Source organism: Magnolia sinica, chromosome 5, assembly GCF_029962835.1.
Source record: "Magnolia sinica isolate HGM2019 chromosome 5, MsV1, whole genome shotgun sequence".
NCBI classification, from domain to species: Eukaryota; Viridiplantae; Streptophyta; class Magnoliopsida; order Magnoliales; family Magnoliaceae; genus Magnolia; species Magnolia sinica.
The window spans coordinates 40582372-40654460 of NC_080577.1; the positions used below are offsets into that span (position 1 = coordinate 40582372).

At 41.9% G+C, this 72089-nt stretch overlaps 1 long non-coding RNA gene across 2 annotated transcripts; it reads right to left on the bottom strand.

The window, feature by feature from the left end:
• Positions 1 to 7787: 7787 nt before the first annotated feature.
• On the bottom strand, positions 7788 to 39403 carry LOC131245958 (uncharacterized). 2 transcript variants are annotated; one of them, XR_009171051.1, is made up of 4 exons: positions 39079 to 39403; positions 12742 to 12842; positions 11887 to 12047; positions 7788 to 10067 (listed from the first exon to the last, which is right to left on the bottom strand). It is a non-coding gene; the product is annotated as an uncharacterized LOC131245958 (long non-coding RNA). The 2 variants fall into 2 exon arrangements; XR_009171050.1 differs by having other exon boundaries at positions 7788 to 10082; positions 39079 to 39402.
• Between the last annotated feature and the right edge of the window lie 32686 nt (positions 39404 to 72089).

Here is a 72089-nt window from a genome sequence, read left to right on the forward strand (position 1 = left end):
GGGCCTCATCATGATGGTCCTTAACCACGTAATCACCATAATGAGATCATCCTATCCATTCGATATGATGAGTGTTGTTGGAAATAAAAGGTCAATTGATAAAAAAGTTGAAACACGTAGTTCATATTCACTGGATAAAAATCCCCATTCATTCAACTAGTATGATTTTTCAATGTTGTGGGGCCTAGTGCCACTGATTCCGTACACGTGTCCCACGTGTCTCCGGACACACGCAATTCACATTCAGCATATAAAAGCTCTCCAATGAACACGTAGTTCGCATTTAATAGACAAAAGTCGTCCAATTCATTCAACGGACTCTTGTGGCCCTAGTGTTACTGATTCCGTACGTGTTTGCCACGTGTCTTCTTAAGGGTGCAATACTATTTGTAACGGGGGATTATTGCGTACTCTGGATATGTATACTGTTGTGGGTAAAAATGATTTGACCACCCATGGGTTCAACTCGGATTCACAAGCACATACTTTTGGACCAAAGGAATCCGAACAACCGTGTAAGATCATTCCAAAGGGAGGGTAAATTTCACACTCCCGAGCCTAGTCCGCGGTATCATGTATTTCCGAGCTTCGACCAAGCTTATTTATACATCTCTAAGAGTCATTCAAATGTATACAATCCGAAGATGACTAGAAGACTAGTCGGCTCGACAAGATTAAAGGGATGATCTATCAAGAACGGCAAATATCACCGAGGAGATGGGTCTGCTCCCTATGCTCAGAACCTAGATAGATCGAGGTACACAAAGAACCGACCGTGATGATTGGTGTAGAAATTCTTTCAAAGCTAATCATGGAGATCTGCCCGACCTATTGATGGCTTGGCTAAGCTTGACTTTAGCCTGAGTAATGGAGGGTTCAGCTCAGGTCAGTCTCAACCACCCGTTGCATGATTTTAGGATCAACACTTATCACTTGCATGAATCTTGTGTAACGGTTGAGAAACCCACGCAAAGATTGCGCCTAAGATCACGAACCATCTCCAGCCCACCTTCATTATAAATAAGGGGCCCATCTATATGAAAAAGTACGCAGAATCTCTCACTCAAAACCTTTCGATACTATTAGACCCAGATTTCTAGCCTGACTCTGGTATCGGAGGGTCCCCTAATCTAGCCAGGGTCTCATTTGTATTTTTCTTGTGCAGGTACCTAAAGGTCTAGAGAGGGTGGACCAGATTTTTGCATCAACATATACCACTTGATATGCAAGCACTTAAAAATTATACACATGATATATGTTAACTCAAATTAAATAACCCACTTTGCATAAGTCACTGTCCCAAAATCGAATGGACAAACAATCAAAGCCTCTGATTCTTGGACACCTGTTTGTGGAAGGATAGTTTCATTTCTAACCGTTCCTTAGATGTCCACTAATCCAACAGTCAGATAATCAAATAATCTTAATTTCTAGTTCATGAAATATTTAAACTGGGACCTATACTTTGGACAGTTTAGTTTAAATAACCTGAATGCCTGTGTAGCATCCATCACACCGCCACAGTATCACCAAACCTCAGTGAATAAATAATAACAAAAATTAAGTGTTGGAAATGACCCATTAATCTTATCATCTTATCTTTTACCTGACTAATTACAGTAGATGCATTGTACTAAGGCTACACCCTAGCTTCTTACGCCAGCCTATATTTTCCACCAATACACCGATTGTGTAAAGACATCCACAGCACATAAACGGTGGGCGGACCATGAAAATCAGCTGCCACAAAAATCACAGCCCACCTATCAAATGGGTCAATATGTTGGAATCAAGGGATAACGTACAATTGATGTAGAGTGGGTAGCCGATAATCGCGTGGCCAAGGTGGACCAGAAAAGGCCCAATCGCAGATGGAGGTGATCCAAACTGTCAGAACCTAAAATGGACGTATCTCTTTAGGAGTCACACCCAACATGAAAAATGGTTGGAATAATTAGAAAAATCACTTGAGCCAAATATGACACTAACTATTTTTGGCCAAAAACCATTAGCACTGGTGACCCATATAGGAAACTATTTTTAGCCGAAAACCATGAGCACTGGTAACCATATACAAATAGTAAGTTTACTATTTATAATAAGTCATTATTCCAGGAGTTTTAGTTATATTTTAATTCTGAAACTTATTTTTACGGTTTAAGAGATTGTAAGCTCGTTTTTTTATTCATCGTGTAAATTATCATAAATTTCAATTCGATGTGTCTCTGTAAGGAGTCCAGAGAAGCTCTATTGATTTAGAGTAGTTATCCTTGAGGAAGACAATGCTCGACTAAACGTCCTTCCCTGGGTCAACAATCAAACACAAAAAAGGTGCTTTAGAAAAAGGTGTGGCCCAATAGTTTTATAATATGGATTTTAGAAAAACGGATTTACACGAGTGTAGAGAAGCCGATCTTAGTGTATGGATTTTCTACATGTGTGGCATGTTGCCGAGAAAGATTCCGTAGCACCACACAAGTTATGGTGGTGTTGGCAGAGAGAGAGAGAGAAAGAGAGAGAGAGAGAGAGCCAGTCGGTGATCAGTTCTCAGAACAATAGCTGTCATTGCACTCGATAGCAACAAACTCAGAAACAGAGGCATTGTGATTTGCAATGCAACCCTATCTTTTCGGTCGGCATTGCATAGGCATCGGTACCTAGAAAATATAGGCTTCACCGTACATATGGTCCGGATAAAATATCAGGGCCACCCACTTATCAGGTGGGCTACTTTGTGGGAATCAATGAATAACCATTGGTCTGACTCATCATACATGTATGGCAGATGAACCTGATTTTCTTTAGATGATTAGTATCACAATGGTACAAATATCATGCACGAGTGGGTTGGGGGCAGAAAAGATTGGCTTGTATGACAAGTAACCGTGCAGAAGGTGTGCACACTACTCTTTATTTATTGGGAAAGGGTAACAGCCTGAGATAGGTACTCTCGATGTTCTGAAGATTTTGGGACTCCCACCGTCCATGGTTTTAACCCATGGAAGATGTGAGATTTTTGTTACCTTTACTTTCCACAAAAACTTTGATTCCTATATATATATATATATATATATATATATATATTCTACAAAAATTTTGATTCCTACACACACACACACTCATGTGCACCTTACATCTTTGCACACTTGTAGCATCTCGTGCAACCCCTAGGGCCCAACTTTTACACTGATCCAAAACTTTGGTGGGCCATGACAAAAGGAAATGTTTCCTCCCTTGATTTGCTGCTCTCTTTTTCCATGGCCTACCGAAGTTTTGGATCAGAGTGAAAGTTGGGTCCTAGAGGTTTTATAAGGTGATGCATCACGTGAACGATTCAGATTTTACTCTCATATTACGGGAGATAAGTTCTGAACTGGTGCGTAGGTGAGCATTCCCCGTTCCTCATTAGAGAGAGACGCATGCTCACCTAAGCACATGTGCACATGTGTCATGGCCCAAAATCCGAATAGTCCATGTGATGTGCCACCCCATAAAACCCCAAGGGACCAACTTTTAATCTAATCCAAAACTTTAGTGGGCCATGGCAAAATAAAACAATTTCTTCCATTGATTTGCTTCTCTCATTGCTATGCCCCACCAGAGTTTTGAATCAAGATAAAAATTGGTCCCCAGGAGTTTCATGGGGTGTTGCATCACATGTATTGTTTGGATTTTGGGCTTATGACATGTGCAAAAGTGCGTAGGTGAGCATGCCCCTCTCTCTCTCAGTAGAGAAATGCTCATCTTCTTACCTAAGCACCCATAAACACCTTTGCACACATGTCATGGGCACGGAATCTAAATGGTCCATGTGATACGGTACCCCTTGAAACTCTATGGGCCTAATTTCTAGCCTGATCCAAAAACTCTAGTGGGCTATAGTAAAGAGAAATGTAAATCAATGGAGGAAACTGTTTCCTTTTAGCATGACCCACCACAATTTTGTATCGGGCTAAAAGCTGGCCTCGTGAGGTTTCAAGGGGTGCTGCATCACGTGGACCGTTCAGATTCCACACCCATGGTCATAGTATTTGCAAACATCAACTAACTTTCATTCAGCATCTATATATATATATATATATATATATATATATATATATATATATATATATATATATATATATATATATATATATATATATATATATATATATATATATGTATGTGTGTGGGGGGTGGAGGAAGGGTACTATGAGGTCAAGCCGTGATGCAGCACCCCTTGAAAGCTCACAAGCCCAACTTTCAGCCCGATACAAAACTGTGGTGGGTTATGGTAAAAGGAAACTATTTCCTCCCTTGATTTGCATTTCTCTTTAATATTGCCCACTAGAATTTTGTATCGAACTGAAAGTTGGATCTATTGGGTTTCAAGAGGTGCCGCATCACCATTCGGATTTTGTGCTTATGACATGTGTGCAAAAGTGTGTAGGTAAGCATTCCCCCCCCCCCCCCCCCTCTCTCTCTCTCTCTCTCTCTCACTCTATGGGAAAAGGTTCTATGTGGTGCTCATGGGAACTTCCCCTGAGGTTGAGCTGTGTGGGCCCCACCGTGATGTATGTCGAACATCAACACCGTGCATTTGATAGGTCCCCTTTAAATTATGGGATATGCCAAAAATTAGCGGTATAGGGAACTCGGGTGGGCCATACCATCTAAAATCATGTGAAGACATGGCTAAAACATATAAAAGCACTTGGTGGGACCCACTTGAAATTTGTATGCGTCTAAAACTTGATCTGACCCCTCATCCAAGTGGGACACACATAATGGATGAGCTGGATTTGTGAACCAGTTCTCAGTGGGTCCTACAAATGATTGTGAATGTTTTAATGGAGGGTAACCCCTCTCAACTTTTGTATGTGGTGTGGCCCTCACAAATCATTGATTGACTTGATTTTTAAGCCCTACTCCCACCATGGAATGGTGCATATGACTGATGGGGTAGATGTTCAACACACATAACGGTGGGGCACACAGAGGTCGACCTCATGGGAAGTTCCCATGAGCTCGACCGCATAGAACCTCTTTGAGCCTCACCATAATCAGTGCATGACACCTGTCCTGTTCATAGGGTGCACTACTCAGGCTCATAGCAAAATTCATTAGGTCCATTGGACGGTCAGGCGGCCGTTTTCGAATGAAACGGAAAGCATTGTCCATCCATCTTAGTGGGCAACATTTGATGAATGAAATGGACAGCACATATACAACATGGTGGACCCTACAAACAAACAGTCCTTAATGTTTTGGTTTGGTGTCTCCGTCAACTGTTTCATTTTGGTTTGTAAACAGGGCTGATATTTCGCCACGTAAGAATATCAGCTGATCAACCATGGTGGGCCACGTGATGAGTCCATCCATCTACACGGGTTCATCGGGTTGGTCCTCTCAACTTCACCCAAAAATCAGGTCGGTGCCACCTACACCATACAAATAATGTTAAATCATGACTAGGACTTTTTGATTGACCGACGTTGGTGTGTCCCTTCATCCGGGTGGGACGTGGCCGATGAATCGGTGGGCCCCACACAAAACAATGGACAACCGTTCAAAACCATCCACGCATGAATAAATTCTAACGTCCGTCGCTATGCTTTACATGTATCCCAACCTCTTACGAAATTACAAAAATGCCCTCGTCTTCCTCAAGCTGTTCCATGGAGAAAGTGTGTGTGTGTGTATGGGAAAAGGTACTATGCGCTCGACCTCACGATAAGCTCCCGTGAGGTCGAGCTGTGTGGGCCCCACCGTGATGCGTGTCGACCATCAACACCGTGCATTTGATGGGTCCTCTCTAAATTATGGGATATCCCAAAAATCAGCCGTATATGGAACTCAGGTGGGCCATACCATCTAAAATCATGTGAAGACACCGTTAAAACATATAAAAGCACTTGGTGGGGCCCACTTGAGTTTTGAATGCTGCTAAAACTTGGTCTGAACCCTCATCCAAGTGGGACACACATAATGGATGGGCTGGATTTGCAAACCACATCTCGGTGGGCCCAAAAAATGATTATGAATGTTTTAATGGTGCACGGCCCCTCCCCACTTCTGTATGTGGTGTGGCCCACACAAGTCACAGATTGACTTGATTTTTGAGACCTAGGCCCACGATGGAATGGTGCATCTGATTGATGGGGTAGATGTTCGAAACGCATAACGGTGGGGCCCACAAAGCTCGACCTCATGGGAGGGACTCCAGCGCATAGCACCTTTTCCATATATATATATATATATATATATATATATATCCCCCTATTGCACATGTTGCCCCTGCCTCAGTGGTAGAGGCATTGGAGTTTTAAGGCGAGGTTACAGGCTCAAGCATTCCTTATGGTATGAGTGTGCGAGAGTGGTCCAACTCGAAACCTTGTCTTGAAATTCCAATGAGTCTACCACTGAGGCACAGGTAAGGTTGTACTAACAAGCTAACAAAAAAAAAAAAAGCCTTTTTTTTGTATTGTGCTGCCCAACAAGCTCATGCAAGGGTCTTTCGCAGGCAATCCACATGCTATTTCCTTGCAACACCAATACCATAAAAACCATAGGTCGACCAACCATGAAGATTATTTGGCTACGAAAGTGATGCTAGACCACTCATCAATGGACCACTTGTTGGAATCAACGAAAGACTCAATATAATCATACATGTGGGACCCACCTAGGGAGTGGATAACCTGATCTTCGAGAAGGGTGATGCTCACCATGGGGCCTGCCTTTTTAACTATGTGAATGTCTTCCACAGGTGGGGGTGTTAGCGCAAAAGATGGTACAACACCGTAAGCTGTGTTGTTGTAGGTAATCAGTTCTCTTCCTTCAAGGAATTGCAAGTAGAAAAAGAAAATTCCTCGTCTTTGCAGCTGCAAGTTGGTTGAAGTTTCTTACGTTATTCCTTGATTATTCCGTTACAGTGCTCCTAGTGCATTTGGGACACTTTGAGATTCCAATAAGCCCATCTACACCGTCCAGTAAGTTCCACACTAATCTGATAATTCAATCCATTAATACCTTCTTTTTCATAGCCATTCATTTACCTAGCCATGGCTTGGACGGTTAGGATTGCCTGACAAATATGGTTTATTAGAATCATAAAAGACCCATGATTAATCAATCCTTCCATTTTATAGGAACGTTAAATTTTGTATAATCAGTGTGATTTTTGCAAGCTAAATGTCCAAATGTTCCCAACTTACAAGTGCTTTTGAGAGCACCGAATCATTTCTCCTTGAATAATAAAAACCATTCAAATGAGAGAATCACCACACGTGGGAATGCCTGCGTGTTAACATAAGGGCTGAACTTTTTGCATTTTAAAACTTTTTGCATTTTAAAAAAAAAAAAATCTTATATCCTCGACTCTTCCTTCAATTATTTGTAGAAATAAATATGGATATTTTACAATTATCCTTAAAATTATTTAAATATTGGGAGCTTTTTTCGAAGAAGTTGTACTAGTAGAATCCACTGTACTATATTTATTACTTTTATTGTATAATTTCTCCTTTAATAATAAAAACAATTCCACTGAGAGAATCGTCGCACATGTGCAAAAGCTGGTGTGTGAAGTATGAACACAAGGGCCAACTTGTTTGGAGTTTTTTTTTTTTATTTCTTATATCCTCAACCCTTCCTTCAGTTATTTGTAGAAATAAATATGGATATTTTACGATAATCCTTAAAAATAATTAAATATTAGGAGCTTTTTTGTTCAAAGAAGTTGTATTAGTAGAATCCACTCTACTATATTTATGACTTTTATTGTATACTTTCTGACAGTCTTGCCCTTGCTTTGTCCATTTTTGCAGTTTATTTAATGTGAAATGTCAATACGAACATGTTTAGCTGACATATTAAATATCAAGATCCATGAATATTACAAATAATAAGACTTTTCACATTGTTAATCAAATGTGAAGCGTCCGCATGGAAAATAGGTATTTACCTTTTTAACATTGGGTTTGTGGGACCTTAGCAACATGTGGGGCCCCAATCATCAATCAGGACTATTCATTCAATAGTACTATTGAAAGCAAGCCCCGGTGCAAAAATCTCACAGATTGAAAGATCGTAAACCTCCGAACGGGTCAATTTGTTAGATCTGTCTGCGCTCCCTTCCTGCGAAAAGGAAGAATCAGCATGATTTCTATAAGGTGAAATCGTCTACCTCTCTCAACGAAACGGCCTCGGTCAACTCCAATTGGATGAGTGGTGGTTGAGCCTTTTCCTGCAAGCAAACTGACGGACTCTCATGGGCCTTATCATATTATATAAGGGGGTCAAGTCAATGCCGAAAATAGAGCCATATATCACATGGTTTGAATCATCAAACTAAAGTGTAACTCTGGAACGGCAATATACAGTGAGATCTATCGAATAAATGTTTTAAGATGATGGTTAGACCTATTTCGTTTATCCACTCAATATTGACTGTCCATTTTCATGCTACTGATAAAATGTTTAGGATCATAGAATTGGCATGATTAAATGAATGGTTTAGAATCTAGATCGACATAATATCTAGCATGGATACCTATTATGTGGAATGGATGTATCTTTGCCACTATGTCATGTGAATCAAACAGTTAGAACAGACAAAAAGCAGGTGCAAGATCATTTCATTTATCCAACAGAAGCCATAGGCATGGTACGTAATGGCTTTACTGATATTACTTATTTTCTTAGTAATTTCTAAAATGAATTATTTTTCAAAGGTAATTAGAAATTATCCCATCAAAATTTGAAAATCCAGTGAACTTTTCTAGCATTCACTCTCGGTAAGAATTCACACCAAGACAACAGTCCCAGTTCACCAAGATGATGCCAACATCCATCTGGACTGTCGAACACAGTTCATCTCTCGGTAAGAATTCACACCAAGACAACAGTCCTAAATACTTTTGTAGATCATTTTTTAGCCTCCATAAGTTGGGCATTGATTGAACGGTTAGGATAGTGTGCTCTTCAATCTATATCGTTCAACAAATTAGCTACAATAAGGGAATCTACTGTTAATAATGTCAAAAAGAACATAAACAATCAGGTGGTTAGCTCAACTGCACAATGAGAGTTTTGGGTGTAGACAATGGCAGAGTCCCATCTATTGAACGGGCTAGATGAGCAAGCACATCACCTGATTCTTTCTAGCAAACCCCACTTCAGTTCACCCATGTGTTGGACATTATAAAAAAACCCACCCTCTTAAGCTATGTTCAGTAAGTGTGGCATTGGACTTTTGATTTCATAAAAGATGTGTTCTTCCATCCAAACTGTCCAATATATCCTTGGGCTCTTCATAGTATTTGGTCCAAAATTCACACCAGTCAAAACCCCCAAGTGTTCGATCAATGGATTTTTTTTATGGACCCTTGTTGAATGTTCGGATAGTTAGGTTAATCCAAGTGGGGAATAGTTAGGATATGGGCACATTTAAGAGGTGGTGTATCCATTGGATGGTCCAACATTCGATCCGGACCATTTGACTGATACTCTAAAACTTGGATAGCCCACATAACAAGAAAATGACGTTTGTGTGATGATCTTATTTGTGAAATCCAATCCATAGAGGAATTTTATCAATGGCAAGTGATCGGGTGGTTAGGATCATTTGCTACTAGATTTTTTTTTTTTGGCTATAATTAATATGGCCATGGACTCGTAACATGCACTGTTGCATAATGACATCTAAAGATGTCAATGGACTGGTAGCACTGGTGAGTATAACAGAAAGAAGTAAACTTAGGTCTAGGTTTGTGAAAATATGTTGCAATAATTAAGTAACATCCCAAGATAATTAGCACATAGAAGGACTAAATAAAAATGTCTTTCTGATTATAGCACCTTCGACTCATGAAAAATACATCTTTAAACAACTAGTTCAGCCAACGGAAGTGTTCATGTGGTATCATCTTTAGTAAATATAAACCTTGCATGTAGACCTGCCTTACATAGAGGAACAAATGTCTTACCTCTCATATGGTGATAGCTATGCAATGCAGTATCTGAATCCTTAGACAGAGACATGAATCGAACAAAGATGCAATTCCAGTCCAGGCATCATATAAGACCTGTGTGAAAAACAACTACAACTTCTATCTTAGACCCCTATACTACTTTTACAACCACCATTCTCGAGGTCTTAGTGGGTTTTGCCTCCTTTGGCTAGAGTTGTACATCGAGCCGAGCCGAGTTGAGTCGAGGTGGGCCAAGATTGGCTTGACTCGTCCGTGCTCTCCTCGAGCTTGAGCTCAGCCTCAAGCTTACCATTGGAGCTTGGCTTGTTTGCCAAACCTTTCAAGTCGAGCTCGAGGCAAGGTAGTGAATCGAGTCGAGGTGAGCTTACCTCGAGTCGAGTCGAGCCTTCTCCCAACCCGACACAACCTACACCCGACTCAACCTAGCATCCCGACCCAACCCACACTCGATTCAACCCAACCACCCGACCCAACCTAGCCACACGACCCAACTGACCCAACTCCCAAATCAAATATTCAATTAATAATAAGAATAATAATTTTATATATATATATATATATATATATATATATATATATATATATATATATATATATATATATATCAGATAAAGCCATAGAGGTACCTTGTTGTTTGTGTTGAGAGAGAGAGAGAGATTGGAGCTCAGGCACAATGAGTTGGGTAAGGAAGGAAAATGGTAAGAAAGGGATGGATAGGTAGGATTTAAGTTTTAACTTTTTATTTTTAATATAATATAATATTATATATATATATATAATATTTGAGTCGAGCCGAGCAGAGTTTGAGTCGAGGTGAGTCAAGATCCACTATGATCGAACCCGGCCCGTTTTCAAAACGAGCTGGGTTACATGAAGTTTGGCTCGCCTCGAGTCGTCGTTCAAACCGAGTCAAGCTGAGCCAGATCGAGCCGAGCCTAGCGAGCTTTTTGAGATAGCTTGGCTCGTGTATAGCCCTACCTTTGGCTGCCATTCTACTTCAATATATATATAGACACACACACACACACACACACACACACACACACACACCTCTAGCATTAAACTCAACTATAATAACAGGTATTGAAAATCTAGTGCTGGCAAAAAAGTGAACAGATAGCTTCATCAGGCAAAACAATACACTCATTACTTCTTAATCGACAAGGGGCGACCAATTCAAAATGCCAGCCGAACTTATTTTGGCTTAGACTATATTTTAATGTCTTTTGTCAGAAGGAATGTATAAACATGGGTTGTTTTAGATTTCTTTGTTACCACCAGTCACAGGAATAAAAGATTTCTTCTCCTTACTATATTACTTCTTCCTGTCAGTTACATCAGACCTCCATATTGCGTAATCTGCCTTCATTCTCTGTTTCCAAACAAACTTGGCCTCATTCAGCATTTGCTTCACTTCAAATAAAAAATAAAAGTAAAAAATAAAAAATTATTCCTTTAATTGGGTATTAAGAAGCATACCATCAAACGGAGAACATATTACTTCAATATGCAAAACAATTGCATGAGGAATAATAAAGTCGGTGATCCTAAGGCAATTCATCTGAGAAGTCGGTTGAAGTTGTCTCCTTGAAAGGCTCGTCTTTGTGTCATTGGAAGGAATTGTAGTATCTTTGAGAGGCTTATCTTTGTGTCCTTGGAAGGGTAAACAAGTGTTACAATAAAATTCTTCCTTACCATTAATGAAAGCAAAAAAAAAAACAGTCTTCTTCTTGTTAGCATTGCATCTTGCATCGATTCCCAAGTTCCTGATTCCCCCTGAAGAGTTTGCAAAATTTCCTTCTATTTTGAAGTTATGAAAACAAAATGACATGAAGTACCTCAGGGAGATTTTTCTTCTCATTTCTTGTTTGACCAAAGAATAAAAACTATAATGCTTGAATTAAGTGCTCACCACTTATGCAATAAGAAATAAACATGTCATTCCATGCACACGTTAAGAGTATATATTGTTTCCCTTCTTTTCGTTGCAATTTCCTATTTCTGCTTCAATAACTAATGAGGTGCAATTAGAAGGCATGCGCACACCTGGATGAGATCAAAAGTTGGCCCCACCTGAATCATAAGTAGTTCAAAAGTTATTTTGATTGGATGACAATCAGTGATACGACTAGACACAAAACAACAAAAATAAGATAAACAATCAAAAAGTCTTCCAACTGGACAATTAAAATGTCATCGAGTCATTGTAGCTATTGGCCCAATAGAATCTTATATAGTGGTGCCACCAAGTGAATAGTGGCAGCTCATGTCTTGAACTAAGGTCGATTGTTGTACTACATTCACAATTGCATGAGAAGAGAATTTCCAGAGACCACTAAAAGATGATGAGTACCATGGTTCTAGTTTCTAAAATGGAAACATGTGTTGAGAATGTTTAAACTGAATTTGGTTCAATGCAAAAAGAAAATATATTCAGGGCCTTAATTTGCACAAGTGGCCCAAAAATGCACTGAAGCAAACTATTAGTCTGTTGATGCATCACATGTAGACCATGCTATAAACATCTCCTTAGTAAGTCAATTCTATCCATTTTAACTGTTGCATCACAAAAATAATTTCTAGATACTACTAAAGCAAAAGGAATGGCATAGTGAAATCGATTGATACATCTGTCGAGTTGAACTTATTGTGAATTAGACTGATACATCTGTGGTCGCTGGAAGGAATGCAAACATAGGTGGTACATTTCTTTCTTGCAGTCAACATAGCAAAAAAAGATTTATTCTCCTCCTTTCCTATTAATTACCTCAAACTTCCATACTGCTTTCAGTTGCTTCAATTATCTGTTCGGGACCAGGCTCTGCCTCCATCAATAGTTGTTTCACTTTGAAATGTCCTTCTTTGGTTCTGGCATTAAGTGTAAGCTCAAGTGTAAGAAGTGGTAAAGGAAAAGTAACACCAGCAAAAGAAAGAACATATCGCATTCGTACAAAAAACAATGGCCTTATTCTTCACTCCTTCAGGGAGAAGGCATCAATTAACTTGATAAGTTGGTTGATGTCACAACAGCTTTGATAGACACATGTTTGTTTCAGTGGAATGAAAGTAAGTGCGGGTTAGAACATATTTCTTTTTTACCACCAATCAAAGCAATGAAAGATACCTCCCCATGCTTCTTCTCCCTATCAACATCGCACCCACATCAATTCCCGAATGTTTTACTCCCTTCATAGAATTGACTTAAATTCTCATAAATGTGTAAAATTTATACCAGTAAATAAGTCCACAGCATACACTTGTAACTGTATCGATGTTCTTCTCACTCGTCTCTCTTCTTCTTTCCGTTGTGATTTTCTATATTTGCTTTAAGTCATACCATACACTTGTTACTATATCGATGTTTTTCTCACTCGTCTCTCTTCTTCTTTTCATTGTGATTTTCTATATTTGCTTGGATAGTTAATGAGGTAGCAATTAAAAGGCACATAGACACGTGGATGAGACAAGTGTTTCAAATAGTTGCACTATTTAGCATGTAGCTTATGCTATGTATTGTAGCTTTGCCTTAACGCTACATAGCTCATGAAAATAGCTTAAGTTAGGTGTAGCTTACGCTCTATGATAATTTGCGTACGCTACATGCTACATAAACTATGCTTCACTTCTTTTTTTCCACACACCGCATGGGCACCCAAACCGATGACCTCAGTGTTGATATGCACTATCTGCCACTGAGCCATGGGTTGGAACCCTAGACTATGCTACACACTATGTAGCTAACATTATAAATTATATTTCACTATAACATTAAATTTAATTAATGATTTCAACGATCTGTTACAATTTTCTATTTTCAATAAAATTAGTTCATCTTTTCAATCCTTTTAGTAAAATCATACAAGTAACAATATTAAATTAGTTTTGTTGCTCTTTCATTACCCTTTATACTTAAGCACTACCCTTTCCTATTACTTTAGGTTGCACCAAATATCATGAAATTTTGTTAAATTTCATTATTAATCAATCTAATTTGATGCAACCAAACACAACCTTGATTATAGATCTAGAAGTAGCATATAGCTTATGCCTCATGCTTCAGAGGGGTGAATGCAACGCTACACACTATCCAGTAATTAAAACACTGGATGAGATCTATGTTATTCATCATGTTGGCCCCTCGGGTTGTACATGGTTCCAAAATTAATTTTATTGGATGTCTCTAACCAGCCAAGCAGTGCTACAAACAGACAAAATGACAAAATAAAGATACACAAACAAGCAAAGAAGTCCTCTAATCAGACAAATAAAATGATATTAAATCATCATAATTATCAAGAAATTGACGCAATAAAGTGTGGCCCACCCGCCATCCATATCTCACCGTTCTTAATCAAGGTTTACAAATTCTACAATTCTACATACACCATTGCATAACAAAAAATAATCACTACAAACCCTCGAACACACACACACACAAACACAAAGTTAATAAAAAGAAAAGATAGTTGAAAATGTCTAAATCAAATTTGGTTCGATGCAAATAATATAAATTTGTGGCTCTAATTTGCACAAGTGGGCCAAAAGTGCACCTAATCATGATATTTGTCTATTAATCCCATCAATATAGACCATCCTACAAAAACTGGTAAGAATATCCTAATCCTTTATATTTGGATAGTTGCATAATGTTCAACTGCTACATGGTGCTAATCTTGAGGGTTTATGAGATGCTACAATGAGAAGAAGAAGAAGAAAGATGGAATAGAAAGACAATGAGAGAGTGAGAGTAAGAACATGAGATACTTAGGGTGTATTGAAACCCTAGCCCAATACTCTTATTTATAATAGTAAAAACGTGAACGGGCTCATGGGGCTTTTTACATGGACTTATGAATGGATCTTATGAGCTTTATTACATGGACATGGGCCCAGTGGGCCTTATTCAACTATCAACCTTTCAGCACTCCCATCAAGCTAGAGCATCCTAATGAGGCCCATCTTGGAACAAGGACTAACATAATCAAACTTACGAAAGAAAGGAATTCTTCTCTAGCATCCCCCCTCAAACTCGAGGTGCTCTGAAAAGAGGAACTTGAGTCTAGAGAGGCACACAAAGAATTCTAAAAAGCATAAAAGAAAAGTAGCACGACGGCGGAGATGAGTAGCGTTGGTTGTGGCGAGAGGCGAACGAGCGGATGAGAAGTGGAGGTGATGAGACAATTGATAACTTCAGGTGAATGGGCACTTCTGCAACTTCAGTGATGTGAGCCACCAAAACAACCATCCGGCAGAAACGAAACTGGATCAACTATCGAGCTCAACAAAGGTCGGGCCAACTACCCAACATAATCATGAGCCCAGACAACTATCTGGAGCAAATAAGAAAACTGTTCAATATAAACAAATGAGTCCAGATCAACCATCCAGCTCAATAAAGGCTAGCCCAACTGCACAACACAGTAAGTCTAGACAACTATCTGGAACAAATAAGAATGGACCAACTATCCAATATAAACAATGAGTTTAAGCCAATTGCTTAGAGTAAACAAGCCCAATACAATCATAAGCCTGAGCCAAGGCTGGGACAACCAGACAGTCCAAATAAACCCAAAACAACTATGCGGCACATTAAAGGGTCCGAACCAACTACCCAGTCTAAATATTGGTCACATGACTCAACATCACACATCTTGATAAGGAGAGCTTGAAACAGAGAAGCCGCTAAGTTGTCAAAGGAGGGGGTGGAAAAGAGGCAAGCACATGGCACGCGGCAAGAGACAATTCAGTCAACTACCTCCAGCCATTCAGTAAAAAAAGCAAATCTCTCAAAAAAAAATCCTTTAATAGAATAAGAATCTCCAGCAACATTTTCAACAGGACAACAGAAAAATCAGAAAGGGATTCAACTGGATGAATCAAAACCCTAAAAAAAAACCCATCCGCAAATCACCCCCTTCTCACAAATTACAAGGAGTTAGTGAGGAAAAGGCCTCGCGATTCTCAAAACAGAAGTTGTTATGTAGGGCAAGAAGGGAACCACCACTTGTTGAAGAATGAATGGTGAAGGGAAAAGGGTTAATACGAAGTTGTTGTGTAGGGAAGGAATGAGGGAAAGAGGAAAGAAAGGAGGGAATAAAAAAAGATTAGGAAGGGAAGCAACGAACTACCGAAAATTAGAAAGGAAAGGAAGGAAAAGGCCACTTGTTGAAAAAGATTAGATGAATAAAACTCATAAAATTAAGAGGAAGAAGAAGGAAAGAAAGAAGAAGAAAAAACAAAAAGGAAGGAAAAGAAATGAACCATTAAGGATCAGAAAGGGAAACATACAAAATACCGAAAAAATTGCCCTAATAGAAAAAATTAGTAAGCATTATCCAAAGCAACACAAAAAGATGCTTCAACAGGAAAAATCTAACAAACCCAAGCCAAGGTAACACAAAAATCTGTTTCAAAGGGAAAAATCCAGCAAATCCTGGCCAAGGCAATACAAAAAAGTGCTTCAACAGATCCTAGTCAAGGCAACACAAAAATCTGCAAGTCCTTCAAAAAAATCATTAAAAAAAAAAAAAAAGAATTGAAGAAGAATAAGAAAGAAAATGAAGGAAAAAAGAATAAAAGAGAAGAAGAAGAAATCTTAGAAGAAGAAGAAGAAAAAGAAACCCAAGGGGTCTGTTTGGTAGCCTGTAAATGCCAGTCTATCGTGGTAAACTGATATTGATTAAAATAACCCAGAGTTTGAAAAATTCAAGCTGCCAAGCGTATTTCCAACTCTGCTTCCCTGACATGCCTATCAGGGTAATTGATGCCAATCTCCTCTTTCCAATACGAGAGATTCGAATGAGTTAAGTATTCAATTGAAGGGACCGTTGCATGTGTAGTGGTCCACAATTCCTCTTTAACGCATGGACTCACAAGAAGCCCATCTATATATACCGTCTATGCCATTTTCGCACCCGCCTGGCACTCTCCAACCGAACTCTTGGGCTATGCCACAAAAACCTCGCATTGGAGTCAGTAAGCCCTCTCAAATCTTCTGACCGTACATCTTCTTTCAGCCGTAACTGGTAATTCCAAAATCTCTACTGGGGTGCTCTGTCTCCACAACTTGCAGAGGCTCGAGATCATAGAATAGCCGTCTTTCCTCGCACTGTCGTCTTAAGCAATAGGGATGCCTTGTTGTCTCTGGTAAGTTTTCCTCCTGCAAAACATTCCCGCTGCCATGAATGCATGCTGCATTAAGCCCTCAAGAGAAGGTGTTGCTTCATGCCGGTAGCCCACAACGTGTGACATTATCACAAGGGACGAGATTGCATTAGGTTATTCCATCCACCAGGTTGGAAAAAGACCAGTCCGTAAGTAAATGTCCACCAATGCACATGGGAACGGGTCGCCCAAATCGGCTATCAATTCCCAAGTGTTTTAATTACAAGGGTAAACGTACGAAGTTTTGATGCTCTGTTGATTTTTGCTCTGACATCTTCTTTACATGCATTACGAGCTTAATCTCTAAAATCTGTGTTCTTCCGTTAGATAAGTGCATTGTCCTGTGCTTACATGCATGCATAGAGTTTACCAATGTATTATTTTTGATGTACGGTTCATACAAACTAATCCAACCCCTCTTATGGTCCTGCATCTGCTCATGCACTATTGATGTTTGCTCTGTCGTCGTCGTCTTCTCTACATGCATTACTAACTTGATCTCTATAATCTGTGTCATGAGTTAGATACATGCATCGTCCTGTTCTTACATGCATGCATATATTTCACCACTGTGTGTCATCGTAGTACAGCTAGTAATGTGAACCCAACCCTTCTTGCTATTCTGCATCTGCTCTATTGTTCGCAACCAAGAGGACCAGCATTGTGCCGTGTTCAATTTCAAACATACAGCAGGAACATTTCCACATTGAGGATATTTGTTTTTGACCAATGCCTGCCTGCACCATATAGCCAAAAAAGGTGTTTTTTAATTTCAATCAACAGGCTATGGTCTGGCTTCATTTATCCGTAACGGTGTTTTCATTCCTTGCAACAACATCCACAGCTCGTCCCCTGTGGGATTTGTAATGTGCAACTGCCTGCTGAGGGGAGAAGCTGCTTCTGTAAACTTGTAATCAACGTAATACAGGTTTCTATAACTACTGTATATTCAACTTGGGCATCCATATTTTTTACAAGACTGTAGGTGCTTTCATATATGTTGCGGCTTAACGGCCCCCCAATGAAGTCCCATTTGCATGTTTGAATACTTGGTCTGGACAAACAATTATATACATCCATCTCGCTTAAGGGTACAAGAACGTGATGGATGGTGCCAAAGCTGATTGGTGGATCGGTGTTGGATGGTAAGCCTGAATGCATTGCGAACCAAATAACAACACATTTCTTAGTGATAGGTTTGCTGAGATAGAATGTTTCTATGATGGGGACATCACGCGCACATGCGCACGCACGCCGCCCCCTGCGCACGTACGCAAGGAGAGGGAGGGCCCCACCGTCGATCTGGCTTGATGACGACGTCCAGGGAGGGCATTCTAGTTAGAAGATAGATTTTTGGTTCATTGGACTGGGCCCGATAATCAAGTAAACCCCATCATGGGATCTCATGATCGAGGCCCACTAGTTGGATTAAGTTCATATTTTAGGTTTTGATTATTTATGTTATTTAGAATATCATGAACGCTTTAGATTTCTTTGGTTAGATTTTATTTTGGTTTATGTCATCGCCAAGTAATAGGTTGCGCACATGGCGCGAGTTTTGGGGTATAAGGTTTTCCTATAAATAGGCAACCCTTGTAGTTCTTTTGATTCATTGAAGTTTAATAAAAAAAATTCCTGCAAGTTTTTTTTCTACTCTCTGAGTTTCTGAGTTGTGGAAAAATTCAAGTGGGCACGAAGCCCTCCCTTTTCGAAGGGCTAACCACCATGGTGCAAAGTCACATTTATCCCTATCTGCCCCTACCCTCTTTCATCCATATCTCTCACTTTCTACAATCATCCTTGTTTCGAATCCACCAGTTTTTTTCAGTCGTTCTTCTTCCTACAGCCAGTTTTCAGAATCTAGCCCTGCAGGAGGGCTGAAACTTCGGCGGAGCACCACGCTCAGACCGTACATCGGATCGACTTCAAACTTGGAGGTTTTGAAGCTCAGCCCTGACCGACCAGACCCAAGATGGCGTTTTTTGGGTTCGTGGGCCCCACACACGTGCGGCCAGCCATCAGCGCACGTGCGTCAGGCCCAACCTGTTGCCCACATGCGCGGGTTAGTTACAGGTTCTCTCTCTCCTCTCTTTCACTTCTCTCTCACCTGATTTCTCTAACCCTAACCCTAGATTGTCCTAAATCCCCAATTCCTATCCATTTTCTTTAACCCTAGGGTTCCCCGAATTGAACCTGTGAATCCCTTGGATTGGGAAAATATTTTTGCGCATGTGTGGATGAATTTACTCTCCTTTGAGCATTGTCCCCCTATACATACCCAGGTTATCATATATTGTATTGAATTAATCTGTTTACGCATGGATGAATAACTTCTTAGCATTCTTGAAGTTGTTGAAAGGTGGAGATATTGTGTAGCCTTAAGAAGACATTCCTGAGTATAAGTAATAAAGGCACATCTCACCGTTGATTTCAAGAATGCTTATGATTATGTACATGTATTAGCAAATTTAGAACAAAAATAACAAATATACAATCACCACCTACTAATGCTTCCATTTGGAAGTGACATTTCTTTACCTATGCAATGCTCTAATTTCATAGATTTTCTCCCAACTTAATGCTTGTCTAGTTTCATGCACATCCTCCCATTTGATCTTGTCATATATTTGTATACACTTACCCGCTACATGTATGTACCAAATACACTAGGCTTCACTTACGGTAGGGTTGTAGGTACAATGACATCAATGAAGCACTTGTCACACTCAATGTTTTAAATATCGATGAGATTGACCGATATATCCCACAATAAATCTTGTATCCCACCTGTGCGATACGAAACGCATAGGCAGTGCCGATATATCCCACATGTTCGATCCGATGAACATTTTCAATTTCTAATCCTTTTTTGTTGAAATTATGTTAAATCAGCGTCAAAAGGTAACAAATCCATTGATTCTTCATGTTTTGCATGAAAAATCATAGAGTTGAAGCTTTGATTTTGATATCCATTGGTTCTTCATGTTCTCCATTTTTTATTTTTTATTTTTTATTTTTTTTTGAAATTTTCCTTCAACTAGATGCCAATTGAGACTAATTTCGAAGTATTTAGGAATATTTGATGTAATGATCATCACATACACTCTAATTTCGAAATTTGAGTATTGGTGGTCCGAATTGGGAAATTTTGGGGCAATTTCGAAATTCCTTGCAATGTTGCACTCCAAACATGAAATCAAGCATGTATGAGGGCTGATCTATTGATTTATTAAGTCCTTGTCAATTTTCAGAAAATAAATATTAGTTTTAATTAAAAATATTAAAATATTTTTTTTTTTTGAAACTTCCCTTCAACAAGTTGTCAATTGAGACTAATTTCGAAATATTTGGTTCAACTAGATGCCAATTGAGACTAATTTTGAAGTATTTAGGAATATTTGATGTAATGATCATCACATACACTCTAATTTCGAAATTTGAGTATAGGTGGTCCGAATTGGGACATTTTGGGGCAATTTCGAAAATTTCCCAATTTCTTCGAAATTGCTTGCAATGTTGCACTCCAAACATGAAATCAAGCATGTATGAGGGCTGATCCATTGATTTATTAAGTCCTTGTCAATTTTCAGAAAATAAATATTAGTTTTAATTAAAAATATTAAAATATTTTTTTTTTGAAACTCCCCTTCAACAAGTTGTCAATTGAGACTAATTTCAAAATATTTGGGAGTGTTTGATGAAATGATAATCACATATACTCTAAATGCTATGTATTCAATTTGAATATAGTTGCATTAGTTCAATTAGACAGTGCATAGCTTAGGACCCTATACAAAGGAAACCTATTATGTGCACTTCTTTTTTGAGATATTATGATTTAAAACTTTTTTAACAATCCTTGAAGTTTCATTGAAAAATTCAACCATTTTCCCAATGTTACCCCATGTTTTACAAAAGGTGCAATAAATTACCCGATACAAACAATATATCCCATGCAATAACCGATACATATCTGTATCCCAAGGGTATGATACGTAATGCGATACCAATATTTCGAACATTGGTCACATTCACCACCTACGTAATCACCAATGAAGACACCTAGTAGGCCGACGCAAGTCACCACATAAAGTTTTGGATAGGTCTTCAGTCAAAGCCTATAGTAAAACATCGATTATCTAATGGGATGATGTGTTACTTAACATATTGTTGGAACTAGGGGTGTACATCGAGTCGAACCGAGTTGAGTTGGCCTCAACTTGACTCGGCTCGGCCACTAGCTGACCTTAGCTCGAACTTGGCTCGACTCGGTCCTCGAGCCTGACTGGCTAGCTCGGCTCGGTTTGGTCAGCAACTCGGGCCAGCTCTGGCCGAGTTCGAACCAAGATCAAGCCGAGTTCGCCACTGAGTCATTTTCACAAACACCTGGACTGTGCCTTCAAAATCTCACTGTATTTGAGATAGCAGCAATGGTTTTACAGGTATTTTATTAAACACCTTCTAAGCAACATAAAAATCAAGAAAAAAAGGGTGTTGGTTTCATATACATACCTTCCTTGCCACCAACCACACTTCTTTGAGTCATTTCATCAAACACTTGGTGAGCAACATCAATATCAAAGTAACCGAGTCACCGAACTGGTTCGATCCGAGTTCAATTCGAGCTTACAATTTTGAATGTTACAAATAGAATGGACACCATGAAGAGGATTTGCAATACAATGTGGGTATTTCTTTCCACATCGGGGTTTGGTTGGAATGATAACCTGAAGATTGTGGTGGCATCGCCTAAAATTTGGGACGTGTACATTAGGGTATATATTCATATTGTAATTTGCGTCAAGTTGGTTATTGAATGTTTCCACTATGATACCCATAATGATCTTTACACTTTGTTTCACATTTTGTTGTTCGATACAATCCCACCTGTACACTGGCACTATTCGTGGGAAGCTAATTCATCGATAAGAGGACCTGTGCATTGTAGTTGGGGATGATCATGCAACCGGTCATTTGTGTGACACTCGGAACACTTCAAGACACCGGGGCTCTAGATGCCCAAAGGACAAGAATGAATCATTCACTAATTCTCCTCAACAGTACGAGGAAATGGTACAACTATCATTCAATGATATTGGAGATAGTGGAAGACTAGAAATCTGTTCGTCTTTTGAGCGTCAAGGAGAACAGCAATAGTTGCACCGAAGCCCCGCTCCCAATGTACAGGGTTTTCAGGGTACTAGAAGCACGACAAGGTCAAAAAAGAAGTCCAAAACGGGTCACCTGTGTAACACAATTGGATATGGAATAAAGCACGTGACTAATGTGGTTAAAACACTGGCTATATCATTCACTCAAAGCCTGGCTGAGCAACAGCCTGGCTGAGCAACGAATGTCTAGGGTAATGAATGCATTGATGGTTGTGGATGGGCTCAGGAATAATGACTTCCTTTTCGGCAGGAAACATTTTATCAAAAGACAAGCAACACACAGCGTTATTCCTGACCCTACCAGATGATCGTAAACTTGAATGGTTGGAAATTCTCATCCATGCACATCTGCATCATTCCATGTAATCTCGAGTGAACCACATGTAGTGTCTTAACTATGGAAGCTGAGAGCCCTCTTTTTTCTCTTCTTTTTTTTCTCTTTTTTTCTTTTTTGCATGCTTATAATGAAATCTCTGGGTGAGAGAAATTTTGGACTGGTATTTTGTAAACTGTATGTATGTGGTAACATATTTTGGACTTTGGTTTGCCGATGGGGAAGTAGCATATCCCTTGGCAAAGGGTGAAGTGGGTGATAGGCAGTCAGACCTCTGCTTATATTCCTTTTGCAGGTGGAGGTAGCTTCAAAAGTCCGGAGGTAGGACTAACAAGGGTCATAACTTGTGAAAACTTTTTAGGTGTTGTCGATGTCGTTTTTTGTCTTCCAGACATGTATACGTGTGATGGCGATTCTGTTGACTTATTGTGTTCTGGTTGGTGTTGTTCACTAAAATCTGTGTTACTCCCATACTAGTTGTGCAATGCATTATGGTTCTTCTTCCCTTGAATACTGAGGTGGTTGAATTTTTTTGACCTGGAATGTAACATAATTCTTTCTGTCCAAAATCTCAAACTCTAGCATGCAGGTACTCCCTTCAACTGAACAAGTTCAATACTATATTTCGGTAGTTGGATTTCAGGTAATGTCAGCAGCCACACTTGCAAATTTTTCTTGTAAAATGGTGGTGCTCCACTCTGCACTCTACCTCACTCATTTCTTGTCAAATGTAATTGTTTTCTTGATCTGACAAATTATTTCCATGACTAGGGTATGGGTGGGCAAATATTACATGGTGTTCATTGGAAGGCGATGAGCCATATACAAGAGTTGGGAGGAGGCAAGAGCACAGGCTGATAGGTACAGTGGTTGCCAGTATCGATCATACAAGACATATCGCCAAGCGCCATCCACATGGACTGACTACACTGGTGAACCGGTCAAAGGTGCAACAGCATTTCTCGAAAGAGACGAGAATGCACCCCATGACTTCCATACACCAACTCTAGATTCACCACCGGTTCACGTATTGGCACATCCCACACACAGCGCTGAAGAATGTGTCCACCTGCCATCGGACTTCGAAGGTCTACTACAACTAGTGTTTGTTATGTTTCATTTTTATGTCTGGATATACTTCTATGTTAAAATGGGCATTTGAGGTTCTCCTTGTGTTGAGTCTTGGTAACGCTCGCATGTTGGTAGTTGCTTTCAGACTCCCGGAATACAGACTTTTGGACCTCTCTACACTCTTTTTTGGACACATGCGCCTTTTGCTCGTGACTGTTTAGCATGGGATCAGCTTGTAAGTTATGGTCAATGTTGAAACGCAGCACTTATCTTTGAACTCTGAATGACAATAGGTGTTCTATCATCTTTCTGAATGATCTACCAATTGTTGGCTTGCAAACCTGTTATCATCTTTCTGAATGATCTACCGATTTTGTGTAATAGACAAGTTCAGCTATGTGGAATTTGAATCCAGAATATGATTATGGTATTGCAATGTGCACTATGTCATACAGATGAGTTTCATTAACGTGGATCAATGGAAGACCAGAGATAGGTTTTCACCTACTACACCTACAGTTATAAATGGTCTTTAGGTATCTGCTGGTCAGAGTGTCGTATGGTCCACATGAGGAATGACCGGTCAAATGCACACTACTTATGTTGACCATGTGATAATATAATTAGCAGTCACTTCCTTACCTCGTCTGAGGCAAACACCAACCCGCCAAGTCATATTTGGTGAGTTGAGGACCACCATAACCTCAACAATACTTGATGTGACGTTTCCTTCAGCCACTCAAACAGATGATTTGGAAGATTGTGCCATTCTGTGGTGGGGAACTAGAAGAAATCAAATGTTGGAAATAAAGACCACTTACAAATGATGGCGGGGAACTTACCTGCAAAAGTGTAATGATTACACTTTTATCACTATACACCGGCATTTACAAGCTATCAAACAGGCCCTAGAAGAAGAAGAAGAAGAAACCCTAGGAGCACTTGGGCTCTGATACCATGTTAAACGGCTACAAGGTGCTAATGATGCAGGACATGAAATTCAAGTATGATGTGAAAGATTCTCAGGCTTTAGATCACACTAGTTCAGAAATAAGTACACAAAATTCCACATCCCACACAAAAGTTCAAACACTCAATCAAGGGGAATCTTACGCAGATCCAGGCCTACACATGCTAGGGCCGGATCAATCAAAATTATAGACCAAACAAGAATCAAATGAGGGTAAGTTCATCCACACATGCACAGAAATAATTCCCCCAATCCAAGGGATTCAAAAATTTCAATTCGAGGAACCCTAAGGTTGAAGAAAAGGCACAAAATTAGGGATTCGAGTAATTTAAGGTTAGGTTTATGGATTTTGGGTGAAAGAGGAGTGAAAGAGAGGAGATAGACGAACCAAAGAAGTACCGCACGTGTGAACAACAGCAATGGCCTAGACGCACGTGCGTATGATTCCGGCCGGACGTGTGTGGGGTCTACTATTCAGAAAAAGGCCACCTTGGCCCCAGGTCGGCCAGTGATGGACTCCAAAACCCCTAAATCTCAGCTTGATCCAATGCACGGTTTGTGCATGGTGCTCCGCCGAAGTTTCAGCCCTCCTGCAGGGCCAGATTCTGGATATCTGCTGTAGAGAGAAAAACGGCTACAATAGAGGATGGATTTGAAGCGTAGATGATTGTAGGAGGAGAAATATGGATGGAAGAAGGTTGGGGCGAATCGGGATAAGTGTGGTTTCGCACCACAGTAGTCAGCCCTTCGAGAAAGGGAGGGTTTTACACCCAATTGAATCTCCACAACTCAGAAATTTAGAGCAGAAAAACGCAGCAATTTTATTAATCTTCATTGAGAAAAAAGACTACAAGGGGTGCCTATTTATAATAAAACTCTATACCTCAAAACTCGCGCAATGTGCGCAACCTATTACTTGGAGACGAAGTAATAAAAAATAACAACTAATCAAAGCAATCTAAACCATCCATGATATTCCTAATAATAATAATAAGCAAAACCCAAAGTACTAGGTCACCTAGGGTAGTGGGTCACGATCATGAGATCCAATGATGGGATCCACATGATGATCGGGTCCACCCCAAGGAACTAAAACACAATCCTCTAACTAAGAGGCCCTCCGTGGATGTCGGCATCAATCCAGATAGAAGGTGGGGCCCTCCTCCTTGTGTACGTACGTAAGGGGGGCGTGCGTGTGCGCGAGATGTCCCCATCAGCTAATCTTGAGGGCCTATGAGAAACTACAATGAGAAGAACAATGAGGAGAATAAAGATGAAGAGAGAAACAGTGAGAGGGAGGAGAGAGATAGCAACAACATGAGATGCTTAGGGTGTATTGAAACCCCAGCCCTCTACTCTTATTTATAATAGCAAAAACATGAATGGGGCCCTATGGGCTTTATTACATGGAGTTGTAAATGGGTCATATGGGCCTTATTACATGGATTTGGGCCCAATGGGCCTTATTCAACTATTAACCTTTTTAACACTCCCCCTCAAGCTGGAGTATCCTACTGAAACCAAGTTTGGAACAAGGGCTAACATAATCAAACCTAAAAAAACTAAAAATTAAATAAAAGAAATTCCTCTCTAACACATAATACAAAAATAATTGTTAGAGATTGAAATCAAAATGAGTGGCATGGCTAACTCTTACCAAGGCTTCTAAAATTGAGACCTAAATCAATATGATAGCCATGCCCCATGTGCAATGGGTCCCATTATTTGGATAGTTTAGATTAAGGTACACATGCACAACTATCATACTTTGCTAGTCTCAAGGAAAAAGGTGTTGTTGATTTGCTAGAAGAGTGACCATCCACATGCATGCATATTACCATTTTATAAGCAGCTGCATCGTTTCATTCCAAATTGATGAATCTGTGGGCTACATAATACATTGTGGATGGGGTATAAACCAAAAGTACACTAAACAAATTATTATAACTACCTGATTTATGGCTATCAATTTGATGGTTAAAATGATCAATAGTCCTCAGTCCATATTCAACATAAAGAATGACCTCATAGGATGTTAGAATCATCTCATCAATTTGATTTCGTTACATGGCCTGTCTATATCGAAGCATTTAATGGTTTGGATTGAGTTACATGTGCATGGATACTCTTTCAAAGTACTGAGTTTTTCGTTACTTATCTCTCTTCTTCGTTTCATTGTGATTTCCTAATTCTGTACTTATATGAATGAGGTACAATTAAAAGGCATGTGGACATTGATGAAATATATATGATGCAGGCCTATCCAGATGGTGCATAGTTCAAAAGTTACTTTGAGAGGATCACTCTAACCAACCGAGTGCTTCAATGGACAATAAACAACAAAAAAAGGCACATACACAAGCAAAAAGTTCGCTAATTTGACAGGTAAAATGTTATCTAGTCATTGTAATTTTAGGCAATGGAACCTACATCGTAGGGCCTGCCTAGTGGATAGGTTAAATATTTTTTTTTCCCCTTTACATGAACCGTCACATAACCAAAATAAAAAAAGAATGCTGAAAACCACAATCAAATTGGCTGGCATGGTTCTAAAATGGAAATGTAGACTTGTGGCTATGTCTATTTTCCTCATTTATTAACTCCCACTCATCATGCACAATTCATGTTTCTCATATTCACAAATGTTAAGTGTTGGGACACAAAAAATATTCTCTCTCCCCGGAAGTCTCATTGTGCGCCCATCTCTCAAACTGGCCTCCCTGTTGTGCGAGTCCAACTTCTCAGCTTGTTCTAGCTGTTGCGCGGAACTCCCAAGTCTCCCAGACTAAATCCTCTATTGCACGGACCAGTCTCCCAGATTGGAAGACCTGTTGCGCGGGTCAGTCTCTCTCTATCTGAAAAAACAGTTGGGCAGACATCTCCTCTGTCTGGATTTCCTGTTGCGCACACATGATCCGCGGTCAGCCATTCAGCCTGCCTTGACTGTTGTGCGCACACCCCTCCTGGTTGGAAGCACAGTTGCGCAGACAACTCTCCAATCCACCTTGGCTGTTGCGCGACCACCTCTCTGAACTCCCTGTTGCGCACCCAGTCGTTGGAACTCTGTTGCGTGCCCCATATTGGGTTGCAACCACCCTATTGTGCGGAAATGGGTCTACACACGTGCGAGAGGGGCTATAAATACCCCTCTTCTCCTCATTTGGAGGGGGGAGAAATTCATTTGGAGTGGAGAAGGGACCAGCCCACCCACGCAACCAGTCAGCTCGCGCAACTAGCTGGCTCGCGCAACAGTTTAGGGGAGAAAGAAGAGAAGGAGAGAGAGGAAATGGAGAAGAATTCCAAAGATAGAGAGAGAAAATCTGGAGTAAAGAGGAGATAAGGACCAAGGTCACTCGCGCAACCACCTTCACCGCGAAATAGAAGTGCACTAACTGCCCGCGCAACAATGTGCTTTCACACTCCATGAACTTTGTGGATTTTAGAATTCTTGCACAGTTTAACTTTTAATGTGTACATTTTCTCAAATGATTGGCACGAAGCGAATATCTTGGACCGGCACAACCCCTCTGTCGTTTTGACGGATACAAAATATACCGAAATGCTGCTGAAATTGCTATTGGACTACTTCTTTTACATGTCATTGTGCCAGTTCATTGTACTTTGTTTCAGAATCAATGGAAACAAGAGGATGTAAACAGACTCAGAATTAATGAAATCTATGATGATGAATATTCTTCTATTTTCTTCATTATTATTAAATGATAATTCCCTTATCAAAACCCATTTGTTTTTTGTCGAAACATTAAGCAAAAAGCGTCATTACCAACATTCAAAATCATTCGGTGAAATTGATAACGAATTAGTAAACTATAATGAGCAGGATCACTATTATAATAACAAGCTAAATTCAATAATAATTTTCTCCAAACAAATAAATGATCCCATACACTTTTGACTACATAATTACTATAAACTCAATCTGTTGCGAGGTCCAATGTGGTATGCATGCATCCAACTAGGCCATTAGGTACGCCCCTCATGTTTGAACCCAAGCCGAAAAATCATCCTGATCTAAAACTCAGGTGAGCCACATAATAGGCAACAGGAGGAGGCGCCGCCAAAGGAAAATCTTATATTCAACCATGGAGCCCTCCACGACGTATGTGAGCCACCCAACCTATTCATCACAATTCACATAATGATATTCAAGGTGGGCCCACATTTCCAATGCCTTAGATGTTGCATACACAAAATACATTCCCCTGTATATGTTTAATGGATGCTAACCTTGTAGACCATTGAGATGGATGTGAACATTTTGCACAAACAAAAATGAGGCGGATCTACTAATCACGCGGACCATGCCTTAGCAAACAATCTAAGGCCACCAAGGGATTTACTCAGTGTAGACATGTGACCTATCTAAAGAATATATTGATCTCATTTTCCCCCCCAATGATCTTGAAAGAATCATCCAATGTTCTCAACGTACCTACGTGAGATAATTTGTTGATTCTAGTCCGGCACTAGGTATAATCTTTAAACAACTCTTGGGGTACGAACCATCCATGGTAGACAGTGCTATGGATGACTAAAGAATGAGCCCCACATATCAGAATTAAACCATGTTCCATAGGCCACGTGTTCTAACAACTCTTGTTTTGTTGTCCATCAAAGGAATAGTTGAAAAGAGATATCCAGTGGCTCAAACTCATGAAGCATATGTCCATTAATCATGTGATTTTCGGGTGACAACACATTTAAAGTGAGACACTATGCAGACTATTTGGAGAGGTATGTGCATGCACTGTTCATGACGTGTTCATGGATGGTGTGAGCTGAACTACAAAAGATTGTACAAAGTTAAGACCCAAGAAAATCTATGGTATGCTTAAGTTTACAGCTTGTAGAAGTGGGTCCCATGGTTCAATGATCCAAACTGCTGGTATTCTAGATCCTAATGCACTAAAAGCTTCCCGCAATTCTTATCCATCTAATCTTTTGCCTTTTTTTTCCAAGAACTATGAATGATTTTATTAGAGAGCAACCTAACAAATGGTAAAGCTAAAAGAATACAAGAAGCCATATTAAAAACCCAAAAAGGAACGTGATGCAAGACGGATAGTCTAACCTAGAATAATGCAATGAAATTAATCAACGGATTAATTAGATAAATCAAAACACAAAATAAAGCTAATTTATCTAAAGGTCAAAGAATTCAAGCATTAAAGGATGCTCTAGTTCAGGACTAGCTACAATTCCGCAATATAGGTCTTGTAAGATATTGATTAATTAGGACCTATGGAAGGTAGAACTTCCATCTAGCACAAGGATAAATCTTAATTTAAAGGAAATCACTTAGTTTTATTAGGGTTTGGGTAAGTTAGGGTTAGGGTTTTAGGATTTGGGAATCAGGGCTTTCTCTTTTTTTTAAATAGGGTTTGGGAGTATAAGGAATTAGGGTTTAAAGATGGGGAGGTAGGGTTGTTCGTACGGTACGTCCGTACGGTCGTCGTACGGTTGAGTGGGCTTGACGGCTTATGAGTGGTCCGGACAGCTACGGTGATGGTTTGGGTTAGGTTCGAAAGGGCTAGGGTGATGGGGGTGATGGTCTTTGGTTGGAAACAAAAGAAAATGGGGGGGAAAAGGATAAGAAGAGAAGAAAGCAAAAATAAGATTACCTTGAAAGAGAATAAAAGAAAGAAAATAAGTGGAATCACTCCATGCCTTCACACCAAACTTAGAGTTGTACATGAGTCGAACCGAGTCAAACCGAGTCGAGCTTGGCACAACTTGGCCAGTAGCTAACCCCAGCTCGAACTCAGCTCGGCTCGGTCCTCGAGCCTAACTAGCCAACTCGGCTCAGCTCAGTTCGATCAGCACCTTGGGCGAGTTTGAGCCGAGTTCGAGCCTATGCGGCATTTTCTCAAACACATACAACACATCTTCAATTTTTCACAGAATGCAAAACAGTAACAGCAGCATACGGGTATTTCTTCAAACACTAGGCGGGCAACATCAAAATCATGATTTGAGGACAATTTTATAACATGAAGTTTGTTTTTTTGTAGTGATTTGTTTCATATCCATTCCTTCCTCACCACTAGCCGATCCCGTGGATAATGTATGCACACGAAACAGCACTTCATTGAGTCATTTCATCAAACACTTGGCGAGCAACATCAATATCAAAATAACTGAGTCACTAAGTCAATTCGAGTTGAGGTTCGATCTGAGTCAAGTCGAGCTCGGGCAAGCTCAAACTCGGCTCGAAATTTTTTCGAGCTCGAAAAATCAGCTCGACTCGGCTCAAACTCAGTTTCGAACCGAGTCAAATCAAGTTATTTTGAGTCGAGTCGAGCGAGCTAACTGAGCTAACTCGGTTCGTGTACAACACTGACCAAACTCCAATGACAAAGTTGTGTACACTTTCCAAAAATCTAGGCATGCAAAGTACTCTCCTTTCAATTGTTCGAACCCAGTGACTTCCACACTCATGGATTTGAGTAATATCACTCTATGACTAAGGGCATCGGTAGGTTTATTCTTAACCCCAACCTTATGTTTCAAAATAAAGGTATACTCCTGGAGAAACTCAACCCACTTGGCATGCGTTGGGTTTAATTTCTTTTAGAAGTTAAGGTGTCGCAAGGCCTCATGGTCAAAAAACAACACGAACTCTTGCGATAATAGATTATGCTGCCAATGTCGCAAAGATTGGACTACCGCGTAGAATTCTTTGTCATAGGTAGAATATCACGACTTTTCCTCATTCAATTTCTCACTAAAATAGGCAACAGGGTGCCCTTCCTAGCTAAGTACTCTACTTATACCTACATCAGAAGCGTCACACGCAACCTCGAAGACTTTAAAAAAGTCAGGAAAGCGCATGACAGGAGCCTCAATCATTTTGCCATTAATATCCTTGAACGCCTTGGAGGCAGCATTAGTCCATTTGAACTCCCCCTTTTTAATGCAGTTCATGATGAGAGTCATAATGGAACTAAAGCCTCGAATGAACCGCCTATAGAAAGTGGTTAAACCGTGGAAGCTACACACCACATGAATGTTTTGCGGTTCAGACCAACTTACTATAACCTTGACTTTCTCGGGATCTGCAGACATGCCCTTAGATGAAACAATGATCCCTAAGAAGATAACTTTGTCAGACATAAAAAAAACACTTATTCAGGTTGGCATATAACTTCTCTATCCTGAGGACCCCGCAAACTTGCCTCAAATGGTAGAGGTGTTGTTCCTTGGGAGATACTATAAATGAGCATGTCATCAAAATATACAATCAGGAACTTATATATAAAGGGCCTCGACACTTCGGTCATCACTCTCATGAACGTACTCGGAGCGTTGGTTAAGCTAAAAGGCATGACTAACCACTCATATAGTATGTCCTTCGTCTTAAAGGTTGTCTTCCATTCATCTCCTAGGCAAATACATATCTGATGATACCCGCTTTTGAGGTCAATCTTAAAAAAGATCATGGCACCAGCCATCATATCCAACATATCGTTAAGATGCGATATAGGAAATCGATACTTGACCGTGATCTTGTTGATGGCTCGATGATGCAAGACAATTAACCACTTGCTCTAAAAGCTCGAACTGATAGAGCATGGCGAATTAATCCCTTTATCTCATAGCTCAGGCCCTAAATCCATGAGTTAGTTCATCGGCCGAACCCTTCTCGTGAGCCTCATACGAGCCACCCGCCTCACACGGCCCCCAAAATCCATGGGTTCCGCAGGCCACCCACCCCGAGTGTGCCCCTGCATCCCATAGGCCACCCCACTCAAGCCCGGTGTGAAAATGCCCCCGCATTAATCACCCCCGGTGAGGAGTCTCGAACACGAGATCTCCTGCTCTGATATCAATTTGATGCACGACAATTAACCACTTGCTCTAAAAGCTCGAACTGATAAAGCATGGCAAATTAATCCCTTTATCTCATAGCTCAAGCCCTAAATCCATGGCTTAAGTCATCGGTCGAACCCTCCTCGTGGGCCCCGAATCCATGGGTTCCGCGAGTTGCCCACCCCGAGTTTGCCCCTGCATCCCACAGGCCATCCCACTCGAGCCCGGTGTGAAAATGCCCTCGCATTACCCGACTGTCCATGCGCATGTGCCAAGTGTCATCTTTCTTAGGTGTGAGGGCTTGGCACGACACATGAACTCAAACTCTCGTAAACAAACCATTTTCTAAGAAGCCCATCCATTTGCTTCTTCAATTCCGCATGCTCTGTGGGGTTCTTTTAATAGTGAGGAAGGTTTGGTACAGTCAACTAGGGGACAAGATCAATAGCATGTTGAATGTCCCGCATGGGTGGAAGCTCCTTCGGTAGGTTCTCCGAGAAAAATCACTAAACTCCTCCAACACCGGAATCACTTCAAGTGACAACTCTACGCTAACCTATGATGTAACCTCTCTTGCCACGAGAACATACACGATCGAATCGGATTTAGTTTCCCTTTCAAGCTCTTTAGAGTTGATTATGTGGAGAGATTTAGGCCGGGACTTCCTCACATATTTTGAATCACCCTTCTTGATATCCTCCTTCTTCGAGGTGCTTTTGTGCAGAAGAGGATTTAGCTTTATCCTTTTACCTTCATGAATAAATGAACATGTATTCGAATGGCTGAATAGTGTCACATCGCAGTCATGTAGCAAAGGTATACCTAAAACGATGTGGCCTACATTCATACGCAAAACATCACACCACAGCGTATCTTTATAGGAAGCAAATTGAATGGGAATAAGACACTGCTGAGAAGTCGGTATCGAGGACGCATCAACTTATGAAACTCAATAGGGCTGAGGGTGAGAGACGGGTTTCAAACCCAAATGAAATACAAAGCTAGCGGAGACCACATTAGTGCAACTACTACCATCAATTATCACCTTGCAGTTTTTGTCACCTCACTTGATGTAAGTATGGAAAATTGAATTCTCATGCCAATCATGACTCTCTTTGGCCTGGGCTAAGGCGCATCTAACAACTACAATTGGCACGGTCTCAACTTCTTCATAACTAGCACCAATTTTGGGTTGATATTCTTCTTCTTCACAATCGACCTAATTATCCGCATCCTCATCAAACTTGCCAATCATGAAGGCCTTATTTCGCTCTTTCATAGGGCACTACTGCACTAGTATCCGAAATGGTCGTATCCTTGGCAGTTGTGAAACCATGCTTGCTCACCTACCCTCAAGCTGGTACTAGCTAGACCTTTGCCATTAACATCCCTATTAGTGGATTGGGTACCAGTAAGGGCTTTGGATTGACTCCCAAAATTAAGCTTAACTCCCTGAGGAATGGCCCTAACATTAGTTTCCCGAGAGTTGAATCGCCTCATAAATTGCGGTTTCAGATACTGATCCAGCTCTTGCAGCACTTAATAGGCATGCTCTAGGGTGCCGATGTCGTAAGGAATAAGCTCTTGTTAAAGCTTGGGTCGAAGGCCCATCCTGAAACACGAAAGTGTCACTAACGAGTCCTCCTAAACGTTACGCCGCATCATATATTCATCAAGCTTGGCGATGTAATCAACCACAAGCATTGATCCATGATGACGGGATTGCCACTTATCCAAAAGTTTCTAACGGTAAGAGAGAGGAATGTACTTTTCCTTTAAGATGTCTTTCATCTTGGCCCACGGTGAGACCGGGTCATCTCCAGACCTCTCCATCTTCCACTCGACATTCGTCCAAAACAACTTGGCTTAGCCTACCAACTTTATCTTGGTGAATCTCACTCGACGGCGATCGGACATATCGTGCCACTCAAAATAATGATCCATGTCCACAAGCCAATCGAGGTAGGCCTTGGGGTCTAAGCGACCATCATAACTCGGTGCCTCAACTTTCACGTTTTTCATTATTCACTCATCAGGATCATGGTGGTAATGATACTCTCCAAGGGGTGGCTTGGTACGCACCCCACCATGGCCAACAAGTCGGCCACGGCCTCCAACTAGATCTCCCGCTTGAGATTGGTCATCTTCCCCATCGTTGGGGTTTGCCTAGAAGGAAGTTTCCAATTGGGTTACGCGAGTGTTGGTCGCCACCAGTTGATTGTTGGTGGCTCTAATTTGGGCCTCAAGAGCCACAAGACAGTTATTCATGGCATTGATAGCTTCAGTAAGTTGTTCCAAACTCATTGTAGAGTGTAGACCAAAACCACGCCCAGTACAAGTGGCATAAACCAGGAATCTAATGGAAAACCTAAGAACTAAAGACTCTAGATGCAACGTGATGAGAATGGGAAGACTGCTAATCCAAGATACGGCAATATGAAAAACCTACTCTAATGCAACATGAAACTCTTATGCTGATTTAAGGACCATACTAAATCCTATGCTAAACCTAGGCTCTGATATCAAAATTTGATGCAAGACGAATAGTCTAACCTAGAATGATGCAATGAAATTAATCAACGGATTAATTAGAGAATTCAAAACACAATAAATCAATCTATCACAAGGTTAAAGAATTCAAGCATTAAATGATGCTCCAGTTCAAGACTACCTACAATTCCGCAGTATAGGTCTTAGAGGATATTGATTAATTAGGACATATGGAAGGCTAAACTTACATTTAGTATAGGGATAAATCTTAATTCAAAGGAAATCACTTGGTTTTATTAAAGTTTGGGTAAGCTAGGGTTAGGGTTTTAGGATTTAGGAATTGGGGTTTCGGGAATTAGGGTTTTTGAGAATTAGGATGTTTTTTCTTTTAAATAGGGTTTGGGAGTATGGAATTAGGGTTTAAAGATGGGAAATGAAGAAGCACAGAGGGGTAGGGTTGTCCGTATGGTGCGTTCGTACAGTCGTACGAACCTGGGTTGTTTGTAGGGTTGAGTGGAGTAACGGCTTGGGAGTGGTCTGGATGACTAGAATGATGGTTTAGGTTTGGTTCAGAAGGGTTAGGGTGATGGTGGTGATGGTCTTTGGTTGGAAACAAAGGAAACTGGGGGGGAATGAGAAGAGAAGAAAGAAAAAATAAGATTGCTTGAAAAGAGAATAAAAGAAATAAGATACTTGGAATCACTCGATGGCTTAATACCAAACTCCAATCACAGGAGGAATTTTGCTCCAAAACAAGGCAAGAAGAACTTTTCATTCAATAGCTAATAATGCCCTAGGTTTCACATGTCCAAGCCTTATATACTCTATTTGGGGTGATTTTACAAAAAAAAATTAAAAAAAAATTTAAAAAAAAAAAAAACACCCTTAATACTATAAAATGTCCAAAACACATATAACATCAACTAAATCATAAAATAAACCAAAATAATCAAACTAACTAAACAAAATAACTAAAACTAGTGTCCAATATGAGTCCATGATCAAGACGACCCAACCATCAAAATGGTCCAACAGTCAAGATGGCCCATCTTGCGAAATCCAACAGTTCGATGCGAAGTCCAACAGTCCAATAGATATCCAATCGATCCAACAGTCTAGTATTCTCAACTAAGCAGCCCACATGCATCTTCCTAGTGTGGGGTCTTCAAAGATGCATGATCATGTATATGCAGTCTTCAACGTGGCTAGGAACTTGAATTGGGCCCACTGGGCTCCATGTAATGATCACCTATCCATAAAGAAACTGGGGCAGCTCTCCTCCTCCTCTGATAAACTATAAAAGGTGCTCAGGTGTCCTCTTCAGAACGTGTTATATTAATATCAAAGTGATTAATATTCAAAGCCCATTTTAATGTGTCTCTCTTAGATTTTTAAAGAAATTGATCCAATGATTTAAACTTGTTGTCAAAGCAACGCGCATTACATTTGTCAAACAACCACTTTCTCTAAAAGCTCGAGCAATCAGAGGATGGTATATCAATGTATATCAAGGGATTTGACACTCCCCCGCACGTGCGGGGTGAAACTTTGCACAGGAACATACCGGGCAAGGGTGTAGGGACACTCACAACTCACACCATAAACACCCCCTGTGGGGAGAATACATTACAAGATTCGAACACAAGACCTTCCGCTGTGATACCATGTCAAACAACCACTTGATCTAAAAGCTCAAGCTGTCAGAGGATGGTGAATCAATATATATCAAGGGACTCTACCAACGTTCACCCTATATATTCCCAAAAAAAAAATGTAAGAAGGTTCAACCTCCACATAATAAGACTTTGTTTCAACATCTGGATGCCATGCAATGTGAGTAAATGTCGTATTTTCCAGTATGGGAGACCTTTGGTTCACAAAAGATATAGAATGTGCCATCATATCTATGGTTTGGACCATGGGCTCCACTTGTACACGGGGTATTCCAAAACGGTTCCATAACAGTGGTAACCGTTATGCGTTATGGGGTCGTAATGGCTGATAAGGAAAAAATTACCCTTAATGGCCCCATAACGGCTGTAACAACCTCTTATGAAGCCAACATAGGGTTTTTTTTATTCAAAAGCAAAAAAAGAAAAAGTTACAGCCTGTAGCATAATGGTAAACTGTTACTGTTATGGAATACCTTGCTTGTAAAAACAAAAACAAAAAACCTAAAATCTAGCTCAAAGAAACCAAAATCTAGTCTAACCAAATAATTCTAACCATATGACCAAAAGCCTATAAACCATTGGCAAAACATAGGCAGTCCTAAATAACCAGTGGAAAAATGTTAGGAGCATACAATCACCTTTCTTGGCAATGAGCAAATGAAAAGAAAGGTGCTCAACCAATGCACAGTCTAGATGGATCATAGTGAGGCTTGCTCACCAAAGCAAGTGATAAAACAACTACAAATAAAGGTAGTAGCAATAAAAATCCGGAGTACTACAAGGCCACAAACAGGAGTCTAGAATAATCATACCACTATGTCCTATTAGGCATGCAGAGCCGTAGAGGTACTAAGCCACAACAGAAGTATAGAATAACCATGCCACTGTGTCCTCCTATTATGCACATATAACAATGTCTCTTCATCATGACAATGCACTCCATGCATCTCAGTTGCAAACCAACTTCGTTCTTTAGTTTGAATACTCAATGCTTAGTCAAGGTTCCTTTTTTAAAGTTTTCCAACATTATCAAAGAATTCCATTCCAAATTCATTTATAATCTCTTTGTTACTTTTGATATAATTAACCTAACCAACAAACCTAAGCATCTTAGCCCAGAACCAGTTGATGATAAGGCTGAAGATCCAACTGGTTGGTGGTACTTGTTGACAACCGTACATGAACACAAACTGAAGGTTCAATCTTCTGGATAGCAACATCACCCAGTACCATGGGATTTGATTCAATCATGAACTTCTCTCAAGTGGGTTTATAGTTGGTATTTGAAAGTAGAAGGGCTGCAACTTGGGTTTGAGTCAACCTGAACCCGATTGACCCAACCCGAGTTGGGGTCGAGTTGTCATGGTCCTCGATTTGGGTTTAGGTTGAAAAATGCCAACCCAATTTGAATTCAGGTCAGTCGGGTTGAGTTAGGATGCGTTGGGAATAATCACATGTATTTGGGTCGGGTTGGGTCGGCTCAGTTGCAGGTTGGGTCCTCTCAAGGTTGGGTTGGGCTTGCGTTGACTCTCAACCCCACCTGCCCGAGTTGCACCCTTATTTGAAAACAAGCTCAATTTATGCTAGTTATAAAATTTTGAATGTTCTCAAACTTGAACCTTCTTTTGCCCAACACTTCAACTCCTTGAACTTATAAATCGAGTTTACATATTATCATTTGGTAATTCATGTGGGCATGATATAGACCATTAATTAGGCGGGTGCTACCATGGTTTTGCTACGGCCCAAAAAACACAAGTTGGGAAATCCTAACCATCCAATTAAGGATTTTACTAGTTCCATGGTGACGCTTGCTCATTCTTTGTCAGCTATCTGTATATAGGTCATTAATCTAAGATTAGAGTTCATTTGGGTTGGCGTTATCTTTGGGTTCTTCTTGTTTTGGTAAAACTAACATTCATTCAGATATTGTACATGTGGGCCAGTGTATGAATTTTACATTGTGTTTTCTATATCCATGGAGGACCCAATATTTCCCATAAATTGCCCTGAAACGAAATATCTTTCACCCAAAATGAAATAAGACAAACCAAAAATATTTTATTCAATACTAGATGAGGTTCCACCATTCACAAGATTCTACTGTGGATGAGAAATCTCAAAAAACACAACACAAACTAAAAGGCTCAAACATTAAACTTGAATTGATCTCAATTGATAGTATTTACAGATAAATAGGTTTACTTTCAATCTCTAATAATTGTTTTGGAACTTCATATAAGAAAAATCATAACATTCCAGACTGAGAGATGAACGAAAACACCTCAAATCAATAACATTCCTTTTATTTTTTTTTCTTTTTTCTTTTTTTACAGTTTTGCTGGATGTTGAATTCAAGTAGAAAACATTACAATTCATAGAATGTGATGAGCAAAAATACCTCAAAGAAATCAATGAAGAAGGGAGAAGTCGTTTGATTCTTCAAAGGAAACAGAATCGAAGAGCGAGGGTGGGCGAGAAGAACTACACTGAAGAAGAAAATGACAACGGGATTGCAAAACAAATGTTTTGTGTTTTGGGAACATGAGAGAGGGAGAGAGGGATTCGGATTCCGTTGTGAAGCCTCCTTTGCGCTGAAAAAACTGTGGGTCCCACCATGATGTATATGTCTTATCCATGCCGTCAATCCACTTTCCCATATCATTTTAGGAATTGAAACCAAAAATGAAACAGATCCCAATATCAGTTGGACCACACAACACGAAACAGTGGTGATTGAACCCACACCATTAAAAACTTCTTTGGGGCCACAAAAGTTTTGGATCAAGTGTTTTCCTTTCATCCAAGTCGGTGTGACCGAGTCAACAGTTTGGATGGGCGCGGATTGGGAATTACCTCCGGACTAGGGACCGCGTGGGACTGGAGGTTCAACTCGAGCCGGTCCGAAATCTACGTGGGTGGATCCAAATCCGATTCGATCCGGCGCCGGGTTTGGGACATTTGACCCGAACCGATTCAATGCATGGTTGGTCTGACCCGATCTGAGTCTGACTCGGTCAAGGAAACCGGATCAAATCGGATTGGATACGGTCCCATTCGAATTTGAATTTTTTAACGATGAATATCATTATCCCCACTGCTATTTTCAGTGTGGTCCATTTAAGATTTATATATGATTCGTTTTTTTTTTTTTTTAAATGCTATAAAATAATCATTAAAATAGGTAAATGGTATGGATATGATAAATACATCATTGGGGGCCATGTTAATCTCATTTGAGCCGTTCATACAATACGAAGTTCGAGGCACCTGGTTACGTAACGTGCTGTGAACAAACGAAAGTGTGGTGCGTATTAACGGTGTATAATGTATTTACATTAGCAAGTGAAGAGGGTCTGATCATGGTGTATGTGTTATATCAAAACCGTTCATCCATCTGGCACTTGTTTTAAATCTTGAGACTAAAAATAAGATAGATCTAACTATCAAGTGGGCCACACAAAAAAAAGCAATAGGGATTGAACGTCTATCATTGAAACTCTTTTTGGGGTCACACTCTAATAAAAGTTTTGGATTGATTTCAAATTTATTTTTCTTCTTAATTCAGGTCTTTATGACCTTATGAACAAATTGGATGGAAAATAAATGTTATGGTGGGCCCTACGAATTGTTTAAAGATGAAAATTATTCTCCATCGCTATTTGTGGTGTGGTTCAGATGATCTTTCGATATGATCCATTTTTTTGATAATGCTATAAAATGTTTTCTAAATATATATGAATGGTGCAGATATAATAAATACATCACTGTGGGCCATATAACTTTGATCTCCTTTGAACCGTTCGTACAACTCGCAGCTCGAGGAGTGTTATTGCTCGTTCGTCTTAGCACGACACATACCTACAGCTAGGTGCATAGCCAGCTACAAAATCGGATTGCGTACTCAGTACGCTTTTATCGTACTGAGTAAACTCAGTTGGGCCCACTGTTAATGTATGTGGTTTATCCACACCGTCCATCCATTTTTACTGATAATTTTAGGGTTGATACCAAAATTGAAGTGAATCCAATGCTGAAGTGGGCCATTACATAGGAAACAGTGTAGAATTATGATTTCCACCGTTGAAATCTTCCTAGGGTCCAAATTAATTTTTATTTGTCATCCAACCTGTTCATAAGATCACAAAGACATGGATGAAGAGAAATCACAAACATCAGTTTGACCCAAAACTTCTTTGGCCTCCAAAAAATTTTCAATGGTAGAGGTTCAATCAAACTGTTTCCTGTAATGTGGTCCACGTGAGATTTTAATTTGCTTCATTTTTGGGATCTAGTTCTAAAATTATTTGTTAATATGGATTAACGGAGTGGATAAAATAAATAAATAATAGTGGACCCCACACAGTTTACTCAGTACGTTATGGGTACTGAGTTACTCAATACGCAATCCGCTTCCGCCAGCTATGTACATAGCTATCCGCCTGTCTCTGTCTACTGTGCGGTACACCAGCAAATCCTCTTTCATTTGTACACCCTAAACTCTGTTGGGGCCCACCTTGAATGCATATGGTTTATCCACGCCATCTATTCTTTTTTACAGTTCATTTTAGTCGAACCCAAAATTGATGCATATCCAAAGCTCAAGCGGACCATACTATGGGAAAAAATAGAAATTTCAATAAGAACAACTCCGGATCGGGTAGGATCAGATAGGTCCGGATCCATTCAGATCGGGTTTTCGGGTCGGGTCGGGTCGGGTCGGGTCGGATCATGGCCAATCCGAACTCAACCCGAAAAATTATCGGATCTAGATGGGGTTACCCGATCCGCAGCGATCCAGACCGTCGGTTCAGTTCTGATCGGGTCGGATCGCGTCGGGTCGGGTCGGATCCACCGGATCGGGTCTGTTTTGCCTAGCTTTACTCCGGACCTATCTAGGAATGGACGGTCCTGTGAGGGGCTCCGTGGGGCCACTGTGATATATTTGTTTTATCCAAGCCGTCTATCCATTTTGACAGATCATTTAAGGGATGATCTAAAAGGAGGAATATGGAAGGCTGGAATGGATCACACCATAGGAAACAGTGGGGATTGAACGCCTACCGCTGAAAACCTCTTGAGGGCCACAGAAGTTTTGAATCAAGTATAAATTTATGTTTTCCCCTCATCCAGGTGTACGTGATCTTATCAACGGGTTGGATGGAAAATAAATATCACAGTGGCCCTAATATGTTTCAACGGTGTGGTCATTGTCACCATTGCTTCCTGTGGTGTGGCCCACTCGAGACTTCGATCTGCCTCTTTTTAGGCTCAACTCTAAAATGATCTGTCAGAATGAATGAACGGCTTGGATGAAAAGCCTAGATAAAACACATATATCACGGTGTGCCCCACAGAGACCCTGATAGGACCGTCCGTCTCTGGCTAGGCTCGAGTGTGGTAGTAACCAATCCGCTGCCAGTTGAAAGCAGACTATGGGTTACCCAGTAGGGCTGAAATCCGGCAGGTTGGGTCATGTATCAACCCTCGCCTAACCCAAGGTTCCCATACCTCAACCCTAAATCAATCCAACTTTGGGTTGGGAATTCTCAACCCAAAGCCCAGCCCAACCCAATCGGGCTTGATCGGGTTGGCGGGTTAGATAGATGCTAATATTTTCATTATTACATTAGCTTATTATATTTTCAATAAATGCTTTATTTTTTGTACCTATGATTTTATTAACTATATATGTAGTTATTTATCATATTAAAAAAAAACTTCATTTTTTCTAAATAAATAAGCTAAGATGGAGGACAACTACTCCTTTAAAAGTCGTTTTGTATAGCATGCAATCTATTCGGGAGAGAGAAATCAGACATATCCCGTTAGCTTTGAGCCATTGGAAATGATGTGGACTAATGAAACCCGAAAATTCCTATGCCTTAAACACATACGATCCACACTCAATTATAATTTATTACTTATATATCGATCCGGGTTTGGTTGGGTTGGGTTGGGTTGGGTTGGGTTGGGTCGGGCACTCCAAACCTCAACTCTAGCCCGACCCAAGTTTTATCGGGTTGGTATTTATACAACCCAAGCCCAGGACTGAACCCGATACATCCTACCCAAGCCCAACCCAACGTCGGGTCAGTCACACAGGTTGGGTTGAACCCACCCAACTTTCAACCCTATTACCCAGGTAACACCTTAGTGGGTGTTCCCTTTACTGTGAGGCCCACCTTGATAATTTATTGTATATACATGCCGCCTATCCATTTTTCCAGCTCATTTTACAATATGGTCCCAGAAATTAAGCAAATCTAAATCTTAGGTAGACCACACCACAGGAAACAGTGGTGATTGAACACTCACCATTAAAAACTTACATGGGGCTACAGTATGTAGATCCGTAATCCATAATGTTTATTTTCCATCCAACCCAGCTAACGTACTAAAATGAGTTGAAAGAATAAAAGGAGTGGATATACAACACTTTCATTGAGGTAGGCCTCACATGGTAAGAGTACCACCAAACACCTAATATGCTCCCTTCCAGGTTGGATGGCCAATAAACAATACAGTTGGCCCTCAGAAGCTTTTAATGACCGGTGTTCATTCACCATTGTTTCTGACAGTGTAGTTCACATAAGATTTAGATCTACCTCATTTTTTGGATTATGCCCTTCATCTAGATGGTAAAATAAATAGTCAGGGTGGATAAAACACACATTATGGTGACGACCACCCCTGAAACATGGGGATTGGAGGGATCACTACCATCTATCGCTCCTAAGTTAGGCCTTAGGTGTTCTTTTAGTGGACCACAAGCTACAAAACAAATATAAGTTGTGCGACAAAGTAAGTGAGAATTTTTACATATTGTATATGTTGAGGTCAAAATCCGGATCACCCTCCACCCAATCCGATGAACCTTCGACAGACCTTGGTCCTGCACAAAAGGGTAAGCAAAGGAGACCCTGGCTAAGCTGGGGGACCCTCTGATGCCTAAGTCAGGCTAGGGAATCTGGGTCTAAGTCGTATGTAGAGAGAGGGTGTGAGATCTTGCGTACCTGTAGCAATGGGGTCCCCTGGTATTTATATTTGTGAGTAAAGAGGATCGCGTCCGTTAATCTCGGCACGATTTACTCAATTACGTAGATACTGTAATCGTGAAGATATTATCCGCAATCTTTGGGTAGTGTGGCATATCATGTCTTAAGGGCACGTATCCTTAGACGAGATCTTCGGTCATGTCTGCATTTAGGTTAGTCTCCAGGCTCGGCACACGGAGTGTCCTCACCCAGGCTCTGCCTCAATTTGTTTAGACCCGAGTTCGAGTCCTAGTATTCAGAGTTTCAACCCAGGCTTAACTTCGTCTTGTCTAATCCTGAGACCGAGCAGTCAGAGTTTTCTGTCGGAATACTCGGGGTCAGAGTTCATGAGATGTCGTCCTTAGACGGGGACGAGAACGAGGACGAGAGCTCGCCTCGGCCTGCTAATAGCCGTAACTCAGAGGTCGGCTCACACTTGATGTGAAATTCTTCTTTCGAGGCTTCAATAACTGACTCAGGTAGCTCTAACCGACTCTAATTATCCTTGTTCAGATTTTCCCATAACAGAAGCCCCCTACTCTCTACGTTCGAGCCTGGATCTGGAGAGTAAATACTCGGGGAAATGAAATGATGTCTCCCTTCCCTAGCTCTTGATGGCGATTGGAGTGATCAGGGAGTATTCAATGCAATTTGTACACTTCCGATTCCGCATGCGACGCAACGGCCACAACTCTTCGGTTTCTATCTTCTCGGTAAGGGAAACGTGGCGATAGTTGCAATTTGCAGATGGCGGGGTGAAGGAGGTTGTGCCACGTGCGTCGGAGGAGCGAGGAGGCACCTGCGTCTTTAATGACATTAAATGCTGAGAAGATTATGACCTCGAAGCACGGGTTCAGGCTCTTCCACTTGTCCCTCGGCGCCAGTGTCGAGTCGTATCAGCTTCTAGAACGGTCGCTAGTAATGATGGCACCGAGCGATGAGGTGGCTACATAAACCCCTTCCTCCCTTGCTCTCACACTTCTTGCGCTCTCATTTTCTCTGCTCCTTCCTTCGGAATCGCCTTCCGCCGAAAATCACCCCTCTCCGGAAATCGCCTTCTGCAAAAAAAGCGTTTTCATCACTGGATAAAGGATTCTCGACTATCGGAGGGGAGATTCGGCCCAGCGGAAGACGTCAGAGTTGGAAAAACTTTTGTCAGAGGAAATCATCTGTAACGTTGTGAGTCCTCCAACACTTTAACGCATTTTTCCTTCATGTCAAGCGACTCTGACGAGATGGGCGTGGTCCAAGGAGCTGGTTCAGAGTCTGAACCAGTGACTTCAGCCTCGGGGCCCGGGGAATCTGAAGGCCCTCTCAAAGCCGTACCTCTCTACACTCCAGCCCTGGCCCGAGGAGCCGCAAGTCAGAGGACCAAGAGTCGAGGCAAAGGGCAGAGGAGGGTCCTCAGAGATCCCACGGGGCGGTCGCAGGTGGGCCCCAAGGAAGGCAGAACGAAACCATCAATCCCAACTTTGTGAAAATTATCAGATCCCCGACTCGGTTCACATCTGAGCCTCTGCCTCCACAAATCAAGCGGGATCTCCAGCTGAGGGGGAGATTGTTATCTTCGTTTGTACCCTCCAATGCGGAATTCAATTCCCCATCGATCCTTTCTTGCGCGAGCTGACAGCGCAGCTGTAAATCGCGCCGGGGCAGCTGGGCCCAAATTCCTGGAGGATCGTAGCCTCCACTTTCGTCCTCTGGCATCAGGCGGGGAACTAGAGGCTGACACGAAATGAGTTCTTATTTTTGTACATGGCCAAATATGATAACACGGATAAGGCTTGGTGGTATTTCTCGGCTAGGCCCCTATGTCTCCTTTGCCTAGTAACCCAACTCTCTTCTTCCAATAAAGACTGGAAGGGGAAGTGGTTCTGGGCCCTGGGAGAATGGGAGGCCCCCGGCTCCGAATTGGGCCGACTGTGGATCCGAGTCCCTACCCGATTCGCTAATCCAGGTTGGACATTTCTTATAATCGCCCTGCATACTTGATCCATCTTTCTATACCTAACTTATTCTCCACTTCTGTTTGCAGTCCGGCCGAAGGGGGCCCTGACCTCTCTATCCTCCAGAAGCGACAAGTCAATCGAGTCTGAGCGCTCCCTGCGAGCCAACATGCCTGGTTTGACCTCATCAGTTAGGAGAACTTGGTATCTTCTGGCTTTTGTAGAATTCAGCCCACCCTCTTTGCCTTGGGTAAGCGCGGTTAGGGCCTTCGGAGACTAATTTGCTGACCTTTACTCATTCCTTAGATCTTACTGGGCTGATTCTTCTTTCTCTTACAGGGATGGATGCAGGCGGTTCAAAGAGGAGAAGGCCCCGGCATCCTCTGATGGACATCGTCCTCTCCTCCGAACCAAAGATGAAGGTGACTCCGAGGAAGAGGAAGGCTTCTGAAGTCGAGGCCGAGGCTACCCCGGCTGCAAGACTGGTTGGAGCTGGCCCTACCCCAGCCCCCTCTGAGGCTGTTTCAGCCATTATTTCGACCCCCACTCCCGAGGTTCCAGCTACTTAGGCTCCTGCCAAAATCGAGCCTATCACCATCTCGTCACCCTCCGTGGAGGAGCAAGCCCCCGAAGCTTTCCCCTTTGGTAGTCGCAGGTCCTTCTGGGGTAAGGAGGGAAGTAGTAGGGGAGACTCTCGGCATGGTTGTCTCTACATGATCCGCAGTCCCCCCTGCTGCTGCTGTGGCCTAGCCCTTGGTTGGTCAAGGTGACGTCCTTGTCGGGTATGTAAACAAACCCGAAGTGGCTGCCCAAGCTTATGCGGCCAGCGGGGATGGAGGAGCTTCCGCACCCTGTCTAAGGGCCCTACCTCTTGGTTTTCACATGGCTCAGCTGAACTCTTAGGCGGCTAAGCATGCACCAGAGATGTGGATAGCCGACACACTCTCATGTCACCATGTCAGCTTTATGAACAATTATGCGGTTGTATGTTACTAGTCGCTGTCAATAGTGGTAGAGGTGAAGGAGAGGCTAAAGGAGATGAAGCGGCTCGAAGCAGAGCGGGCCTAGTCTGTAGTCGAGAAAGCAGAGCAAGATGCACTGTGGGTCGAGCTTGAGAGGTAGCTGGAAGCTTCAGTTATGGAACAGGAGGAGCTAAAGAAGGCTGTTGCTGAGGGGCGAGTTAGAGAACTAGCGCTTCAGTGCAAGGTCAACCAACTCCAAGCTCACTTGGATGTAGCTGAACCCGAATTCAGGCGTCTACGCCAAGCTAACGAAGACCTAGAGTTTAGGGCCATAGAAGTTAAGACGGGGCTCGAGGCGATGAGAGAGAAGTTCGAGGCAGAGCGGCAGATGGCGGAGAACCAGTTGGTTCAGCAACGGAAGGTCCTTGAGTCTACTGCGTCTGCAGACAAGGCTTCTTTACAGGTAGAGCTTGAGGCTCAAGCGGTCTCACAGGCGGCCATAGTAGTGGCCGAATACAAGGATTCGGCTGAAAGGGCCAAGGAGCTGGATAAATTATATTACTTCGACTATGACACTGGCTTTGATGCTTACCTGATCGAGGTTAGAAGGCTTTATCCGACTCTTAACCTCGGCGCCCTCACGGCATACACCACCAATGACGTTGAGCCTGTTGTGGCATACAAGCCAGAGAATGCCCCTCCTGCTGTGAAAATCGTCTCAGATGCTCCTGTCATCGAAGCCACCGCCAACGCTTAACCCCCTAGCTCGGTAGCTGGTCCCTCTACTTTGAGGGAATGATAAGTTTTTTTAATGTAAATGGATTTTTTCAATGATGATTACTAGCAAGCGGCTTGTTTGCATGTGTTGATTGTCGTGATAATTCTTAAATGTTATTATTTTAATGACCGACCCCTTGAGGGGCCAATCCCCCCATGAATGGCACGCTAAGTTGCTTTTGTAGATTAGTCATTGCATGACGAGCCCACCCCTTTCTCAGGGAATAGGGTTGTCTTTGGGCTTTTTCTCTGCATGTGAGGGGATCCCCATGTAGATTTTTGTGGGTTTAACATCTCAACCCCTTCTTGAAGGGATCAACGCGTTAAGTTAGCCTCTGCTTGTGACAGGTAACTTCTTCCGTTTGTAAATTGCACATGTAGGAAGGGAGATACTTTTATTAGAAGCTTCAAAAGGCTAGTAGCTCTGAGTAGTACATTCATTAAGGGCATTCAATGGCTGGTAGATTCTCACTGATAGTATATCTTCAAGTGCTCGGCGTTTCAGGGATAGGGGAGTGGACGTCCTTCGAGATCTTCGAAGTGATATGAGCCTGACTGGGTTGATCTGATCACGCGATAGGGCCCTTCCCAGTTGGGCCCGAGTGTCCCAGCCCCCGGTTCTGCCGTATTTTAAAAGACATGACGGAGGACCAAGTCCCGTGGCCAGAAATGCCTTGTCTTGACCCTTGAGTTATAGAATCGTGCCACCTGGCGATGTCTATCAGCAGCTCGGAGTCGAGCGATATCTCTGGCTTCTTCGAGCAAGTCAAGGCTTGCTGTGATGTGCTCCGCATTCTAATCTTCCTAATAGTTTCTGACCCAAGCTGTCGAGAGGCTAATCTCGACTGGGACGATTGCCTCTGAGCCGTATGATAGCGAAAAGGGGGTCTCCCCAGTAGATGACTAGGCCGTGGTCCAATATGCCCACATGACAAATGGAAGCTCCTCAACCCAGTTGCCCTTCTCCTTTTCTAACTTCATTTTCAGGTAGTGCTTGATGACCTTGTTTACAGCTTCCACCTACCCATTGGATTGTGGATGCCGAGGCGAGGAATAAGCGTTCGAGATGCCGAGCCCCTTGCATATACCCCTAAACTTATCATTGTCGAACTACTTGTCATTGTCAGAAACAATGGTGCGCGGGATTCTGAATCGATAAATGATATTCTTCCAGACAAAGTCGACCACTTTCTATTCAATTATTTTAGCCACAAGTTTGGCCTCGGCCCATTTGGTGAAGTAATCAACTGCGACAATAGCAAACTTCACTTGTCCTTTCCCTGTGGGTAGAGATCCAATGATGTCGATCTCTTACTGAGCAAACTGCCACGGCCCACTCATAGGGGTCATTTCTTCCACAGGTTGCCTCGGTATTGCTGCAAACCTCTGACATTTGTCGCACCTTTGGATTTAATCTTTTGAGTCCTCTCGAATGGTCGGCTAGAAGTACCCCTGGCGAAGTATCTTCAAAGCCAAGGCTCAGCCACCGAAGTGATTACCGCAGATGCCTTCATGGATTTCTCATATCACGTAATCTGATTCTTCGGGTCGAAGGCATCCGAGGTAGGGCTATGAGTGTCCCTTCTTGTATAAGACCCCCTCCAGGATAATATATCGAGCTGCTCTGATTTTAGGCATTGAGCTTTCAGCTTGTCCTCAGCGACCTCACCAGATACAAGGTAGTCGTAGATCAGGTTCATCCGACTTGGTGCAGTCTCGACTGAGTTGACCACTTCTCATTCCATTTGGTCGATGCTTGGGCTCTCCATGAATTCTATAGGAATGATCTGAGGAACTTTCCCTCCATAGCTGAAGCTAACCTTGTTAGGGCATCAGCCCAAGAGTTTTCTGCCCTTGGAATTTGGTTAATGTTACAACTCCAGAACCTCTCGATCAATTTTTGGGCTTCAGCCAAATAAGTCACCATCCTGGTTTCCTTAACTTCGTACTCGGTAGAGATATGGTTCACTACAAGTTGGGAATCACATCACACTTCAAGGGACTGAACCCCCAGACTCGTAGCCAGCCTGAGTCCTGCCAATAAAGCCTCATATTCTACTTCGTTATTGAAGGCTTTGAAATTGAGCCTGATGACATATTGGGTGGTTGTAGAGTCGGGCGCGACATGACAACTCTCGCCCCAACTTACTTGGCGTTTGAAGATTCATCGACATAAAGGACCCATCTCTGCTTTGATTCTAGATCTTTGGCTAGCGACGGAACTGATAGGGTCACCATGGCTGCTTCTGCTTTAGTATCGTCATTTGGGATAGTAAATTCAGCTATGAAGTCAGCCACAGCTTGACCCTTGATCGCCATCCTCTGACGGTATTGGATGTCAAACTCTCCAAGTTCTATTGCCCATGTTGTGAGCCGTCCGAAGACATTTGGTCTTTGAAGGACCTGTCTGAGGGGGGAGTCGATTAGAACGACAATGGTGTGCGCCCGAAAGTATGGACGAAGCCTCCGTGTCGAAAAAACTAAGCTGAGCGCCAACTTTTCGATGCTCAGGTATCTGGTCTTAGCAGGCACCATTGCTTTGCTCGTGTAGTAAACGGGATGTTGTTTATTTCCTACCTCCCTGATGAGTGTAGAGCTGACAGTCAAGGCTGAGACCGCTAGGTATAATAGTAGGGGCTCACACTCTTCTAGTTTTGACAGCAAGGGAGGTGAACCCAGGTATTGCTTTAGCTCTTGGAATGCCTACTCACATTCAGAGGTCCACCCAGCCTTCTTGTGTCCTTTCAGTTGTTAAGTTGTTGGAAAAAGGGGAGACCCTTATCGGTAGCTCCAAAAATAAACCGTCCAAGTGCTACTACTCGGCCAGTTAGACATTGGATTTCCTTCATTGTTCGAGGGGAGCTCATGTCGAGCAATGCTTTTATTTTCTCAGGATTCGCCTCGATGCCTCTCTGGTTGACTTGAAACCCAATGAACTTGCCCGAACCGACTCCAAAGACACATTTAGCTAGGTTCAACTTCATGCGATACTTCCGGAGGATTAAAAACATCACCCCGAGGTCGGCGAGGTGGTCGATGCAATGACGCTCTTGACGAGCATGTTATCGACATAGACTTCCATTGTTTGTCTAATCTGTTTGGCACACATCTGATTTACCAATTTCTGGTATGTTGCCCTAGCATTCTTCAGGCCAAAAGGCATGACCCGGTAACAGTAGAGCCCATTGTCGATGACAAAGGTAGTCTTCTGCCTATCTGGGGGATCCATCGGAATCTGATTATACCCAGAATAGGCATCTAGGAATGAGAGGCGTTTGTGACTAGTCGTGCTGTCGACCAGTTGATTGATTCGAGGTAAGGGAAAACTATCTTTAGGGCAGGCTTTGTTCAGATCCAAGTAGTCAACACAGACCCGCCACTTCCCTCTTGCTTTCTTCACCAGGACCCTATTGGCGATCCAGTCCGGATAATGTATTTCCTCGATGAAGCCGATGCTGAGTAGGTTGGAAACTTCATCGGCTATGACTATATATCTTTCAGCATCAAACGTTCTTCTCTTTTGTTTCACTAGTTTATGATTAGTGTCCACGTTCAACATGTGGACCATGACATCGGGAGAAATGCCTGGCATATCCCCATGCGACCAAGCGAAGACATCCTTATGCTGTTGTAAGAAAGTTATCATTTGAGACCTCTGCTCAGAATTCAGAGAAGATCCGAGCTGAACAGTTTTGCTCGGGTCGGCTTCCTCAAGTGGGATGGTCTCCAAGCCCTCAGGGGGATCCTCCATAGGGCCGAGGGTATTGATGGTGAGGGCTTGCTTTACGACCCTTTTCTCACAACTATTGTATAGCATCTCCGGGTTTCATGCTGATCCCCTTGGATGTATCCAACCCCTCCTTCAGCGGAGAACTTCATCATTAGGTAATATGTGGACACGACCGCCCTTATTGCATTAAGGAAAGGTTGACCCAGAATGACGTTGTACACCGATGACACATTGACAACAAGAAAGTCCACAAGAAGTGTGGCTTGGTGTTGTCCTTCACTAGCTATCATGGGAAAGTAATGGCTCCCTCGGAGTTCACCCTATCTCCAGCGAAGACGTATAGTGGGTTTTCATGGGTCAGAGCTGTGACCTATCGATTCTCATTCTCTCGAAGGCTTCGGAGTAAATGACGTTGACTGAGCTTCCCGTGTCGACTAGGATGCGAAAGACCTTGCAGTTAGCTATGGTCATAACCACCACAAGAGCATCGTTGTGCGGATGTTGGATTCCGCACGCATCATCTTCTGTGAAAGTCAAGCTGCAGGGTCTAAGACAGAGCTCTTTCCTTGGCCTTTCGGGTAAATGGGCATAGTGCTCGGGGTCTAAACTCCAAGAGTGGGCTTTGCGAGCTCTGTTCAAGTCGCCTCCACCAATGAACCGCCATAAATGGTTCGAATTTTAACAGGTTCTTCAGTAGTTTTGCTCGGTCGTTCTTTTTTTCGAGCCGACTTCTCCTCCTTAGCGTATTGGTACAAGTGACCCTTATGGATAAGGGTTTCGATTTCATTTTTGAGGTCTACACAGTCGCTCGTGTTGTGGCCATGATCACAGTGGAACCAGTAGTACTTGCGCTTATCCCGATTCTCAGCATCGATCTTCATGCAGACAGGCTAGTTCAGGAGTCTCTGACCCCTAATATCTAACAGGATCTGCTCCACAGAGGTGTTGAGGGGGGTGTAAGAACGGGATTTGCCCTCAGGTCTCTAGCTTGGCTGACGATCACAAGGGGCCCGGTCGTCGGGCTTTTTGTTGGATGACTAAGGTTCTTCGTTCCTTTGCCTTTTTTCCTTTGATAACATTTCAACAGGCTGGATGTTCCTACGAGAGTTAAAAATTTTCTCAGCATTGGTGTACTTCTGAGCCCTGCTGATGAGCTCGGCTAGGGTAGTTGGTGGATTTTTCCCAATTGAGAAGGTGAATTTTCCTTCTTTGAGGCCGCTGAACATGGCTGAGAGCATCATCTTGTCATCGAAATCTTCCACTAACAACACTTGATCATTGAAGTGGGCAATGTAATCCCTCAGTGGTTCTTTGTTCCCCTATTTAAGGGTGAACAGATGAGTAGTCGGCTTCCGACTCTTCTTACCATAGATGAACTGGGTAAGGAACAATTTACTGAGATCTGCAAAGGAGCTGATCGATTTTGGTTTAAGTTGTCGATACCAACTCTGAGTAGACCCGGAGAGAGTTATAGAGAAGGCTCGACACATCATGGCATCTATGGCTAACTGGATCTACATCCACGAATGGTATGATGCCACATGTTCTGAGGGGTCTTCAAATCTGGAGAATTGGATGATAGGGGGCATCCTGAACCTCGACGGCATCACCTCGTCCATGATTGCAAAGGTGAAAGGAGGCTCGGTCTCTTCCATCATCGTCTGAACTGCAGTTGGAACAGACGCAGATTGCTGATCCTTTTTAAACGCCTTGAACTAATCTCGGAGTTCCTTAAGCTGTGCTTCCAAAGGGTTCTGATTCTTGGCTACTGTCTCTTGGGAGGCGCCCATCACCTCGGATGTTCTACCACGTCTGCTCCTCTTCATCCGATGGCAAAGGTCAGTAGGTGCTAGAGCCGAAGTGGCAGACACATAAGACTGTTCCACGTCCAGAGCGGGTCCTGGGATTCGAACGAATCACTCTTGGGGCCATGTGTTTTGTGTAAGGTCGGGAGCGCGTGCAGACCGTGCTTGAGATCCTCTGGCCCGGGAGCTGACTAGTTGCGGTTGTACTTTGGGTATTGGGGTGGTTTCCACCAGGTTTAATGGTGGCTACTGATTCTGTTGCGCCTTCATTCGCTGACTTCATCTTTCAATATCTGGACTTCATTTTGCAATGCCTTGTATTTTCCTCCTCAGCTCCGAGTCCGTTAAGACGGTCCTATCAGAGCCGACTCAGTGTGCAATAACAAACAGGACTGGTGTTAACCGCTGGGTTCGGGTTCCACCACTATCGCCTTTTTCTTTCCTCTCGCTATTTCTAGTAAAACCTTCTAGCTTTTCGTTTGCGATTCCCACAGATGGCCCAAAAAATGTTGAGGTCAAAATCCGGATCACCCTCCACCCAATGCAGTGAACCTTAAATGGACCTTGGTCCTGCACAAAAGGGTAAGCAAAGGAGACCTTGGCTAAGCCGGGGGACCCTCCGATGCCTAAGTCAGGCTAGGGAATTTTGGTCTAAGTCGTATGTAGAGAGAGGGTGTGAGATCTTGCGTACCTGTAGCAATGGGGTCCCCTGGTATTTATACTTGTGGGCAGAGACGATCGCGTCCATTAATCTCGGCATGATTTACTCAATTACGCAGATACTATAATCGTGAAGATATTATCCGCAATATTTGGGTCGTGTGGCGTATCGTGTCTTAAGGACGCGTATCTTTGGATGAGATCTTCAGTCACGTCTGCATTTAGGTTAGTCTCCAGGCTTGGCACACAGAGTGTCCTCACCCGGGCTCGGCCTCAACCTGTTTAGACTCGAGGCCGAGTCCTAGAATTCAGTGTCAGCCCAGGCTTGACTTCGTCTTGTTTAAGCCTGAGACCAAACAATATGAGTTTTCTGTCGAAATACTCGGGGTCGGAGTTCATGGGATGTCGTCCTCAGACGGCGACGAGAACGAGGACGAGAGCTCGCCTCGGCCTGCTAATAGTCGTAACTCAGAAGTCGACTCACACTTGATGTGATATTCTTATTCTAAGGATTCAATAACTGACTTAGGTAGCTCTGACCGACTCTGATTATCCTTGTTCAGATTTCCCCACAACAATATGTATAATTATTTAATATTTTGTTCATTATCAAATTCCAACATTATTTCATTTTTGGTGTAGAGAAGGGGAAATAAATAAAGGAATTTATTACAACTTTTAAGCAAAAAAATTCCCCGTTCTTTGCTAGTTGTCCCTGTGATGTTTTTTGGATCCTTTAGGTTCTCAACATTGGAAATCAGGAAACACTGATTCGATTTCATTCATAATGTGGATTGGTACTAAGGATAGTTGTAAGATGTGTATCAAGATGCTTAACAAATAGCACATTTTGGACCAAAATAAATTTCCTCCCTCTAGAGAGGGAATTTAAACTTACAACATGCCTCTGATTTTCTAAACAATGGGTTGGAAGACTGTTGCGTGTGTTTTTCCCTTTGAATAGGGAAGTTGGATGGAGATGGATGCTTTTCAAGGTTTGTTCTCTTCCTCACTGCTTGAATTTTTTATTGCTCACTTTTGTATAATAAATATGCTTTGTTGCTTGTTAATTTGTTGTTTAAGGGAATTTGAATATCTTACACAAGCTTCATAATTCCCATTAAAGCTTCTTTTCATCAATTGGAGAACATCATTAGGTCATTTGTAAATAAAAAAAAGCTATAGTATGATATTATTGGGCTTCTCCAAGGAAGATGGTATGGCTTTGCACATGCTACAGATGAATAGATTATGAAGACCTCGATTGAGGGATTCTTCCATAATTGTAAATAGGTTTGGAGAAATTAGCTCACAAAGTCTTTGTAAAGACTAAGTGTTGTGGAAAAACACTCACGCACGATCGATTTAGGCAAAACAAAACTAAAAAAGAAAATGACCAAATAAAAAGCTAAACGCTAAACGAAAAATAAAAGACAAAAGGCATGAAGATTTACAGAGTTCAATAGTATGCCTATGTTTATGAGGCAGTAATATAAAGTTTTTTCTTCATTGGAAAAATAATAATAATAATAATTAAAAGTACAAGACTTACCTTTCTCACACTCTTCCTCTGTGCGTGAATTTTCCACTAAAGAATACACCAGAAGAATAATAAATGGAATACCACTTTATACTTATGCCCTTTATATAAATTATAAGAGAGAGCAACTGAAAAAGGCCTAAAGTGTTAGGATCAGTGAAGCCGTATCATCATAGGTGTACTACTCGTTCAATTATCACTTTCGCAGGCCGAACTCTACGTTGAGTTCATTGGGGGTTGCAGGCGGCAATGCCCTCTTGCTTGGGGATCTGAGGGTGTAGCCCCTAGCCCGGGAGGTAATTTCATAAATTTTATGTAAACCCTAGTTCATTTGGGGTAATATATATTATATCATAAGAGAGAGAAAGAGTCGTCATTGTATTAAGAGTTGTTTCTTCATTTTTTACCTTTGAGCATAATGGATTGGCATGAATCCGTAAATATACCGAAAGGGAACCACAATCTTTGTTTTTGGTTCGCCTTTTTGTTTCACTTTCTTTTTATTCCAATATTATTGTGTGTATGATCGAGAATGGATGTTTCTCCCAACAATTGGTATTAGAGCTCTTAGTTTGAGTGGGATCAATATCGAAAGAAAGAAATATGAGAATTGAAAAGTTCAATAGTTCGAACTTTATATTCTAGAAAATGCAGATTGAAGATTACCTCTATCAAAAGGATCCCTATCTTTCTCTTATAGAAAAATCGAAGAAACTAGGGAAGATGTCTGATAGTGATAGGAAGGTACTCGACAGAAAGGCTTTGCAAACAATTTGACTTTTTTTGGTGAAATATGCTGCATTCAATATCTTAAAAGAGAAGACCACATGGGATCTTATGGCAACCCTATCAAGGATGTACAAAAAATCTTCTGTTTCCAACAAGGTTCTTCCAATGAAGAGGTTGTTCGATATGAAGATATCTGATGGCAAAAATGTAGTTGAGCATCTTAATGAGTTTAACACAGTCATGGGCTAGTTAGAGTCTGTAGGCCTTAATTTTGATTACGAAATCAAAGCTCTTTTGATTTTATCAATATTACCAGGTAGTTATGACAGGTTGGTGGTAGTCGTGAGCAATTTTACTAGATCAGTGAAGTTGAAGTATGATAATGTTATAAGCCTCATTCTAAGCGAGGAATCTCGAAAGAAAGTCTTGAGATCTTCAAGTGAAACATCAAAGAATGCATTAAATGCTAAAGTAATGGACAAGAACTCCAAACAGAGGAAATAAAAATCATAGTCAATCGAGATTGAGATCGAAGAAGAACAGATTATCCAAGCCTCCACAAGGAAAGAGTAATGGTTACTATAATTGTGGTGAAAATGGGCATATGAAGTGGAACTGTAATCTTTGAAGAAACAATAAGAAAACAATAATCAATGAGATAAATATTCTGTAAACATTTTTGTATAAAGTATTTTCGATGTCTTAATTATGTCTTTTGATACTCGTAATGATTCCTGGGTAATAGATTTTGGTGCCTTGTTTCATGCTTTAAGTAAAGATATTCTTCATAATTATGTGCATGGCAAGTGTATATGAGAGATGAATGATGACTCATGTTATATTGTTAAGAATGGAGACATTTAGATAAACCAGTCAAATGGGAGAGTGCTTAAGTTAAAAGATGTCGGGAATGTTCCAAATTTGAAAACAAAATTGATCTCGGTTGGCCAGCTTACAAATTTTGGACACATGATGACCTTTACTAATGATTCATGGAAGATCACGAAGTGGGCTATGATAATTGCTCGGTGTAAGAAAGAATGCACTATTTACTTGACTTGTCACTCTGATAGTTCTATTGTAGTTACATCATCAAGAGTGGACACGTGTATATGGCATCATAGACTTAGGCATATGGGTGAAAATGAAATGAATGTTCTACTTTCTTAAAGAAAAATATCGGGGGGAAATATATTGATATGGACTTTTGTGATGACCATATCCATGACAAATGGAGAAATGTTAGCTTTTCGAATTTCAGAAGGACTTCAAACTTAGAGTGATTGGAACTAATTTACACTGATATGTATGGACCAGCTAAGCTATCCTCTCTCGATGGTTCTCTTTATTTTGTTACCTTCATTGATGATGCTAGTAGAAAATTATAAATTTATTTCTTAAAGCATAAATTAGAAGTATTTGATGTATTCAATAAATGAAAAACTTTGGTTGATAATGAAACTGTTGGGGTTTTGTCTGCGGAATCACACAGATATGGATCTAGGATAGCAATCCAAGAGCACCAAGCAATCACAAGAGAATACAAAGATTTAACGTGGAAAACCCTTGTGAGAAAAAATCATAGCACAAAGTGATAAAAATCCACTATGAAAATAGAAATTACGAAGAGAGAGGACTTACTCGATTCGAACAACCTCAAATCTTACCCTTGCTACACCCTTTGGTAACTCTAGAACCCATTTAGAAACCCTTGGAATACCTTTAGGAAGCCTTAGAATACTTGAGAATGACCCTAGGGACTCCTATTTATAGATGGAGACACCCCACTTACGCACCTCCCTAGAACCGCCTCAAATTTACGTAGTCCGTGCATAAACCGTGCACCGTCTACGTAACCCTTGACTAGTCAAGCCTGGGCTTCAATTGGTCAACGGACCCCTTCGACTGGTCGAGCCTATCCCTCAACTGTTTGAGCATCCCAAAAATCTCAAATACATCATTGCTGGACTTCAAGTCAAACAGGCTTCGACCAATCAAAGGGACCTTCGACTAGTCGAGCCAGTCCCTTGACTGGTCGAGCATCTCGGTGATCAAGATTTAAGACATCTGTTTTACAACAGAAACATGTCTAAAGCTTAAGTATCTTAGATCAAATAGTGGGGGAAAGTATTACGATAACAAGTTTGATAAGTGTTGTGCAGTCAATGGAATCAAGAGACAAAAAATGACTCTAAGAACGCCACAATAGAATGGTGTAGCTGAGTGCATGAACAGAACCATTCTAAAGCGGACAATGAGCATGAGAATCTATGTTGGATTACCTAAACAATTTTGGGTAGATGTTGTAAATATTGCAGCTTACTTGATTAACAAATGACCTTAAGTTGTTTTAGATTGTGGATTACCAAGAAAATCATGAACAAGAAAAGAAGTAAACTTGTGTCATTTAAAGGTATTTGGTTGTATCTCTTATGTCTATATCGATTTTAAAAATAGGACCAAGCTTGATCCTATGTCTAGGAGGTGCACATTCATTGGACATGGCCTTAATGATTTTGGTTATCGATTTTTAGATGCCAAAAATTGAAAAATCATTAGGAGCAAGAATGTAGTATTCAATGAAACTATCATGCATGAGCATAAGTTAGAATAAAAAGAAGAGAAAATTGAGCATGCTGAGTTTGTAAAACTTGATAAGATACCTGACAATGATATTCTAAGGCCCCAATATGAAAATATACAGACAGAATCTCATATCCATATTCCCGTGAGGAGAGCATCTAGGGTTAGTAAACCCACAGTCCGTTTTTCTCTTCTTCTTCTTCTTTTTCATTATTTGTTGCTGACTGATAATAGTGAACCGTAATGTTAGGAAGAGGCTTTGCAGGTTGAGACTAGGAACAAGTAGGAGCATGCCATGAATGATGAGATGGATTCTCTAATATCAAAACAAACATGAGACTTGGTCTAATTACCCAAGTGAAATACAGCTTTTTCATAACAAGTGGGTTTACGGATTAAAGGAAGAGCATGATGGTACTAAGCGATTTAAGGCTAAGTTACTTGTGAAAGGTTTCTGGTAGAAGGCAGATATCGACTATACTAAAATCTTTTATCCTATTGTTAATATTTCTACTATCAAATCCGTTACAAGCATTGTGGCTGTAGATGATTTGCACTCAGAGCAATTAGATGTAAAAACAACTTTTCTTCATGGCGATCTTAAAGAAGATTTATATGCATCAGCCATAAGGATATATCGCACCTAGCAAGGAGAACATAATATGTAAACTTAAAATGAGTTTGTATATTTTGAAATAGGCCCAAAGATAATGGTATGGAAAATTTGATAGTTTTATGTCTACTAATGGCTTTAAGAGATTCCATGTTGATTATGGTTGTTATTTCAAAAATTTTGAAAATTCATATCTCATACTTCTTTTATATGTAGATGATATGCTTGTTGTAAGCATGTATGATATTTCAAATCTCGAGGAACAATTATCTAAGGAGTTTGTAAAGAGGGATTTGGGTGTTGCAAAATAAACCTTTGTATGAGAATTAGATATAAATAACCCAAAAATGAAATAGATATAAATATTATGTGGACCATACCATGTGAAACTGTGGTGATTGAGTATTTAAAAGGGCCCCAAAAGTTTTTTATCAAGTTGATATTTAATTTTTTTTTTTTTTCCTTTAACTGGTCCATTTGAAAATAAATGTTACTTAAGCATTAGGGCCTAACAAGTTTTTAACGGTGGAGCATTCAATGACCACTGTTTCCTATAGTACAATCTACCTAATATTATATATATATATATATATATATAACTTATTTTTGGGCCATGACCTAAAATTATTTGAAAAAACAGGTGGACGGTGTGAATGTAGAATACATACATCAAAGTGGGCCCCACTATAAGGGTAGCACATTTTTAAATCTTTTGGTGCCACCATTTTAAAAATGGTGGTAACTCTTCAATCATAGATGTGCCCTAGTTTTACAACAATCTAGATAGTCCAATTCGTTGGGACAGAGAGTAATACCTCCAAAAAAGAAAGTGACAGATTGAGAAGATGATTGGATGTATCCGATTTTACCCTTTCAATTTGGACGGTTTATTATTTGAGTTTTAACAATTAATAATTTGTAGACATCAATTGTATGGTTAGGATTTCTCTATCAACATGGTTTTTCATATATATTTTGTCCACAACATGCATCAAAATTCAAATGGGCTGCATAGCCTCACATGGGTGTCATCATTCTTAAGGAAATTTGAGCCACTACCATTTCAAAATGGTGAAGAAGTTTGATGTGTAACATGTGTAATAGGCTGGGTCATTACTCTTGCTCCGGTGGTAGACTCTCAAGAGTTACAACACTCAGTCAAGGGTTTTGAGTACCCATAGGTGGTGAAATTCCACTATGGCATGAGTGTGTGATGGTGTGTGTGTGTGTGTAGGTCAAGGGTTCTGAGTACCCATAGGTGGTGAAATTCCACTATGGCATGAGTGTGTGATGGTGTGTGTGCGTGTGTAGGTCAAGGGTTCTGAGAACCCATAAGTGGTGAAATTCCACTATGGCATGAGTGTGTGATGGTGTGTGTGCATGTGTAAAAATTAAAAAAGAAAAGGAAAAAACAAAACGTGTAATAGGTTATTAATTTATTGGGCACATGGCCTACTAATGATATCGCAGAACAATCATATTATCAATTGAATCAGTATAATTACTTTAATACAATGATTTGAGCCATCCAAACATTGTCTATGTAAATTAATAGTTAAAAATAAATAAATCATTGGTTAGTGACTGGGCCATGATCTTGTGCTTGTGGCCCATCTGAAACTTGGAATTTCATCATTTTTGGACAAAGTATACGTTTCAATGGGCTTATTATAACCATTGTGTCAAACATTACATACATATACTAATTAGAGATATTAAAGCTGATTTACTAATTGTTATGAGTAAAATGGAGCTAAACAAATGTATGAAAGAGATGAGCTTAGCAGTGAGACCCGATGACTTTATATATTGCTCGAGGGTCGGGAAATCACCTCGACCTTTGGTATCGGCTACTTTCTACCTTGGCCTCAGTTGTCACTTTGGCCCTCAAATATCAACCTTAAGTACCAACATTGACTTCGAATACCGACTTCGACCTCAGAATAAAAATAGTCGAAGAGAGTCTTGCAACACATAAAGATATGATTGATCCGACTAAGTTTTAGCAAAAAATCACACCGATTGAGGTAAAGTCGGATATATTCTTGAAAATAGAGTCTGACTCCAATACAAGCCCCTCCAGTATATCCAACAAATTAACTTAAATATGCAAACCGCCTAGAAAGCCTATAAATACACCCCCTGTTATGGGTAAAGGTACAGACAACTATCCCGATTCCACTATGTATACTGTGATTCCATACACCTGACTTAGGCATCAAAGGGTCCAAGACCTTAATCAACGCCCCCAGTGTCTTCTCTTGTTCTTCATTAAATTACAAGTACTAAGCAGCTAGCAAGAGATGAGGCAGGACTGACTAGATTTGAACATCAACAGTAATTAAATTCAAACCTCCGTAGATATATTATGCATAACTACTTTTGGATTATAGGAGATTCTGCATCCAGGTGCCAAACACTATAAGAGAATTCTGAATTCAGGGGGTTCCAAATCCACGATCCCAAATAGGCCCTCAAAATCACAATTTTAGAAAAGGGGCTGGTACATCAGGCCCAAACCAAATAGTTGAAAATCCAGGCTGAATCCAACCATAGGCCCGGACCATTAATAGCCCTGCTCGGTGGGAATTGGGATTAAGTAAGGGTGACAATGGGCCCGGCCTTGCTATGAGATCTGAGTCGGGTTCAGGAAGGCAACTTGGGTTTGGGTCAACTTAAACCGGATTCACCCAAGTTCAGGTTGAGTTGGGTTTGGATTAAAAAATGGCAACCCAATCTGAATTTGGGTTCGATTTGGGTTGACCGAATCGAGGGCGGGAATAATCAATTATATGTATTTGGGTGGGGTTGAGGTTGGATCAAGTACAGATGACTTTAGATTGAAACCTTATGTTAGAATTCCATAGTTAAAAGTTGGGCCCTCTTGAGGTGATGTTGAGCTCGGGTTGACTCTCAACCTAACCAAACCTACCTGAGTTACAGCCAGCAGTGATGAAGCTGGATACATGTTTAGATTAGCTAGGATGGGCCAAGATCAACCAATGGGGTATTTAGCCCACTCGAGTGGCCCAGATATCAAACACGTGTGACATGTTAGTCTTGTTTATCTACTCCTTTCACGTGCAATAAGTGAACCTTTCAGCCTCGCCACCATGCACATGTATAAGATCCAAGCCTGTCATCACGAGCACCTCCTTATCCAAATTCTTCAGCTGAAAAATCTGTCCTGTCTAACCATCAAGTGGACCAGATTGGTACGAAGAAAGGTAACACACCATGGGAAGAAACAAACAAACAATCTACATCTGACGAGCATGTGTGGCCCACCATATATATATATATATATTGTTGGGGAAAAATCTAGAAGTCTATAAGTCGGCTTATGGAATGGACCAACTCTACTGAACTAGCCTGAGCCACTGAAAACCCGAGCCTGATAAGGCTTCTACGTCCAAAAGTAGGCTGACCTTCAAGAAGGGTAATACAAATGCAAGGGCACTCGAAGAGCTTCTAAGCTCACACAAGTGGTTGAAAGACCAACCTAACTTATAGATCGGCTAAAGGATGGTTATGGATCGCCTATAAATTAGCCACGTGTTGATTACGGATCGACCATAGCTCAGTCACAGATCGATTGCAGACTGGCCATAGTTTAGTCATAGATCGACTATAGATCAGTCACAGGACGATCGCAGACCGGCCATAGCTCGGTTATAGATCGGTCATGGATCGATCACAGATCAGTTACAAGGAGATCATGGACCAGCCATAAGCTTGGTCATAGTCCAACCAAAAACTAAACGACGCCCCTGGTGAGGTCAAGAAGTCTCAGCACTTAGATGAAGGAAACATTGTCCTCCCGGCTTACCTGACGAACAGAAGTGAATGCCGATCTATTGATTAGGACATTATCATTCAGCTCCACCTGTGAGACCTCTTTGGGACCTAACTTAAAGCCGAATTATGAGCTTAAAGAATCCTCACGGAGGCTCAAAGATCTCCCCCTCAAGATCTTCGAAAGATAAGAGCGAATCCCGATGATCTCGGGATTCCACAATCTCAGGGAGATTCTAGATCGCATCAAATCTCCAAGATATTAGGGGAGATCCCCTTCCATAACAGGATCCTTTCTTCCCTATAAATAGATAAGTTTCCCCCACCATTAGCGGTACGTTCGCGAAAACCCTAAACCCCTGATTGATCTCTTTTCTGGAGATCCTACTTTCAAGACCACGAGCCTGACTTAGGCATCGGAGAGTCCTTTGAATAAACCAGGCTTCCTTTGTCTCTCACGTTCGCCTATGCAAGTTCAAGGAGGTGCACTGTAAGACCAGTATCCTGGCCCATACTATTCTATAGGCTTCCGCGATCCTCCCGATCGAATTCCGGCAACCTGCGACGTGTAGACAGCAGTTGCGCGTGATCCTAAGTAGTGTCCCATATATCAAAGTTGGCTCGACTCGAGAATTATACCATTACGACCGCATTATCGCCGCGGTTCCAATGCCGTGACTCGCGGATCGATCCGATACCCTGACAGGGAAATGTGGACCCGCGTTCAGTTCGAGGAAAAACACCATACGTTGTAAATCCCAAGAGAATCTCTACAACATGTCCCATCAATCAATCACTCCATCAATCAATCACATCACATCATGTCAAGTATAAGAGTAACCCATGCTTCCTTTCTTCAGAAGTCAAGCAAATCCCAAAGTCAACCAATCTCTCACCCACCCATCACTCACCTCACTCATCACTCACCTCACATCCATCACTCATATCTCTCTTACAACCACCACACCTCTCTCTCTTTCTCAACAACAATTCCAAGAGAGAAGAGAGGTGGACGTCCATGCATTTCTAAGGAGAGAAGTGATTTTTGTGGCCCACTTTTCCATCCCATAAACCTTCATCCTAGCCATTCATTTCTTATCTTCCACCGTTAAAGTGAAGCACAAGGAGATCGACTTTCCAATGGACCAAGAAGATCGAAGGTTGGTGCTTATTAGGTTAGATTTTTTATATTTTGATGATGGGTCAAGTGAGGCCTACCGATTGATAGTATGGATCTCACTTTGGACCCTAGGTGTGGCCGATGGCCTACCTTAATGCTCATGATCATTCCATGATGGGGCCATTCTCCATGGACCCCATCATGATGTTTATTTTTCTTGTATGAAAAGAGGTCATTTAGACCGTCCATTTTGGGGTGGAAAAGGGATCTTCACCGTTGATCTTTGATTTGGTGGGCCCACATGTATTGGGACACATTAGATATATGATTGAATGCAAGGGAGGGCTTATAGTGGCTGAGCCCTCCACCACACTTGCCTATTTCTCTCTCTCTCTCCCTTTTGTGATGATATGGTTGTGTGGCCCACTTAGATGGACCCCACCTTATATATGTGTTGTATTTACACCATCTATCATTGGGTGGCCCACCTAAGCAGGGCCCACCTCAATGCATGTGTTATGCTCAACCGTCCAGCTTCCTTGGGACGCTGGACGTGAACTGGGAAAACACAAATATTAGCTTGTTTCCAAGCTTATGGGGTGGCCCACTCATATAGGCCCCACCTTGATGTATGTATTCGATCCACGCCGTTTATCCTTTTCCTTAGACCATTTTAGGCGTTGAGCCGAAAAATGGGGCCAATCTAACCTTCTGGCGGGCTATAGCATAGAAAATGGTGGTTTTCACCGTTAAAAATCCACATGATGTGTCCACACACTAAAATATATTGAATATTGGGCTCGTTGGGCTTGTCTTGAGATATAAGAACCAATAGGCGGGGTGGATTCTTTCGATGTGGGCCCCAAACACGAAAAACCTCAAAAAATGCGATTTTAAAAAAAATAAAAATAAAATAAAAGAAGCAGCAGACGTTGCTGCTGTCAGAGGCACCAGGTAGCGCTTGCCGCGTGGAGGCATGCGGACGACTAGGTAGGGACCCACGGTCCCAGCCGTGGGCCCCACCATGATGTGTATTTGTCATCCAATCTGTTCATTTTGTGGGCCCCTTCCTGAAGTGAGCCCCCTCCAAATATCGGCCCGATCTGAAACTCATATGGCCCACATCATAGGAAACAGTGGTGATTGAATGGCTGCCATTGGACCCGTTTGGGCATCCAGAAGTTTTGGGTCAATATGAAATTTGTTTTTACTCTTCGTCCAGGTCTCTGTGACCGTATGAACAGATTGGATGGCATATAAACAGTAGGGTGGGCCCCAGGTGGGACCCACAAGGATGTATGCATTTTATTCGCACCGTCCACTGTTGTGGATGGTGGAACCCACCAGACTATATGTGTTTTATCAATGCCGTCCAGCCATATGGCTGGCTGTTGGACGGCTAGTGGCCCCCACCATGATGCATGTGCTGCATCCAAACCGTCCAGCCATTTTAAAAGCTCATTTTATGATATGAGCTAAAGAACGAGTCAGGTCCATAGTTCATGTGGACCCCCACCATGATGCATGGGCTGCATCCAAACCATCCACCATTTAGCAAACTTATATTACTGGCTTGAGACTAAAAATAAGATAGATCTATAGTTCAAGTGGACCCCACCTTAGTATATGTATGGGGCCCATCTTGATTTATTTGTGGCCGCCCATTGAGGCCCACCTTGGTATATGTATGGGACCCATTTTGATTTATTTATGGCCGTCTATTGAGGCCCACCTTGGTATGTGTATGAGGCCCATCTTGATTTATTTGTGGCCGTCCATTGAGGCTCATATGATATGCATATGGCCCATGTGATTAGGCCCATTTTGACGTATTCTAAGGCCCATCTTGATGCAGTTATGGCCCATCCATTGGGGCATACCTTTGATATGTTTATGGCCCATCTGTCAGGCCCACCTTTGATATGTATGTTTATGGCCCATCTGTGAGGCCCACCTTTGATATGTTTATGGCCCGTTGTTGAGGCCCACTTGATGTGTATGAGGCCCATATGATGTGGCCCATTTGATGTATTTGGAGCCCATGGGTTAAGGCACATTGTGATGTATTAGGGCTCATGGGTTAAGGCCTATTGTGATGTATTAGGGCCCATGGGTTGAGGCTCATTTGATGTATTTGAGGCCCATGGGTTGAGGCCCAATGGGATGTATACAAGGTCTATTGCATTGTGTGATTCCACCATGGGTTATGTAATAACATTTATGGCGGGCCATGCATTGAGAGCAATGTTGGTTTGACGTCCACATTGTAAGAATAATATTGGTTAAATGTCCGTATTATAACTCTCCCTAGGGCCCATTGATAGGCTCATACTTGTTGTGTGTAGGCTATCAAGGCCCATCTTCGTTGTGAGGATAGTTCATCACCATATAAAATGCTTAGTATAACTCCATGATTCATGACCATACGCATCATATGTATGCCTGATATTGGGAATGTTTGATCATAACATACGCCATTGGGCAGACTATTTACGGGACTCCTTATAAGATGGAGTGCCCACATTATCGCGCTGTATGCGCAGGATTACTACATGACTGGATAGTGTGACTCATGCATCTCACATATATGTGACTTGATCATTGTACGTCCTAGCGACATCAGGGTCGTGGCCTCCACAGACACATTGTGGATGGCCTGATGGGACACCAAAAATGCTTGGTTCTAGCACTGTGGGCACGTAGGATGTCCTTGGGTGAAAATTTCAGAACATCTTTGGTACCAGGAGATGCTCCAATGTTTAGACCAAGTGGAATATAAGCGCCGGTGCCTATACCATGAGGTCGTGTCTCTCACTGTGTCATGGTCGGTTGAAAGGGGGTGTGGCCTTATCCGCCCGAGTGAGGGGGCTATAAGCTAAGCTGAGTATGACCAGCTCGTAAATGGGTCCGCTATCGACGAGCCGGGCCCGATATTGGCAGGCGGATAGTGAAGTCTCTTCCACTCACTGGGTTGTGCAGCTAGGGAGGAGGTAGTCGGAGTGGAGTGTAATAGACCCCGGTGATTTCTCTATAAAGCAACCGTACTGATATTCATTCACTATCCACTCGGGCTGGTGGTGCGTAACTATTTGTCACGTGTACCTTCGCATGGCCAGGATTTCTGTTGGGCGCGCGACTGACCTGAGATCAGGAGTTTACCACATTGAGTCTGATTATCCAAATTTAGGTATGGGACTAGTTTGGATAGAAGTCCCTTGTGATGGATCCCATAGCCATGATACTACATACTATTACCTGACTTCACACTCCAGCATGGTCATTTCATTCGCACCGCATATTACATTGCATTCACAATACTTAGCATTTTGGGTTACTATGTTTTTACATAAGGTTAATGGTGTTCCTGGCTAATTAGGATTTGCATATTGCATTTCATCCTTAGCATCTGTTATTGTCTTATTATGTTTTGCATTGCATAGCCTTAGTACGACTGATAGCACTCATGGACTTACCAGTTTATTTTCGCTTATTCCGATGATGTATAATTTATGGACTTTATAGTGTACTTGGCACTTATCTTGTGCACACACTTTCACCACCCCCTAAGCTTTTGTAAGCTTATGCATGATAGATGCGTGCAGGTGGCGTTAGGTTGTAGCAGCGTTGAGCTTGGAGCATGCAGTTGTCATCTAGAGCTTTGATTTCGATATATATGTATTTCCCTTTCTGCATTGTATCCAAATGATTATATTAGTAGATATGTGATGATGATGTTGCCTTTATGATTTGAGTATACTTGTGGTTATGCTTCTCATGAGACAAATGTACGTTGAAAAATCCTCCTTGTAGGATCCCAGGGTCGGAACCTAGCGTATGTACGCTGGGGGCCGAGAATGGGGTACTACGGAGGTTATCGGCACCGGGTTCGGCGATCGGAATTCCTGTGAATCCGATTTTCGGGTTTAGGGCATGACATGCACCGTAGAGGGTCTGTTGAAAAACTGCATCAACAATTTGACGTCGTCTAAGGGAAGACACAATTAGGTCGTTCCAATTCTACCGGTGAACGTCCAATATTCAGTAATGGCAAAAGGAAATAAGAAAGCCCAATCCCCCTATAGCCATTCCAATCATTATTGTGCCTACGCCTGTCCAGGCCACGCAGCCCGTCGAACGTTCTGAGCGACAAGAGACCCGTCGTGGCTCCCCATAGCATCAGGCCACTTCGGGTTCGAGCCAACGCAGTCAGTAAAGGCGTGGTAGAGGCAGTCGGTGAGACGCTCTCGAAAAAGAGGTTGGAGATATCAGGGCCGACCTAGGCTATTTGAAGCAAATGATGGAAAACATGCAGCCTTAACGTGTTCATGAGCCCGATCACCAAAGGGAGGGACAGTCAAGCTACGTTCAACCGTGTGCTAACCCTCCTCAACCCTCAGTCGTGCAGGTTGCATCGCAATCGAACCAGCAACTTGCCCCTACTGAACCCATTCCATCTCATGTGTCGGGGACTGTTCCATTGCCTGCCTCTGATCTACGACATGAGATAAATCGGCAAAGGCGTAACAAGGCCCCGGTCGAGGCCACCGCCGACAACGAGGAACCCTAGAGGACTAAGCTGCAGAGCCTATAACGACAGATCACCGACATGAAGCAAACCTACAGAGGCAATATGGCTACCCCGGTAGAGACAAAATCCCCATTCACAGTCGACATTATGAGGGCGCGATTGTCGAATAGGTTTCGACTACCTCAAATCACCCCCTACACAAGGAACACTGACCCAGCAGAGTACATGGAGTTATTCTGAACCTACATGGAACTCCACAATGCGTCTGATGTGGTCATGTGCTGAGCATTCTCACTAACCCCGGCCGACGCTGCTCGACTTTAGTTTAAACAGCTAAAACCGAGATCCATCAGATCGTTCTCCGAGCTTAGTGAGGCCTTCGTCACTAATTTCATTGGAGGAAAAAAGAGACTCAAAACGCCAGCCCATCTCATGAATATAGTTCAGAGAGACGGCGAGCTCTTAAAGGATTATATCAAGCGCTTCAATCTGGAAGCACTACAAGTGCGAAAACACTCGGACGAAACCGCACTAATGCCATCATGACCGGGCTAAGAGACAAGTCATTCCTCTTCTCTTTGGATAAGAACCCTTCTACTACGTTGGTGGAATTCCTGAACCGATCACAAAAGTATGCTAATGTCGAAGAATCCTGAATCTTGCGAGATACCGTTCAAAACAGAAGTTCTACGATCAAAGAGCAGGTAAAGAAAGAACTAAACTCGACCAATACAAGCAAAAATGAAAGGATGATCAGTCTCGTGATGACCGCAGGTTGAGCAAACGACCTGACAGTAAGTTCACCACTTACACCCCACTGAACAAACCTCAAGAGCAGATCCTGATGGAAATAAAGGATGAGTGCTTCGTTCAGTGGCCGAACAAGCTACGAGGCAATCCCGACCAAAGAAGCAAGAACAAGTATTACTACTTTCATCGTGATCATGTGCATAACATGAGCGATTATTACCACCTCAAATAGGAGATCAAAAGGCGTATTCGAGAAGGTCATCTCGGTGAGCACATAGATCAAAGAGGAAGACGGGCCACGACGACCGAGGAACAACCGATCGACAACCAGCCAACCAAGGAGATCCATATAATTTTTGGAGGCCATAAAGGCAGAGGCGATTCCAACAATGCCCGAAAGATTCATGCGAGAGCATCGGTCACCTAGATGTGGAAATTATGGTCCTTGCTCGACCCTCGAAAGAGAAAACTAGAGATGTACAGTGTGACTTTCATCGATGAGGACACCCGAGGTGTTCACCACTCTCACGACGATGCATTGGTAGTCACTGTTACCATAGTAAATCAGAAGGTCTTTCGGATTCTCATCGATATAGGATCGTCAGTGAACGTACTTTTCCTCCAGGCTTTCGATAAGATAGGCGTTGGTCAGGCTTCACTCCGACCTGTGAAGACTCCCCTGATCGGATTTTTCAGAGGTCAGGTCATGCTGGAAGGAGCTATCCGGCTCCCACTTACAACCGAAGATGACTAAAATCAAACCACCATGATGGTCGACTTCCTTGTAGTCGACCGGCCATCTGTTTACAATGTTATCCTTAGTCGACCGTCATTATGCCTCCTTTGAGCAGCAGCGTCGACCTACCACCTCGCTATAAAGTTCCCAACTAAGTACGGTGTGGGAATCATCAAGGGTGACCAATAGGATGCTGGGAAGTGTTACACCACTGCATTGAGGGTTCCGCGCAAAATAATGACGATCGAGTCTTTGGACCTATAAGAGGAATCCCAGGAATGCGGCTGACCTATGGGGACCTTGTTCCGATCCCTCTAAGACTGTGCAGATTGGCTCGTCCCTGACACCACCATTGCGAGACAAGTTGTAGCCCTCCTTTGACGCTTTGCTAATGTTTTTGCATGGTCTCACGAGGACATCCCGAGCATTAATCCTGCCATCATGACGCATTGACTAAACATCAACCCATCTTACCGGCCAGTTTGACAAAAACGACATGCTCTTGGCCCAGAAAGATACGAGGTAATTGGAGAAGAGGTCAGCAAGCTCATCAAAGCCAGCTTCATCAAAGAAGTCTACTACCCAGACTGTGTGGCCAACGTCGTACTAGTCAAGAAAGTTAATGGAAAGTGGCGTGTTTGTGTAGACTACACCGACCTAAACAAGGCCTACCCCAAAGACAACTTTCCTCTTCCTAGGATCGATTAGTTGGTCAACAGTACAGCGGGCCACGAACTGCTTAGTTTTATGGATGCATATTCAGGATACAATCAAATTGTAATGCACCCAATAGACAAATATAAGACCACCTTTATCGCTGACAAAGGTCTTTATTGTTACCGCATAATGCCTTTCGGTTTAAAGAATGCAAGAACGACCTACCAGAGATTGGTCAACAAGATGTTCGCCCGTCAGACAGGGCGGACCATGGAGGTCTATATCGACGATATACTCATCAAAAGCATAAGAGCCACAGACCACCTGGCCAACCTAGAAGAGATGTTCCTCATTCTCCGAAAATATTAGATGAAACTAAACCTGAGTAAATGCGCTTTCAACGTGAGCTCGAAAAAGTTTATCGGGTTCTTGGTCAACCAGCGAGGAATCGAGGCCAATCCTGAAAAGATAAAGGCCCTTCTCGACATGCAATCTCCAAAAATGATCAAAGGCATACAAAGACTAACAGGAAGGGTAGCTACCCTCAACCGCTTCATGTCTAGAGCTACTAATAAATGTCTCCCTTTCTTCAAACAGTTGAAGGGAAGGCATATTATTGAATGGACCAAAGAATGTGAGATCGCTTTCCAACAGCTCAAGGAATACCTAAGATCACCACCGTTGCTCTTCAAACTCGAACTAGGTGAAACTCTGCTACTGTATCTAGCCGTGTTCGATGTAGCAGTCAACTCGGCATTGATAAGAGAATATGAGGGAAGGTAAGTACCGGTCTACTACATCAGTAAAGCATTAGTTTCGGCAGAGATGAGATATCTGACCTTAGATAAATTGGCTCTATCCTTGGTCACATCTTCCCGACGTCTGCAGCCATATTTCCAAGCTCACTTGATCATCGTCCTGACCGATCACCCACTTTACCAAGTCCTGCAGAAACCCGAAGCCTCAGGCCGATTGACTAAATGGGCAATCGAGCTAAGTGAGTTTTGACATTAAGTATTAACCATGAATTGTGATAAAAGGCCAAGCAATAGTGGACTTTCTTGTCGAACTAACATAATCGCCAGAGTAAGTGCCGAACGAAGACCGACCCTTAGCTAACTTATCCGGATCAGGATTTCTCCCTGACTAGCAAGTTGCAAAGCCACCCAATGCTCACATACTCCTTGACCCACCACTCTGAATGCTTTATATTGATGGCTCATCCAACTCTAAAGTAAGTGGGTTCGGGGTAATCCTAGAGACTCCTGACCATACGTGTATGCAGTATGCCTTGAGATTTAGATTTCAAGCCTCTAACAATACAGCGAAATACGAAGCCCTGATCGTCGGACTCAAACTGGCGGCAAACATGGGGGCTCAGCACTAGAAGTCTTCAGTGACTCACAGCTGATCGTCAACCAAATAGCCGATGTTTACAAGCCAA